We start from the raw sequence: 66,428 nt of genomic DNA, 5'->3' as shown, positions 1-66,428 counted from the left end.
AAGAACACAGAGTTCGTCCCCAATCATAAATGATAAATGAGTCTGGGTTGAGTTTCAACAGCCTCCAACCTGGAATCATATAGTTCCTGTTGGGTTGGTCTTCTATCAAAGGGAGTAATGCTGAAGTAGAGTCATCGGCGTAGAATGGATGGATAGTTCGTTTAGGAAAGGTCATCAATGAACAACAGAAGAGGTGGGAGATAGGACAGAGACTTGAGGACACCACTGTTGACGGGTTGAGGAAGACCAGTGACCGCCTACTACTAACAATGATGGTCTCAGAAAAAAATTGAGATGAAACCGTAGGAGGAGGTAGTTTGAAGCAAAGATTTATTGCTTTTAATATAATAAATAAATATATATGCAGAGAGACGTCGGTGTGTAGCTCAAGGTCCAGTGGATGTCTCTTAGTCTTGTTATGCGATGTTGCCTATCCCCATTAACGTTAAGTTTTCTAAATTAAAGAAATGACAAACACGATAATTATACATATTGCGATCTATGGGTGATGGAAGAAGAAGGAAGAAAGCCAAGAGGAAGGTTAGAACGCCAAGAATTGGCGGCAGTCAGAAGGTCAAAAATTAAACAGAACGGAATTTGAAAAAAAAAAATATGTTAGTTGAACAAACGACCAATTGAATATGCCGATGGGAAGAAAGAAGCGAAACAGGAAAAGGAAAATAAATATATAAAGAGGAAGAAATTAAATTGTAGACGCAGAAGAAGGGAAAACAGGGAACTGACAGATAAAGCTCAGTATGGAGGAAGCTGAGTGAGAGAGAGGAGAGAGAGGAGAGAGAGGAAGAAAGCAGAGAACAAGCACGGTGATGGAGAGAGGCGGAGGCGAGAAAAAAGAGGTGAAAGAAAGCGAACAGCGAGAGGAGAGAAAAGAGTAAGCAAGCAGTAACGGGAAGAAGAAGACAGGACAGCTATTGAAGAGGAAGAGTGAACTGGGTGGGAAGAAAGTACAGCTTTGAGCAGGGGGAAGACAGGGAAGGAGCGCCGTGGCATTAAGACGGAGAAAAGAAAAGACATGCGATTGCGGTTGAAGCTTGATGGAAATTCGATTTTAATGCATAGTTACAAGGTTACGGAAAAGTCACAGTGCTTTGCAGGAGGTAGGGCGGAGGGGATCTTGTGGGGAGGGAGCGAAGGATAAGGAGGGAGCTTGTGTGGAGGGAGGGGGGGAGGTGGGGTGGGGAGCTTGGTGAAGACGTGAAGGGCATCTCGCGTTCATATAGCATACAAAACAACTATAATGGAAAAAAGACCAGATAAATCGAGCTACTTAAAGAAATGGAGACAAAAAGCATTCATGTGGAGGGCGAACATGGTATATCGACATTACTTTGGCAGGCAAGGCATAATACAGGGGGCTAAGATATGCAAACAAAAACAAACGCGACGCAGTAGAAATCGGGCTCAAACTGATACAAACACAGAATAGGTCGATGTTGATCCATGTATTCTTCGTCTCTCCTTCCCTTCTCTTTTCCTTTTCCTCTTGATCTTCCTATTCTCTTCTTCTTTTCTTCAATTTCCCTCTCTCGTCTTTCTTCTTCGTCCTCTTTCTCTTCATTTCCTGCTCTGCCTCCTATTATTCTTCCTTCTCTTCCTGCCAGCCTCATTCATTCATTTTCTTCTTTCTTCCTCGTCCTTCTCTTCCTCTTCCTCTCCTCCTCCTCTCTCACTCTCCTCTTCCTCTTGCTTCTTCTTAAATTCCTTCTTCCATTCTTCTCTTCTTCCTCTTACTCTTCCCTCTATACTCCTACTCTTCTTTTCTCTTCTTCTTAAATTGCTTCCTTCATTTCTTCTCTTCCTCTTCCCTCTCCTCCTCTACTCCTCCTCACTCTTCCTTTTCTACTTCTTCTTAAATTCCTTCTTCCCATTCTTCTTTCTTCCTCGTCCTCTCTCTTCCCTCAACTCACTCCTCTACATATTCACCTGCACTATGGGCAGAGGAAAGCCTAAGCGTGCAAGAACTATTTTGCATATTAACGAGTCATTAACACTCTGCACCTTGACCCTAGTTACACCAAGCCGTGCCTTCCTACTCAAAGAGACTTATAGAATGTACGGTGGAAAAGACGTTTCTTGGTGTTTTTCAAGCTCATCAACGATCCTCGCAGTGGCAATACAAATACTTTTAAGTGGTGCTGGGAAGTATATTTCGGTACGTCATTTTCAGCTATCATTAACAAGCGCACGCGAGCTCGTACGTATTCCGCCTGGTTGTGGGGTGAAACATACTATATTCGTTCCCCTAAAATATCTCCCACTTTACCAGCGCTATATATTGAGAATGAGCGAAAACTAGGACGGAGAGACACTGCTTACATAAGTGACGTGAGTACCAGAGTTATCGTATTACTTCGTGGTTTAGGGCAAGGTTCTCTATCTTGGGTAACTGTTTCTCTGCTTTAATTCTCGCCCACTTTACCAGCGCTATATATTGAGAATGAGCGAAAACTAGGAGGGAGAGATACTGCTTACATAAGTGACGTAAGCATCAGCCGGTTATCCTATTACTTCGTGGTTTAGGGCAAGGTTCTCTATCTGGGGTAACTGTTTTCCTGCTTTAATCACTCTGTCTCCCTCGCTGTGTTGTATCGACTTGAAAATGCTGTGCAGAGTTTTTAGTGCATCTGTATACGCGAAAATCAATACCTTTTACTGCCCATCAGCCCGAGCTAGTTTGCTTGTGTGTGAGTTATCTTCTTGAGTAGCTGTTTCTCTTGGATTCTCTCTCTTGGCTAACTGTATTTGTGCTTAAGTCGCCTCGCACATCAGGGGAACAAACGACATGTAGAGCAAGGCAAACAAAGAAGGGGCGGCTGAGTCATCGTCGGAGTGATTAAATCTTCATATTTCATCCTCAAGACAAACAAACACAAGGGGGCTGGCAAACATTAGGTGAAGTACTCGTGCTTAGGGTTACTGTGCTGGTCAAGGGAGCAGTAATCAGAGGAGGGCTGGGGAAGGGGAGGGAGGGAGGCTGCAGACAGGCATGCTGGAGAACTGGAGATGGCGGTGCGGGGAGTTGATTGGAGGGGTGGGCGGGAGCGCGAGGGAGAAGCATTAGATTGGACATGCGGGGAGGAGTCTGAGGTAAGTATGCAGGGGGTGTTGGAGGGTACTAAGCATAAAAAGAAGAGTGTGTGGGTGGGGGGGTAGCAATGCAGGGGAACGTTGGAAGGGGAAAACAGAGGAGAGTGGAGAGAGGGCCTGCAGGGAGAGTTAACTTGGGTATAGGGAGGCGTGGAAGACTTGTGATAAATGCGTGGGGGCAAGTTGAGGGGTGGGTAAGTGGAGGATAACTGCGGGGGTGAGTTTGGGGAGAGTATATAAAGGGTATGAGGGGGGGAAGAGGGGCGAATTGGAGGTGAGTGAAAATCCTCGGGACAATTAGGCAGTGAGCATGCGGGAAGAGTTAGGGAGTCGGGGAGAGAACTGGGGGGGTATCGGAGGGGGTGATGGAGGAGTTGGGTTGGTCTGTGGAGTGGTTTAGGCAGGTGTGTTGGATTGGGGGGGACATGAGCCAGGTGCGCGGAGGTGTTGCAAAGGTGGGGGTGGGAAGGTCTATGCTGCGCGGTTGGTCACCATCAACCTTCAACTTGTCAGCCATCACCGCTGCCTCCTCCGCACGTCCACCATTTTCAAATTATATACAGGCGCGTTAAGCTGATTCGTTTTCACTAGATAGGACCTCTTATTAATTTGCCTGCTAATTTTCTACGAGAGCGCCGATCATTACGAATCTGTATCTTCGCAATTCCTTAATGATACAGGCTACCAGACCGCAATTTGTTCTCTGCTCGTACCCTGTAAAAGAACCTTGACTTGAGAATGTCTAACTAAAAACCTACGATGATAATTATACTGTACGCCTTTCTACATCAGCTCCCAACACGCTTCTATCACTTTCTGACTCCACCTGCTTTGTACCTTCTCCTCCTCTTCCTCTTCCTCCTCCATCTCTTCATCTGCCAAAAAATAGTTGCATGTACTTCTGTTTCCTGCTCCCTCTTTCTGCCGCCTCGTCTTCCTCCTGCTCCTTCTCCTTCTCTTCACCGTACGCCTTTCTACATCAGCTCCCAACACGCTTCTATCACTTTCTGACTCCACCTGCTTTCTATCTCCTCCTCTTCCTCTTCCTCCTCCATCTCTTCATCTGCCAAATAATAGTTGCATGCACTTCTTCTTCCTGCCGCCTCCTCTTCCTCCTGCTCCTTCTCCATCTCTTCACCCGCACAAGTTGCACGCCCCTCAGCCTTCTTCACTTCCCCGGGACTGCACGCCTTTCTACTTAGCTCCTACAGGCCTCTATATATCAATTTCCACCTTCTGCTCTTTCTCCATTCTCTTTATCTCACCCTCTGACAGATCCTTAACCTTTCCATGCCTCCTCTTTCACCCGCCTCCTCTCTGCCTTTTGACACATTATCGCTCTTTATCACACCCTTTTCCCTCCCGTGTTTCACCTCCTGCCCCGCCTCCTCTTTCTCCTTTATTCCCTAACTGCATGTCCCTCCCGGCCTTCCCTACCGTCCTTCGCACCTGTTATCGACCCTCATCGCACCCTTCACCTCTCACTCTCTCCCCGTATCTTCCGAGGCTTCTCGTAATCTCAGCTAACAACCGGGCGCACCTGTATCTCTCTTTTTTTTTTTTTTTTTTTTTTTTACGTTGTTGCCTATTGCGCCGGTAGGCATCTTCCCGGTGGGGCCTGATGGTCGGCCCAAGGCTTCTTCCAGGTGGGGCCTGATGGTCGGCCCAGCCCGTTCTGGCGCAGGCGAGTGTTTATAGTGGCGCCAACACCTGTATCTCTCTAATTATCTCGTTCGCGTCTGCCGTACTGTCTCGCATCCCTTCCTCTTCTCCCTCAACCACCACCGTCACCTCCATCTCCACTTCCTCCTCTTCCTCTTCCTCTTTCTCTCTTTTTCTTTGTTTTCTCGTCCTCATTTTCTTTTTCTTTCTCTTTCTCCTCTCTCTTTTTCCTTAATTTTATTTTTTTCTTTGTTTTTTTTCTTCCTGCTCCTCCTCCATCTCCACTTCCTCTTCCTTTTCCTCTTTCTCACTTCTCTATTTTTTTCTCTTCCTCATTTTATTTTTCTTTCTCTTTCTCCTCTCTCTTTTTCCTTCATCTCTTTGTTTTCTTTTTCTTTCTGTTTCTTTTCCTCCTTCTCCTCCTCCATCTCCACTTCCTCTTCCTCTTACTCTCACTTTTTCTTTTTTTCTCTTCCTCACTTTCTTTTTCTTTCTCTTTCTCCTCTCTCTTTTTCTTTCATTCTCTTTGTTTTCTTTTTCTTTCTGTTTCTTTTCTTCCTCCTTCTCCTCCTCCTCCTCCTTCTATCGTCTTATTTTTCCCATTATCATCATTCCCTTACGCTTCTAAAACCCTTCTGCTTGTCTGCATCCCTCTTATCTTCTCCCCCTGTCTCTTTCCTCTTTTCCTATTAACCTTCACCTTTTCTTCCTCTACCAACACTTTCCTCCTTGTCAAAATCCCTCCATTTATCTCCTCCTGTCTCTCTCATTTCTTCCTTTTGCACTTCACCTTTTTTTCCTCTACTAACGCCCTTCTCACTCCGTTCCTTGCTCCCGCCCCTTTGACCTGCAACCTCCTTTTCGAGCTCATAAAATCAAGAAAAGGTATGAAGTGGATGTGACTAAAAGGAACTGTGCACGAGAAAGAGACGCTTAGATAATTGCCTCTTGCATAACCTTCACTCCTTTTTAGATAGATTTAAGCTCCTCGACAGTTCTATTAACTCTCGAATTCATGGGTCAAAGTATATTATTACGAGAGTAGCATTTATCTGGCAGTGAAAGTATATGTATTGCAAGTATACCTTCTCGGATTGAAGGTCAAAGTACATTAAAATAGGAATGAATGGGTTCAAGATTGCAGACGTGTTGTGTCGCCGCGCAGTACCCACTATTAATTTTGTAGGTGCGACGTCTTTCTCCGTGTGGGTGGGTGAGTGTGGGCGGATCTTTCCAGGACGCATGTTACGTCCTCTGCGCAACGAAAGAAGTGCAGATAATAAGTTCCTCCTGCGCCAGAGCTTACGTTACAGGCAACATTTAAAGCTTATTGACAGTAACGGCACAATACGACAGGTAGATAGACTCATAATTGTTAGACTGACCATATATTGCATGCGTACAGCTCATTGGGGAAATAAGAAAAGTTCTCGTGCGGTGTTAGTGGAAGTTACCTGTTTAATGAATGAGGTGGATCCAGGTAGCACTTTCTAATTAACTGTCATGGTGTAGCTGTGGTGGTGTACGGCGTTCAGCTTGAGTGGCGTAGGCTGTGGCGTCCCGTGTGTAATTATGGTGCACTGCGGCAAGTGATGGCGCTACTCCTGCAACCAGTGTGACGTAAGTGGTGTGGTTCCTGTATTATAATGGAGGTGATGTTTCCTCTTCAACCTGTGTAGTGTTTAAGTGGTGGCGGTGTTCCTGTATTATAATGGAGGTGATGTTTCCTCTTCAACCTGTGTGTAGTGTTTAAGTGGTGGCGGTGTTCCTGTATTATAATGGAGGTGATGTTTCCTCTTCAACCTGTGTGTAGTGTTTAAGTGGTGGCGGTGTTCCTGTATTATAATGGAGGTGATGTTTCCTCTTCAACCTGTGTGTAGTGTTTAAGTGGTGGCGGTGTTCCTGTATTATAATGGAGGTGATGTTTCCTCTTCAACCTGTGTGTAGTGTTAAGTGGTGGAGGTGGAGGTATTTCTTCATGAACTACAGTGTATTTAGTGTAGGTGCTGGTGCTGCTTGCTTCACTGTTGTAGCTAGAGAACGCTGGGAATAGCCTTTGTTCTGCTGTGGACGAGTAAAGGCTAAGATGATGGTGATGGTGGTGATGATGATGATGATGATGATGATGTACAGTCGGTGGTGTTCTATATTTCCAAAGGGGAGAGTTTAACTTAGGTTTGTATTGCTAAACATTTCGTCGCCCAAGTTCACATATTTGACAAGGCTTTTCGTAGGAGTTTGTGGCATTTCCAGGAGTAGTTTTATGACCCTGGTGGTAGTCTGACCCTTCTTCTGTACCGTGAAGCTAAGGAAACACTCATTAGAGCCCGATTGATCCCCTCTTTGACCTTTAGAAATAGGTGATGTGAGATGGCAAAGTGTCTTGTAATACCAACCTATAAGTGTTTGAGGTGATGTTCCCAATAAGACCATGAATGTGGCTTCGATCCTAAGTACCATAAGACACTGTCACGGACGCACCAAGTAGCACTCAGTGGCAGTATCTCTTGATGAGCCAAACACGCTAAACATACCCAGCCTTAGTCTTATTCTCGATACCCAAATATCTCTGACAAGAACCAGCACAAAACAAGCCTATGACAACCTATTCGGTCTAACTGCTCTCATTTTCTGTTTTTGCTAAACCCGAAAAAGCCAGAAAAGAAAATGGGCAGAAAATCGAAACACCTCTGGGCCCTCACGCCTGACCTCACTACATCATTCCTGCCCACTAATAAGTCACCTTGAACATGATTTACCTGTCTCCCGGATGTCGTCACAAAGTAAAAAATCGTCAACAGTAGCTCCGCCCGTTAACTTCCCTTCGTATAAGGAACAACGGGGATCAAGATCTATAGAAGGTTAGGTTAGGTTAGGTTAGGTTAGGTTAGGTTAGCCTTTTAGCCCCCGTCAACGTCTGCGGCACAACCCACACGGTCCCTGCCCTTCCCTAGACTTAAGAAAGCGAAGAGATGGAGGTAAAGTTTAGGAGAGAGGGGAAATATGTAGTGTAAAGAATGGAGGTATTTAACAGAACGGAGGGAAGGGATGCTCATGGGAGGGGAAGGAAAAATAAACAAAGACCATACAAAGGGAGAATACACAGAGATGATAAGTAAAATCTGAAGAATGTTTAACGCCTTGCCTTGCCGCCGCCGCCTCCTGCCCCCACACGCCGCTGAACACTGTCTGGTTAAGAACACCCGACAGCCTCTCCTCAATCGACTATTAGCCTCGACTCCAAGCGCTTTACGGAACCTCAAACGTCTTTTGTAAACGTAAGGAGGAGGGGGAGAGATGGAGGAGGAAGAGGAGGAGGAGGAGGAGGAGGAAGAGGAGGATGTATTGCAGAGCTCTTCGGGTCTACAATGTAATATTCAAACACTTATCCTCCGTCGTGAGTGACAGCCAAGACATGCCATCTGCAGACTTATCTCCGGTTTTATATTTACATTTTTCTGACTCTCTCTCCCTCTCTCCACACACACACACACACACACACACACACACACACACACACACACACACACACACACATACACACACACACAACTCCATTCTTGCAAACTTTCTCTAGGAGTGTCGACGGTCATGCAGTTTCGCTTTCCATCCTTTCTGCCCACTTTCTGCCCCCTCAAGACGTCCATCTTACCGCCGAGAGACAACTCATATCACACTACCACTTAAGTGTCCGAGATGTTTAAACACCCCGTAGCTGCGTCCTGGAATCCGGTGCGGCGGGTTTTGTGCATCAGTAACTCTTCCAAGGAGTTTCCCAAGCGTTCAATATTATCTCCGTGTCCAATAAGAAAGGAGGATTAAAGAGTCTATAACTACTAATATTGTTAATGAACTTCCCCAATGATTTCAGTTATTACACAGCTTATCAGTCTAACGCTACATGTAGACTGCCTATCTTCTTACTTTTAATCAACGTGTCCGGATCTGGTTTGCCGGGAGATTAACGTTCCAGCGGACCGCCAGGCACTCCCGGACCCGAGGTGAGGTACTGGGGGCAGCTTTCACTGCTCAGTAACAGTCCAGGGTCGAGTCCGTGCCCGGAGAGGAGACCCTCGAAATGGACTGGGTCAGGCTTGTTGTGCCATGTAGTTTTAAATATTCCTAACAAATAAATCATCGAACATGTGGATTTTTTTTCCATGACTTTTTTTTATATATTTCTTTTAATTATGAAAGCTATTTTGTCCTATTGACCCTATGCAATCTCTTTTTACAACATTATCCCAAAATGCTTTCCTTCAATAATACGAAAGAAAAGGCGTCGAGCCACAGCGCCATATTCCTTTAAAAACTGCACTATATAATTATATATCCATTCTAAACCTCGATACCAGACTGTGCTGAACGGTCTGAGGAGTGGTGATGGCACCACAGCCACGCAGCGCCGCCCCTCCCTGACAGCCCAAAGTCTGCTCGCGAAAGTCAAGACTTCACTAGATGCCCGTATGTAAGACGACAGTGTGTGTGTGTGTGTGTGTGTGTGTGTGTGTGTGTGTGTGTGTGTGTGTGTGTGTCATTCACCATGGTCTGATCATGCGATCGATACTCGTTTTGAGCACAGAACAACATATTCGTTGTTTTTAACGCGGTAATGTCTCCATGCAAGTGGGAATACCTTGTGTCGTCGAGCAAGAAACCTTTAGAAGTGGGGCTCTCAGCGCAGCCTTTTCCGCCATAGCTTTGCATGCAGGTAGCGGCTGAGCCTATCAGGGCCAAGGACTGCGCGGTACATCCCCACCCACTGACGCACTGAGCACAGCAGTGTTTATAGTTGCACTAGACCCTGTACTTGATACTAAACGATAAACCGATAATTGTTATAAAAAATACAAACAGGACAACCCAAACCTGCAAGCTTTACTTTGAAGCTCCTCTTTCCTTCTCCACGCAGCTGAATTATTCCTACAAAAGTTTAGTCATGGTGTTTAGTGCACGAGAATAAGTAAAATGTAAGTTTGCCGCGTGGTTCTCAGAAAATGTTTCTATGAATAAAACAATGTGTTTTTATGAAGCATCAGAAGCAGGTACGCAGGTGTGTACAAAGCTTTCTTACAGGCTCGTCACTGAAGGTCTCGGGGAGATTTGTTATACCCTCCTATAATATGGAAATACTCTTAATGGTGCTTAAGTAGCCCTTTGCTGACATTCTTCATTGATAAACCAATATATAGAGAGCAGGCAACTAGCCCCTCCATTCTTCTCGTGAAAGCAAGGCATGTTCTTTACATTGTATTAAAATAATCAATATTTTTTCGCATCTGCTGACGAAATATTCTTTCAAATTGGCGCAACATTACATGCATTAAGGAATATACGAGTTAAGTATATCACGAAACCTACTACAAACTGAGACATGGAAAGAAGCCAGTGAAAAAGACAAAAGCAGCCTCAGCCTCACCAGCCACACTCCACAAGGAGAACCCCCCCCCCCCCCCAGCCCCTTCACCCGGCTGCTGAGGAGGCCGTCTTGTTACCCCCGATTCCAGGTACACAGCCCCACGAGCCGCCGCTGCCCCGCCCACCCTCATTCTGCCCCTCCCTCGCCCTCCATCACTGTGCCGGAGGACTGGGGCATCAAACGCTTTATAAATGTTGCCCCCTACGCCACTCTTATGAGGTTTATTCAACGTTCACCAAAAATGGCACGCTACATAATTAAGTATAAATTTAAATGACTTTAAGTCGTTCAGAATTTTCTAATAATTTGTATACGATGGTCTACTATGCATCCTAAAGACAACTCGAGCGATGATAGGTTGATGTGTATTGATAAACAGACGCACAGGAGGGAGCTGGTAACTACGGGCCGGTTCGACACTCCAGCACGGAGTCATTGAAGCGCCCGAACCAAACTCTGTTCTCCACAATGATGCGTTATTTCTACTCAATACCAAATACTAATAATGAGATTTCCTGATGTGTGGTTTTCTAAAGTCTCCTTCCTTAATATCAACGCCAAACACTATATACTACAGGGAACTTTTACAGCATTTTGTGTTTGGTTGGGGAGCTTACAAACTTGTGTATTGGACTGTACTACTGGCCCTACGTGTTGCCGCTGCTGGGATGACTCAGGAGGTAAGTAGTTGAGCAGTATATATGAGCGCAGTGGCCGATGTACGTTTCTGGTGAACCCTGCAAAAAACGAGGTCCTGGAGCCCGGATGTTAAGGGGTTGTGACGCAAGTCACGCCAACACCATTTAGGAGACGGAGAGGAGCTATAGCCGTGGATGACAGGCCGCAATTTAACACGCCTCGCTACCTGCCTCTCCCTGTCCTGACCTTCACTGAGGCTTGGACCTTCTACCGAGCTAACAAACCTTAATGTTCCCTCTTATGGCAGTAGCAGCAAAAGTGGAGTCAAACATTAATTTCGATACTTAATTTTTTTTCTTTATAATATCCTAGAAGTGTGAGGGGACAAGAATATAAGTAACAGTATGTTTCTTCTCGTTACCCTTCCCCCGCGGCACAGACTCCACCACGGAAAATTAGAGGCGACCCTGGAACTGTTGCATAACACTTCATTTACATCAATTTTTAAAACATTTTTCTAAGTCTTCACGAAGTGTTACAGTTGGTCAAAATGTGCTGCCACGGCTACCCAGGGACGAGTAAATGGTATTGAACATTTGCCAAATCTTCCAATTCGTTTGTGCCATCCGTGTCGCAATACCACGGCTTCTTCAGGGAATTATATCAGTAATGGGAAAACTATTTGTACAGATGAAACTCCTACCTTGAAAATAGTGCATCTGTGCTTGAAAAAAAAAACTTGCTGATTACGAGAAAAAAAAAATATTTTTGCTTATTTTGTAATATAAAACTAATAACTCATGTACACACACACACACACACACACACACACACACACACACACACACACACACACACACACACACACACACACACACACACACACACACACACAGCACTGGATGACTGACTGAGCATCGATTAGGAGCCAAATACGTGGTTGACTGAGATCTTATTAAATTAATGAGTTGCATCGAGACGAGCAATTTGTACACGACCGAGATCCTTCGCGCTAAGCAAGTCGTTTTTGGAGCTTCTATACATCAACTACTTCATGTAGGAGCTAATCGGATGAATCTTGAAAGCAATTTAATTCTTAAGATTATCATTACGCGGTGCATCATACAAATCAAAGTCACTCCAGGGTCGCCTACAGCAAGTTGCGGGAGAGGCGCCACTTGACCCATCCTGCTGGAGGCCCCAGAGCAAATACCACGGCCAAGAAGAGGAACCATTGAGCTTGAACACACAGATAACTGCCGCCAACAAAACAAATACCACGGCCAAGAAGAGGAACCATTGAGCTTCAACACACAGATAACTGCCGCCAACAAAACAAATACCACGGCCAAGAAGAGGAACCATTGAGCATCAACACACAGATAACTGCCGCCAACAAAACAAATACCACGGCCAAGAAGAGGAACCATTGAGCATCAACACACAGATAACTGCCGCCAACAAAACAGGAAAGGCAAAAAAGGTGCAGAGAGGCGCCCCACCCCACCCTATCTCGCTAGAGGCCGAATGACCAGACGTCCCTGCAAAAGTAACTCTCGTTCACCTACCTGCAGCCACCTAAGAAAGTAAATTCTACACCATAACATGTATTATGAAATCGGACAGGCGATATTTACAGTTAGCAACGTTCATTTCATACGATAATTTTAGGAACAGAAGAGGTATGAATACAATGCCCATCCCTGCCAGCGTGATGTATCTTACCGTTACTAATCAAGAAGATCATCATTTCCAGCGAGTCGTTAGAGTTGAGTGGTTATTTTAATAGCAAGATAGGTAAGAGGTAACAGATAAAACACGATAAAGCGCGGACACAAGCCCTCCCCCTTTCCTGCCGCTCCGTGGCCCGCGGCGCCCCATGGATGCACCTCAACCTCTTCCCTCTTGTCGAAAAATAAGAGGACTGAACCCGCCTCGAGAGGGACACCACCGCGCTTTGCCGCCAGGACCTGCATCCGATTACTGGGTCTATCAGATAGTCTGCTACCGCTACGATGACAGCATCGAAGGCTGAAGAGGGAATGTTCAAACATTCACAGATCAGGATGCAGAAGCAATTTGGTTCGGTCTTATCAAAACCCTTGACGAGGAGACCGCCTTCTCCCTCGCTCGTTTGGCGAGGGAGAATCAGTTGGCCATCAACCCTTATGAGGAGGAGGGCAGGTCTCGGGACGTAGTTTTACGGTATCCCGGCACCAGTCCCTTGACCCCATCTTGGAGGACCCGTTCGTCAGCTTCGCACTGAGGTGTACGTACAAGGCAGGTCAATGTCACTCAGAGCCAATGGGGCAGGCGGAGGTGACGTTCCAGCTGGAGATTCCCTCCCATAGTCCTTTGACTTAGGCTTTTAAAGTACATTCTCCGTCAGGAGACTAACCCGGAGCCTCTGCGGTGCTTCAACTGCACTTATGTCGTCAGGTATACGGGTATATGCAGGTACTGTATATACCCATATGCCCATACGTGGCGTAAGGCCCTGGAAGGCTGGTGAAAACTGGGTGCCAGAAACCAAGCTCTGAAGAGGGACATCATGCTAAGTTCAAGGCCTGACCTGTCCGCCTGAGGAGATTACATCTATGGCTGCAAAATGGGCCTTTAGACACTTTGCTGCTCAGGGACCAAGCTTTCCCCCATGCGGCACCAGCAAAGGTTGGTCGAAGCAAGAGCCCGACCGCTCCCCCCGCCTCGCACTCAACATGAGCACCACCATCACCACCACAACCACCACCACGGTGTGCGTGTGTGTGTGTGTGTGTGTGTGTGTGTGTGTGTGTGTGTGTGTGTGTGTGTGTACGCGCCCGCACGGACGGACATTGTCGCAAAAGATTACCAAATCTACATCTAGCCTGGCTCAGGGCCGGCCCATGTGCTGTACGCGGCGGCCCATGAGCAGCCAGGCATGACAACATTCCCCCCTCGCCAGAACAGTATCCTTGGGGTGCGTCAGTCTGTGTTCTTGTCTCGGACGAATGGCTGCGGGTCAGGGGAGGCTGCTCAGTGACGCCACATACCAAACAACGCACACCAACCCAACTATGAGCGAATACACACTTACCTTTTTGTTGTTGTAGATGTCTCGAGCGAAGTGCCAGTGGTAGGCGTCTAGGGAGTAGGAAAGCTCCAAGGACGTCACCCACTCCTCGTCGTCCCCTTTGCCCTGCGTTAGGAGGCCGGTCACCTACAGAGAGTGGAAGAACAGACTCAGTGGCAGCCATGGTCAAACTGAACAAGGATACATTTCGATGCGACACTGAAAAAGGGAAAGGAAAAATGAACGAAAGTGAAACTCTGTCCTACCTGAAACATTTCAAGACAGCAGTATATGACGATCAGAGAAACTGCTAAAAATATTGCTTCATTAAAGTTGCGTAAATTTTCAGCGGTCTTTGAACAATATAATATTCCTAAAAGTCATTTAACGTCGTGTGGTTTTAAACAATTTAGAAAAGTTAGAGTTGCTAAAATTTTGGGGGTATTCGAGTTTGAGGATACTTATGGCTATCAGTTTAGATAATATGCAGCCACAGGCAAGCAACATTTCTCTGCCCAGCGACAAAGCCAGCGCAGAAAGAGCTAACACTGCAGGCGTCAGAACTAGAAAGCAGCAAGCGTATCTGAGAAACATTAGTAAATTTTGAAGCCCGATCTTTTTTTTTTCCCAACACAAAGAATTGGAAGCGGACGCCCAACCCCTCGTCGAGTGGCTTCTGGTGTTCGCGGCCGCCGAGTGGGAAGCGAGACAAGCGTGTACACGAGGCAAGCTTTCTGCTGACTCATAGCAGCACCATGTAATCCTTGACCACGGTTAACAGAGACGACGCTTTTTTGTTCCCCTTTACGGCAGGTGACTCGGCAAGGTTACAGTTTCTCCTCAAAAACATGACCACCTGGACGCCGCGAAAGAGGCAACTGCTACCCACAAACGTTCTAGACGAGGCAATAAATCAAAAAGCTTAACCCACCTGGGCCGACATTTATTATTGCAGTTTCTATATCTCAGTGGATAAGTGACGCCATTCAGGTATACAAGCGTGCGCATTAAATATTTCGGCCCGGTTCGTTTATTATACCTGGAAATTTGAATAAAGAACAATGACAGCCTTTCATGATACACTTTAATAGACCTGCACCCAACTAAGTTTACGATACCTGCTATAGATGCAATAATGTACTACGCTATTGATACTGTGAACGAAAACAAGAATGGTAATAGAGATAAAATATAATGACAGCCTTTCATGATACAGTTTAATAGACCTGCACCCAACTAAAATTAAATTTACGATACCTGCTATAGATGCAATAATGTAAAACGCTATTGATACTGTGAACGAAAACAAGAATGGTAATAGAGATAAAAAAAATATATTTAACTGCGGCACATCAGATTGTAGGACACTAGTGCACACGCGGCAGGATATGGATTTCCTCTCAACCCGGTAGCAGCGGGGATCATGTTTCTTAATGGTCCCTCTAAGCGAGAAAAATGAGAAAAATCATCACTCACACAAATCATTTCATAATATATATCAAAGCATTTGTGATCAGTTTACGTATCATCTATTTTTAGGGGTTTATATCATGGCACAAATTTGGCCCGTCGCTGCTACCGGGTCAAGGGTCAATCTACTAATTCTTACCTTGGCCGGCACACCGAGATCCACGAGGACCCACTCGCCGGCGGCCCTCCTGCCGGCACACCACGCCCGGCCATTGGGCTGGTGCAGGCGGGCGTACTTGACCTGGCAGCCCGCGTCCCACGTCGCCGGGTAGAGCGACGAGGCGGAGATCTGCCAGTCCAGGACGTCGCCGGTAGTGAGGCCGAGCGGCGAGGAGCAGCCTGCCGCCAAGGGGAAGAGGTCACACAAAGAAACACAAAGGAAAGACAAACAACAGCAGACCTGCTGGTCACTACGAGGCTGTTTGTGACAAGCTACACTAACTATCTAATCAAAGGTGGAAGATGAAAGGACAGCACTCACGGGGGAGAGTCACGTGTAGGAAGGGGGTATGCAAGGATAGAGAAAAAGAGCATCCTGCCCGCCCAAGGGAAGAAAAGGTTAAGGGTGGCCGGCAGGCGTGGGAAGATATGTAGCACGAAGATGAAGAGTGGGAACTTGTGAAGGAGCAGCCTGCCGCCGAGGGGAAGGGAGGGATGATGGGGGCCGGCAAGCAGAGGAAGGACTGTTAATGGGAAAGAAATTTAAGTGTTTGAAAACGTTCTGGATTGTTTATGTTGTATTTGTAGGTATAGGAAGAAATGCAGAAAAGGAAGAAAGATTGTATTTTGAAAACTTGCTGGGTTGTCTATGTTATCTAGTGGACATTGCTTTATGACTTGTTAGAAATAGGAATGAGTGGTTTGCTTAAAACAATAGTGAATTAGGACAGTTAGTATTACAGTTAGTTAGAGAATTAGTAGAGTTAGTATTGCAGTTAGTTAGAGAATTAGTAGAGTTAGTATTGCAGTTAGTTAGTGAATTAGTAGAGTTAGTATTGCAGTTAGTCAGTGAATTAGTACAGTTAGTATTGCAGTTAGTTAGTGAATTAGTAGAGTTAGTATTGCAGTTAGTTAGTGGATTAGTAGAGTTAGTATTGCAGTGTTAGTGCATTAGTAGAGTTAGTATTGCAGTTAGTTAGTAAATTAGTAGAGTTAGTATTGCAGTCAGTTAGTGAATTAGTAGAGTTAGTATTGCAGTTAGTTAGTGAATTAGTAGAGTTAGTATTGCAGTTAGTTAGTGAATTAGTAAAGTTAGCATTGCAGTTAGTTAGTGAGTTAGTACAGTTAGTATTGCAGTCAGTTAGTGAATTGGTACAGTTAGTATTGCAGTTAGTTAGTGAATTAGTAGAGTTAGTATTGCAGTTAGTTAGTGAGTTAGTACAGTTAGTATTGCAGTTAGTTAGTGAATTAGTAGAGTTAGTATTGCAGTTAGTTAGTGAATTAGTAGAGTTAGTATTGCAGTTAGTTAGTGAATTAGTAGAGTTAGTATTGCAGTCAGTTAGTGAACTAGTACAGTTATCATTAGTATTGCCTCCACAGTTACCACCATAATCACAATGTTCCTGCCTTTGCTACTGTTTCCACTGCTGATTTTAATGTTACTGCTACAGCTACTACTACCACTACACCCCAAAATTATCATTATTATTTAACAATACAACAGAAAGGAGTTGCATTTCACAACTCACAGCTTTGCTTCGTCATTAAGAAAACGCAGCAATTAACATACAACACAATTTCACCAACTTCCTCCCGATGGATCATCAAGCTTAATAGATTAAAACCCCAACCCAAGGCTCTTGACACCCGCAAGCAACACCTCGTCAGGCAGATCCAACGCGGACCCAATCAACTCTCAACATGCTCAAAACAGTTCACAAAGCGGCAAGGGAGATAAATGAGGTAAGATTACAATGTTCGCCTGATCTCTGATCTCCCGTTTCTGTCTACCTGTTTGTTTGCTTATGAATCTGTTTTCCGTCTTTATATGTCTCTGTTGGTCCGTCTGTTATCTCATCTGAGTGTCGGAATGTTTTTTCATCTGTCCGTTTGTTTGTTTTTCACGTGTTTGTGCATCTGACCGTTTGTTTGTTCGTTTGGCCGTTTTTTACTTCATCTACGGCTCTCTCTCTCTCTCTCTCTCTCTCTCTCTCTCTCTCTCTCTCTCTCTCTCTCTCTCTCTCTCTCTCTCTCTCTCTCTCTCTCTCTCTCTCAAGTCACAATATTGTATCTCGCACGCTTATCTCCATCGTTAACTTCGTACAAACACATTCCGTAGTTTTCGTTTTAGCCGCAGGACACTTCTGCACAACTTTGAACATCTTCCCATTGGCAGGCCACTCTTGCCGCTGTCGAGCTTTTTATTCAGCACAAGTCCACACACGGCCCAGCTTAGTACACGTAAACCAACATAAAGAGGTTTAGAGTGACGTTAATATTCATATACTGACAGAGTCTGAGAGTTGTTTGTCCGTCTTTTTTCTTTTTTTTTACTTAAGAATATTTGGCACGTTAAGCAGCATATTTTAAGACCTTGCCAATTGGATGTGGACGCGATTAATTTTAGTAAAGCTTATTTACAATAAACATGCATGTAAGCTTGCAATATATTACGTTAGTCGTGTTTGACTTTCTTTTATACAGATGGATGTAAACAGTGCTTGGAGTAAATATATCAGTGATGGATACACAGTGGCTTCCAACAGCTGAAACAGGTTAGTTATGTCTTGAGAATAAAATATTTCTAAAGGTATTTTCAATGCAAAATGCAATACTGTAAAATATATCAAATGCTCTATTTTCAAAATCGACACAGAAGAAAACGCAACTTGTGAAATTAATACGATGGTGTCTTTTACGGATGAGCTGATTCGTTTCAAAATGTAGGAAAACACAAATATAAACTTTCAGAAAAAAACATCATCATGAACTTACAAACACACACACACACACACACACACACACACACACACACACACACACACACACACACACACACACACACACCTATTTATGAGATTCAGAAGATAAGGTTAGTTTTATGGTTTCCGCACCAGCAAGGGAGGAGGTGGTTTTCCTTAGACGCGCAACTTTGGGCAGAGCTCCGTTTTATCCCAACAGCAATGAAAACTGCACGCATCTCTCCAAGACCACTGATGACTGGGCTTTTAGTCTGTAATGTCTATCACGTATTTTTATCGACCATTCCTTCTGTGAAGTTATATAACTGTTCGCCTTGACACGAATCCAAGTATCTTTTAATATTTGTCTTTACAGTAATTAATTTTCCGGTTTCTGAACACGACACCGCAGATAAGTCAAAGAGTGTGCGTGCGTTAAACGCCGCCTCAAAAGACATAATAATTCCTTTCGCCTGTGTGTGCGTGGGTAGAATTAGCAACACCAAAGGCGACGGGGAAAAAAATTCCGAGTCTGCAAGTACTGCGATGTTTACTTCCCCCACAACATCGACCACCTGCAAAATTTCATCACTATTTGTTTGCCACATTAGTTTGCGCTTTTGTGCCCTGCGCCACGCTTCTTCACCGAGGCGTTAAATGGTCGCGCAAAGTAACATCCAGGATCGAAACTCACTCCATGTTTACTTAATACCGACGGGCTTTTATGGACTGCATAATACAACAACCTATAGGGGCTTAATAAACAAACGCTATATTTTTTTGTTTGTTTAGGACAGTAAAGGCTTGCGTGCACCACAACCTACGCGCTGTCTGCTGGGATGCTGAACGAGACACAAGAGGCGATAATGAGAGTATTAGCCGAAAGGAAAATGAGAGGAAGAAGGAGTTATGACCCTTTACCACGGGTACCTACTGAAGGTGGAGTGGAAGCCCTGAGGGACGCCGAGCTCCTTCAAGAGGGTGGAACGTAACTCACTGTGATGCATTGCAACAATTTACAAAGGTTATAAGAAACCCTTCCTAGGCTGCCCTAACCAGATAGCACGGTGGTCGGGTTGTAAATACTCCTCGTTAGTCACCATAAGACATGGGGCGGTACTATAGCACCTCGACACACTCCGCATCCCAAACTCCACCACCACCACCGCCACTACCACAAACACCTCCGCCAACACCACTCTATCACCCCTACCACACAGACCACCATTTCGACACCATCCCCACCACCATCACTGCTACACCATCCCTACCACAACACCTCCACCACCATCACTGCTACACCGTCCCTACCACAACACCTCCACCACCATCACTGCTACACCGTCCCTACCACAACACCTCCACCACCATCACTGCTACACCGTCCCTACCACAACACCTCCACCACCATCACTGCTACACCGTCCCTACCACAACACCTCCACCACCATCACTGCTACACCATCCCTGACCACAAACATCAACACCATCATCACTACACCAACCCCTACCACAAGCACCTCAGCCAGCACCCCTACACCAACCCCTACCACAAACACAACCATCTCAACTCATTAACCTGGGACACAAGGCAAGAGTGACATCTAAGTTATCACAGACTTTCCCTTAGGAGTTCCAAGATATCCATTTATCGACCGGTCAGAATGTGAGGATGGACAGCTGGGTGGACTGAGCACCAATTGCCCGGGCCGGGATTCGAAACCAGGACCGAGGATTAGTAGTTATGCGTGCTAACCACTTCACAACGGAAGTATGGCTTTTCACTGTAGCTTACTAATAAATGGTAAACGGTGGAAGGCGTCCGAATAAGCTGCACGGCAGAGCTGCAACCAATCACCAGAGTCCAAATGACCCAGTTTCCATTCCGCAACACCTGCCTTCAGTGCTGCCATGAAACGAAGGGCAGACATATGCACCTACCGTCGTCATGAGTCATGAATCCCTGCTTATAAGATGAAAGTGTGACACAGCAGTAGCCGTTGCTTGCTGTTTCGACGCGTTCACATTGTTCACTAACCATGGATCCGTTAAGCCGCGGGGTCCTGCTCTCAGCTTGCCATGCTTAATACTGATAAAATGCAAGGTAACTGAAAGCAATATTCGCACATGATGGAGTATTTAGCGCAATGCAGTGAGGTTAGCCATCTTGGATATACTTTCGTCGACATCCTCCCGCAATGAATCGCAGCAGGGGACATATTTACCATTCCAGTGAGTGTTGCTGAGGGGTCTGTTGTGGGGTTCGTAGAAAAGAGAAATCTGGTCATTATAGTCGTATCAGAAACTGAGCTTTTTTGTCGAGCCCAGGTGTGTGATGTGATTGAGTGGACGCAGATATTATTGTTCCATAACTCAGGTGCGGCAGCCGGCCTTGTGGGGGAGCATCAGTAAACGGGACATACATTTTCAGTTGGGGTTCTTGCCGGGTTTCGGAGCCACTCTACCTCTCTTACCACCCATACCACTCTCCCTCCCCGCCCTCCTCTTGAGCACCCTTGCGGCTAGTTTTTGTTGCCGCTTCCCAAATATTTACATGACGTTCTTAATAGATTTATGCTCAAGCTACTTACCTGTTTGCTTGATTAGTCGGGAACACTGTACTAACGTAATATGAGCCTCATGCTTGACGACAGGTTGCCACTTCACCGGGAGATTTTTAATGCGATTTCATGCTTAATTAGGTAAGACTCCTCAATTTCGTCATCAGCAACAAGTTAAATCAGGAAAATTAGTGATGAGTGTTACAGGGAAACTAAAACAGGTACTCAAATTTGCCCTCCACGTAACCCTAAATTACCACGCTTCGACGCACTTCACACCAGTCAACACCAGTCCTAGCATTCTTCAATCACAGTATAGTAGTAGTGAGTAGCGGGCAGTGAGTAGCAGGCTTTTTTTCACATTTGTTTACTTTTTTTATGCCCTTGAACTGACTCCTCTGCTGTAAAAAAAAATGATAACAAACTGAATTCATTGTTGCTGTGGATGATCCTTATCTACTTACCGTCATCATAGACTAAGCTTTTAATCTTCAGCGCCGAAGTATCGCGCAAATCAACACCAGTCCTTGCACTCCTCGTTTAAGATTGAAGAGACAAACTATTCCTTATATTACCTTTGACGATTCTTGTTTTCTGGCTTCCTCATCTACTGTACTTCTAATCTTTAGCTCCGGAATATCGCTCACTCAACACCGGTCCTTTCACTACTCATACTCAAGATACAAAACAAACAAACTATTCTTTACGTTACCTTGGACGATACTTGTTTTTCCTAGCATCATTATCTATTGTATTTTCATTTCAATATAAGGGGAACACGAGCAGCCTGACGAAAAGCACCTCAACGCTCCTCTAATAGCCAAAGTATCCCTAAGTTTGTGCCATTAAACCGGCAAATCCTCCTTCGTCCTTGGGGAAACCTGTTCAGCAATTTACGACCTTTCCCTAAGTATACCACCACCACCACCACCACCAAACACCTACTATCCTCATCACGACTAGTCTCCACCACATAGATGTGGCTGTGTGTGTGTGTGTGTGTGTGTGTGTGTGTGTGTGTGTGTGTGTGTGTGTGTGTGTGTGTGTGTGTGTGTGTGCTTGGAGGCGCCCTGAGATGGTCGTTTTGCCACCTACCGATAATCCCTATTCCCACTTGCACTGCGGTCTCCTTACTTTTATTTGTTACTGTGGTTCCCTTTTCTTTTCTCTCTCTCTCTCTCTCTCTCTCTCTCTCTCTCTCTCTCTCTCTCTCTCTCTCTCTCTCTCTCTCTCTCTCTCTCTCTCTCTCTCTCTCTCTCTCTCACTAGACAATTTGAATTTTCCTTTATTTTGTTAATTATTATTAAACAACATGAAGAAGCGTGTTGCTGCAGCCCTGTCACCCGCCATCCGACGCGTGAACTGCACTACTTAGCCGACTAGGCAAGATTACAGCAGAAAGAATTTGCTGGAGGCCAGTCGGTCTTCATGGACATAGCACCTCCTTTTATTACCTAACACCGATTTCCTCGATATACGGATATTTTTTATATCACATCGAAGCAACGATGGGAAACTCTGCATCTCGACAGAAATTCAACGTGTGGGTAACCCTGGAGCGAGGCTCCTCCCTGGTGGACTCCATCAAGCTCTCGTGCAAGGACTCCACCTGCTGCCTGAAGAGGAGGCGTACGGTCGCCTCCGTCAAGCTCCCCGTGGAAGGCTGGTCTTGCGTCGCAGGGATTCAAGGCTGCCACGCCGAGGGTGAGCTGCGTGTGCCCTTGGCGAAGCTGTGCAAGAAAGACGGCAACGCGGCCGTCAGGGTGCAATGTGCCTCGCTTAGGAAGCCAGTCTTCACCTCTTCCATGCCGCTGGCCTGGCTGCTGGACAACATCAGCGGCCTCCACTTCTCTCTTCTGTGACGACGGGCCCGTCTTCACCAGCCTCCGGTGCAACGGGAGGCGGTGTGGCGAGCCCGTCCGGGCGGTGAGCCCTGCACCGCGTGCGGCCACTGACGGAGTGGCCAGGACCGATGAGGCTGATGCATGGGCAGCCTTTGAAGTGACGACCCATGATGACTGGTCCGTGGAGGCTGATGTTTCATGGGCAGCCCCAGACTTGGTGACCTCCGCTGCTATGATCGAGGCTGATGCATGGGCAGCCTTTGAAGTGACAACCCATGATGACTGGTCCGTGGAGGCTGATGTTTCATGGGCAGCCCCAGACTTGGTGACCTCCGCTGCTATGGTCGAGGCTGATGCATGGGCAGCCTTTGAAGTGACAACCCGTGATGACTGGTCCGTGGAGGCTGATGTTTCATGGGCAGCCCCAGACTTGGTGACCTCCGCTGCTATGGTCGAGGCTGATGATTCATGGGCAGCCTTTGAAGCAATGACCCGTGATGACTGGTCCGTGGAGGCTGATGTTTCATGGGCAGCCCCAGACTTGGTGACCTCCGCTGCTATGGTCGAGGCTGATGATTCATGGGCAGCCTTTGAAGCAATGACCCGTGATGACTGGTCCGTGGAGGCTGATGAGTCATGCAGCCCCAGACTTGGTGACCTCCGCTGCTATGGTCGAGGCTGATGATTCATGGGCAGCCTTTGAAGCAATGACCCGTGATGACTGGTCCGTGGAGGCTGATGATCCATGGGCCTTTGAAGTGACGACCCGTGATGACTGATGATCCATGGGCTGATGATTCATGGGCAGCCTTTGAAGCAATGACCCGTGATGACTGGTCCGTGGAGGCTGATGATTCATGGGCAGCTCCAGACTTGGTGACTTCCGCTGCTATGGTCGAGGCTGATGATTCATGGGCAGCCTTTGAAGCAATGACCCGTGATGACTGGTCAGTGTAGGCTGATGATCAATGTGCATCCGCCGAATGGTGACCGCCATCACCGATGAGGCTGATGATCCATGGGCACTCTTGAAGTGACGACCCGTGATGACTCGTCTGATGAGGTTGATGATCCATGGGCACTCTTTGAAGTGACGACCCGTGATGACTCGTCTGATGAGGCTGATGATCCATGGGCATCCGCCGAATTGGTGGCCGCCATCACCGAAGAGGCTGATGATGCATGGGCAGCCTTCGAGATGATGACCAGTGATGACTGGTCCGTAGAGACTGATGCCTTCCTGGACGTCACGGCCATCTGTGCTGTCGTTGTGTAAATTGTCATGCTTCACTAAGCAGCCTGGTAACACACTCACCAGTGACCCCCGGCGCAGGCGCGAGCCACATCGTGAGCCACACTCCCGGGGAGCGAGACACCCTTCAGTGACCGTCGCTCTTATTACACCTTCAGGGGAGGAGCTCCAGCTGTATTTCTTATCTTATCAATGAAAACCTTTACAATAAAACTATTATCCTATTAATGAATTTACCTTACCTATTAATAATAGTGTGCCTATCACAGTGAAATTCACCACATGCACGACTGCCAAGCCTCTTCCATTCGACTACCATTCTATTAGCAAACCAATTCCTGCCTGCATGTTTAACAAATCTATATTGATCTAACGACCCATGGCTAAGAGTGCATGCCCTTTTACGAGCAGACCCTCATCAAAGGCCGTCACCCATCTATAAACTTTAATGAAGTCTACTCGCAACGTCCGCCTTTCCAGGGAATGCAAATTTAGACGTTAAGGGCAACCCTTTTTACGGCACGCGTTCCTTTACTCACCAGTTACGGTCATATTGTACATTACACCTTTTTAAATACATTGGAAAACAGTACAAGAAAACTACTACTACTACTACTACTACTACTGCTACTACTACTACTGCTACTACTACTACTACTGCTACTACTACTACTACTACTACTACTACTACCTTTATTTATATATATATTTTTTTACATATTGGCCTATGGTGCCGGTAGGCTTTCTTTGGGGGCCTGATAGTCGGCTTGAGCCCACCGTGGCGCAGGCAAGTGTTTACAGTGACGCCATCTATTCGTGGCTCATGCTGCCTCCCGAGCTCATTCTTGATTTCCCTTTGACAGTTCCTGTAGACTCTTAGACCATAGCCACGGAAAAACTCAGCACAACGCCCATACTCCAAGTTCCAACTACGTGTTTCCAGACCTTATTCCTATGATATCAACTTTCCACGAACCACTTTACTTGATGATGAACACCTCTAAAAATTATCCATATATCTCATATTTACTGTAATAATGATCCAACAATCTGATGTCCACTGTTAGTAATAATATGACGCAAATGTGCAAAGCAAAAAAAGTAATTGGGTGTAAAGTACTATATGTGGAATTCAAAGAAGGTGAAAAACTATAAAACCTGCCGTTGAGTAGTAAATGAGAACTTTGTATTTAGCGATGAAAGACTGAGTACAATATGGAGAGGCATAGGCTAATACTAGTTGAAATACTACTACTATATACGATGATGATGATAATAGTAATAATAATAATAATAATAGAGCAAGTAGGAATTGGATGTCTTCTGGTCTCATTAGTAACAATCCAGGGGTGTAGTAGGCAGAAAGGCAACTAAAATTAAGAAATCGCAATGGACGGACACGGGATAAAGGGAACAGATATGGAAGGAAAGAGTACCTACGCGACACACTGGGAAATAACTAATGTATAAAGAACCCAAGGCATGTTATCCACGCATTGTGCATGAAATAAAACTTGAACACGGTTATTTTTTCTTACTTATCAAGATTTATTTGCGAATAGTTGCCATTCAAAAGAATTAAGAATATTTTATCTATTCCTTTATAGTTTAGCAACAGCCCTGTCACCCGCCCACACCACAAGCAGTAGCGGCAACATGACCACCACCACCAACTATCACACAAAATACTTCCACCATCACTATCATCACTACCTCCATAAACCATTAAATTCCAATACCAATGACAATATTAATCTTACCACCATCAACACCACTGATATCAACAGGAATATCATTACCAATATTAGTACCAGCAACAATACCATTACCAGCACTATATAGTACCACCTACACCACCACCACCACCAACAACAACAACAACAACAACCATTAATACAACCACCACCCGCATCCCCAGCGCCGCCCGAGTCAGGTGTTAGTGGAGGCCGTGCGGCGAGACAGCAGGCAGCAGCGGGCGGGCCAGGCAGCCGCACCTCACCTGGCGGACTCGGGTTCTCCAAGGGCGCCTCCGTTGATATGATGGGCGGAAGGAAATCGTCGGCGTCGTCAGGCAGGAGCGGAGAGTCGCCCTGGACGCTGCTGGTATTGTAACTATACTCCTCCTGCCCCAAGACTTCCACGGCCGGCACCTCCTCTGGCGTGACGGGCGGAGACTCACCTGGCTCTCCGCGGGGGCCCGGCGGCGGCGGCCTGTGGTGGCAGCAGCAGCAACAGAAGCAGCAGGAGCAGCCAGTACCCCTTGGACGCCACGCCCTGCACCACGGCAAGGGCTCGCCGCCATCTTGGCTCCTGCAACGGAAAGAATTATCTGTTAGATGCTTATAAGTGTTTATTTATTAGTGGTCTCCCAAAGTACCAAGTAGGTCTATAGAGATAAAATACCGGGAAAACAGAGAAGAATGCTTAGGGGGATGCACACCACCCATGTGCGTTTAAGTTAATATTACAACACAAAAGGTAACTCATCATTTTTACTGGGGAAAAGTTTACATATTATTATGCAGTTCGTGAACAAACTGCTCCGGTGTGCGGCCGACTTCAAAGAAACTCATTATTTCAGCGTTACTTGTAGGGCGAGCCAACCTCACCTCCCGACCGTGAAATTCCACCAAGCAGTAATTAACTGGGTCTCACCAGCACTTACGAAAACTTCATCATATTTAACCAATGAAGTTTCCAGTGCTGAGTCATGTAAGTTTATTCCATTCAAATTCCACTCTTTAGTTTTATCAATTCGTCCTTCCTTCCTTCAGACTCCTTTCCCCTCTCACTAACAGGTTACACAAGGTTCGCACTTAACTCTGACTCTTTTCTAAGTCTAACAATACATCTGCCATCGCCTTAGAGGTTCCAGCCCCTTGATCATTCGACGAGCAAGGAGGCAGGAGGCGGCCGTGGGTGATTCCTCCACTTATCTCGCCTATAATCCGCGGCACACCGAGAAGTCTGACATTAAGCCACAACCTTACTGTCAGCTTAACCTTATCTACCTACCGAGGTCGACTTCCCTCAATGAAAGGTTGATTTTATTAAGCAGATCCCCGGGAGTTGCAACCTCCCGACTTAATCCATACCTCTTCACCGGAAAGAAAAAATATAAATAATCCATAGAATTCCTTACTGACTGCCGAATCCAGTCGACACTTCCGTCGAATTCTTTACGTCTGGTGCCTACTAAAGGAGGGCTTCTAAAAGTTGGCGTTATTTTATTTGGCGTTTGGGATGAGGCGACCACACATTTCTCAAGCTTTCAGCGGGGAGAGGAAAGGGCGGCGAGCTGTGACGGTGATGGTTACATAATTCTATACTTTCCTGAACTTTCCCCCGCAATCAAGGAATGAAGGAAAGCCACACGAGTTACGGTGAAAACATTTCTCGCAGTAATGTATTTATCGCATACCTTGGAGAAGGCTGTGTGTGAAGAAGCGTCCAAGAGTTACGGGCAGTGAGTAGTTTCTCCATAAATACTTAATTTGAAACGCCTGGTCAACCGGGGGGGAGAGAGAGAGAGAGAGAGAGAGAGAGAGAGAGAGAGTGCGTGTATGTGTGTGTGTGTGTGTGTGTGTGTGTGTGTGTGTGTGTGTGTGTGTGTGTGTGTGTGCGTGCATGTGTGCGCGCGCGTTAGAGCGTGTATGTGTGATTATCTGCATGACAACACCATTGCAGCCACCAAGAGAAATTTCCTCCATACAGGAGCCGAAAACACAAGACTGTCTCGGGAAAGGCCAGGCAGAGCAAAGGCTTGAAAACTCCAACTTCGAGCAAAAAGTAATGAAGTGATGAACGAGGGAAAATTAACCAAATGTGACAAAAATAAACCGTCACTGCACAAAAAAGGTCACATCTGTACATTCCCCAATAATCTTGCCCCCCCGTGGCGCCTCCTGCCGTCACGCACACGCAGAGGCCCTTCTCGACGACGACCGTAAATAAGACACCTGCCTGTAATTTCAGAAAGATCAGCCGCATTTCTTTTCTTTTTGGCGAGGCAAACACTATCATGTATTCAGATAAAAGTGTGTTTCGGATAACTTTGAGGGTGTGTGTGTGTGTGTGTGTGTGTGTGTGTGTGTGTGTGTGTGTGTGTGTGTGTGTGTGTGTGTGTGTGTGTGTGTGTGTGTCTTTGTCTCTAGTTGTGTGTATCTGTCCGTTGCTCGTCTGTCTGTATGCCCAGATGCCTACCAGTCTGTCACTAACAACTTTCACCAATGAATAATACTTGAATACTGAGTTCCACGGATTTATCTTTGACAGACCTTTTTTCCGGCACACATTATCCTAGCACACCTGTCTTTATGAAAAAAATGGGAAAGGTTTACATAACACTCCTTTCAGTCCCTTTGCCCTTCTGACCACCGCGATGGGACGGATGGAGCGGGGTGGGGGGGGGGCGGGGGCGGGGGGGGGGTGAGGTGGGAGCTTGGCGGGGCGCGGCGGGCAGGTAGGACCCCCCACAGAGTTGTTCATCGGTGGCGTCGCGGGAGAAGCTACTTTGCTGATCCGCTTTTATTTATGAAGAGTGAGGAGAGAGTCGCCGCCTTTCTCTCTAAGCCGACCGGCCGCGCTGAGTGGCTGTGTCGAAACAATCCTCAACGTCTTCATTATCAGATGTGATGAGGAAAGCACACACACACACACACACACACACACACACACACACACACACACACACACACACAGAAAGGAAGTTTTATTGTGTGTGTGAGTGTGTTTGTGTGCGTGGTACGTACTAATTAACTTTCTACGTAAATCTGTGACGGAGAAGCAGCTCAATTTTCCTTTACGTTCTGAGCAAACAACAGATTAAGTTTTACAGTTTCTATCCAGACTCTTTTTTTCTATTTCTGATTAACGTTTTTTTTTTCTAGGAGTGCGAAAAACGGAGGAGTGATAACTGGAAAATATTCATAACCCTTAATACTTTCTTACACGTTTCACTGTCACCGCCTCCGGCACTTGGCGCACGCAGCACGGCCGTCATGTGTGTGTGGAGGGAGCTGTGTAAATGTTTGGGATGTCCACCCATGTGGAACTGGTAAATATATTCATCAGGTTTTTAGGTATTTTGGTAAGAAAAAAACAGACAGGTAAACAGACGGACAACGACCAATGTTTCTTTCCTCATTGTCCGTCGCTTTCATTGTCTGCCCCCAAGTTGCAACAGAAATATATATGTTACAAGTTATTGTTCTTGCTTAAGCGTTTTTAGAGAGCATAGCCTTAAGGGAGTAGGACAGTGCATTCTGAAACGACTTCCTTTCCCCCTCGTGACAATTCCTGCAATGTAAAGGAATCCCGTGTGTGTCAGAGTCAACGGGAAGCCCAAACAGTCACACTGGGAGCGCGAGCCTGACATCGCCGACAGGTGCGAAGCGTGTATGAATCTAATCCGCTGAACCGGCTCCATAGCCTGTATAGGGGCAGCGGACTAGGATGACCTCTGAAGCTGAATTTAGCAAAAGAGCGTCCCACAGTTTGATGCTCAGAGAAATGTAGTGTTTCATAGTGTTTGGCATTTTGTAATGAATCCTTATTTTTTCTTACTTTTTCTTCTTTCCTTCTCTTTTCGTTTAACGTCCTTATTTTCCTTTACGGAGTTCGACGGCACATCGCACAGACTGGCGAGCAAACACGAGATGAGGGCGACGTTAGCTTGCCTGGCCGTGTCCGCCCCACCCGTGTCATCCGGGACGGTATACTCAGACGCTTCTGCCTCGCACATCAACTATTTTCAAAGGTCAAAATGGAGATTAATCGGGCTTTCATGCGGGTTTTTTCACATTATTGGTACAGAAGAAGAGTTAAACAACCACCAGGGCCATTAAACTACCCCTGAAAATGCCCGAAACGCCTGCGAAAGCCTTGTGAAATATGTGTAATTGGGCGGCGAAAGGTTTGAGAATATGGGTCCTGGATCGCCCGCCCGCAGACCATCTCCCGCGGTATCAGGTCCATCGACGCGCGGCGGCCTGGTGTTTATTTTTTTTTTTTTACTTTTGCAGCCTATTGCGCCGGTAGGCTTCTTCCCGGTGGGGCTTGATGGTCGGCCCAGCCCGTTCTGGCGCAGGCGAGTGTTTATAGTGGCACCATCTTGTATTGGCTCATGCTGCCCCCCGGAACTCGTTCTTGATTCGCTTGGACGGCTTCCTCTAGAGTCCGGGTTGATGGGTGGTCTTCAGGACAGCATGTGGGTAGTTTTAAGCCACTCGGCGGTGACTGAAAAATCCGAGGTGGTAGCGTGGGGATTCGAACCCGCGTCGTCCATCACGCGGTGAATGTAGGCCCAGCACGCTACCAGATCGGCCACCGCCTACCCTAAATCCGCCTCAGGAATAGTCTTCTCCATTCCTTTCTGTCCCCTATTTGTCCGCCTCTCCTCGGGGCGCGCCGGCCACCAGAGAACAGCGACGGTCGGCTTTTTATCTTGATCTCACTGATACGAAGGCGCCGACGCTGCCCCCTTCACCCCCTCCACGTGTTGAAGGGTGTTTCAAAGGGGACGGGAGGATATTCTCTCTCTCTCTCTCTCTCTCTCTCTCTCTCTCTCTCTCTCTCTCTCTCTCTCTCTCTCTCTCTCTCTCTCTCTCTCTCTCTCTCTCTCTCTCTCTCTCTCTCTCTTCATTTTTTTATTTAAACAAGTTCAGTACATTAGTACATGGCAGTATTATTTTTCTATGCTAAAGTTCCCCCGACCGTTGGGGAGCTATTTAAAAGCTTCTGCCGGTTATATTATACAATTATATACATGTTTACGGTGGGTGTAGGAGTAGCCACCTGTGGGACGCAACCTTCATCTGCTGAGTGGACAGTTGTGTCACATCCACATCAGCAGTGAGGTTGTTCCACCACACCATCGCTGCGAGAGAGAAGGCACGTTGGTGGGTGCTGGAGCGAGCCATTGGCACTTCCAGGAGGGAGGCGTTGCTCAGCACCGTTCTCGTGCTGCGCTCAGACCTCCTCCAGGTAGCCCTCAGGTCCGTCAGGTGGGGCACTAGGCCTACCTGTGCCTTGTGTAGCACCGTCAGGGCAGCGACGCGGCGACGGTGCTCCAGGCTCTTCAGCTGGTTCGTGGCTGGTCTTGCCCGTCCCTCGTGTGGGTGTTGTTGTTGTTGTTGTCGCTGTGTCTCCCACTGGCTCGGTCGGTGGTGCTGGGTGCCGTTGATGAGGCGTTCAGCCCTCCTCTGCACCTTGTCTAGCAGGTTGAGGTGGCAGCGGGCGCTGGCCATCCAGGTGAGCGGTGCATACTCCATCACTGGACGGATTTGTGCCTTATAGAGGGTGTTCAGGCCCTCAGCATCGAGGAGGTTCTTCATGCGGCGCAGGAGTTTCACCTTCTGGGAGGCTTTGTGCGCCACCCTTTCAAGGTGACGGTCAAACCGCAGCTGGGAGTCCACCTCCACGCCCAGGATGTCGACGCTGGCCTGCAGAGGGATGGTGTCGTTCCCGAATCTCAGTCTGCCGTTGAGTTGCCTCGCGTCCTCCCGAGAACGTGATATTACCATGGCCTGGGTTTTGTCAGGGGCAAACCTGACTTGCCACCTCTTTCCCCAGGCCATTATGTCTGCCAACTGTCTGTTGACGGACTCTATCACGTCCTGGGCTTCCTCCCTCTTGTATGTTCTGGAGAAGGTGAAGTCGTCGGCGTAAGCGCTTGCTGCTCTCTCTCTCTCTCTCTCTCTCTCTCTCTCTCTCTCTCTCTCTCTCTCTCTCTCTCTCTCTCTCTCTCTCTCTCTCTCTCTCTCTCTCTCTCTCTCTCTCTCTCTCTCTCTCTCTCTCTCTCTCTCTCTCTCTCTCTCTCTCTAACTTTCAATTAGTGTGTGTGTGTGTGTGTGTGTGTGTGTGTGTGTGTGTGTGTGTGTGTGTGTGTGTGTGTGTGTGTGTGTGTGTGTGTGTGTGTGAAAGCACCTGCCAAACTGTGCTTCTCGCCTGCCTGTCTTTCTGTCTGTCTGTCTGCCTAACATCTTCCTCAACGCCTACCTATTTGTGTGTGTCAGGCCATATCTGCGTCTTGATTTTGGTCGGGAATGAGTTCAAGCTTGACTGGGGCTGGTTTTGGAGGATTGCCTAACGCGACGGCTACATAAAGCGGCAGCGGGTTGACTAATGCGGCCAAACTAGTTATGCATGTGAGAAAACGTCATAGCAAAGTTTATCATTTTTTTAGCGAAGGGCTTTGACGCCAAATTATTTTTTTACGTCAAAGAAAGCGGCTCAAGGGCAACAAAAAGTGCAAAAAAAAAAAAGCCCGCTATTCGCCGCTCCCCAAATTATACATGAAGAAAACTATAACCGTCGAAACAATTTATATTTGTTGGATTGCCAAGGGACTCATTTTTTTTTTTTTTTTACCTTTTTATATTAATTATTTGATATTACATAAAACAAGTCTTTCCCACACTACTTAAGAATACTATATCATTAGTTCTCCCAGAGTTCCATGCCAAAGGATTCATTTTGTTTTCCTTTTTATGTACTTTTTTTATCATATCCGTTATTTGATGCTACATAGAACAAGTCTTTCTCACACTGCTTAATAATATTATCATTAGTTCTCAAAAAGTTCCATGACAAAGGATTATTTTTTTCCTTTCTTTGTACTTTTTTTTATCATATCCGTTATTTGATGCTACATAGAACAAGTCATTCTCACACTGCTTAAGAACACTATCATTAGTTCTCCCAGAGTTACATGCCAAAGGATTTTCTTTTCCTTTCTTTGTACTTTTTTTTATCATATCCGTTATTTGATGCTACATAGAACAAGTCATTCTCACACTGCTTAAGAACACTATCATTAGTTCTCAAAAAGTTCCATGCCATAGGATTCATTTTGTTTTCCTTTTTATGTACTTTTTTATCATATCCGTTATTTGATGCTACATAGAACAAGTCTTTCTCACACTGCTTAAGAACACTATCATTAGTTCTCATAAAGTTTCATGCCAAATGATCTTTTTTTTTCATTGTTTTTGTACTTTTTTTTATCATATCCGTTATTTGAATCTACATAAAACAAGTCTTTCTATCACTGCTTAAGAATACTATCATTTATACCTTTCTGAGAGTCCTCGGTGAACTTTTTCTCAAACCGTCGTTCCACAGTTCCGTCTCTACAAGCGGTCATAAGAGTCTTGAGCCGCCCAGCGCATCCCGTCGACTTCTTTTCTAGGAGTTTTATGACCCTGGTGTTAGTTTGACCCTTCTTCTGTGCCGTGAACCAAAGGAAGCGAAGGTGTCTTATAATACCAATCACGATACCTCGCCCTGCAGTCCGACACACTCCCTCCAATCATCTACGCCGCAGCCAAGCAAATTTTAATGACTATAAGCGTCTGTCTGTAAGTACAACGCGGCGTTTCTTGCTGCTGCACCAGGTCTAAACGCCGCCGCGTGCCAATGTCTGACGAAACCGGAGCAAAACATAGAAATGAGCTTGGTGAGTAAAGTGGTGAAAAAACAATTGTAAGGCAAAAGTCACTTGAGGTAATTCAAAGGTGTTCTGTTTTCTACCCAGGCACCCCTCCTACACGCCACCCCCCCTCCCCAACACACGCTCAGTGCCCCTTGCCATATCTTTATAATGTGTCTGTCGTTCTGAACTCACATGCAGGCAGACTTATCAGCATTTGTTAATTGTTACTTGCACCGACAAGTTTTCTCCTCCTCCTTCTCCTCCTCCTCCTCCTGTGTGCAGCCGCCGCCACCTTTGATTTCACTGTCATGTTCATAACGTTTGTCATCACTACTGCCCGACAAGCCGATGACCAGCCCTCCCTGTGCATATCCTTGCCTGTCTGACGGCCCGACACCTTACCCGGGCAATGTTTAAATGAATTTTCATCTTCCAGCTGCGATTTACGGGACAAGCAGACAATAAGACATTCTTCATCTTAGACAAACAATAGAAGAAATTATTACTACGCTAGAAGTGAAGCTGACAAGTCCCCGGCGAGGCATCAGGCGCCTACCCAGGACCCGACGACCTTGAGACGCGAGGCTCGTGAATTATCCTCCCGTGTCAGTGACAATAAGTGCACGTTGCCGGCCATTACCTTTGTTGCGCTGTTCCTTTGTGACGGCCAAGCTACTACACTGCACCTCAACAGGTATATGCAGGCAATCATTTATAGAGCAAATCTGTCGAGCAGATTACTCGCTGAATGGATGTTCGTGGTCTGTCTGAGATGCTTTATTGAAAACCAAGCCACTAACGCACAAAAACCTAGCCGGCCAGTATATTGCCGAAGGAACATTTGCATGCCAGAGCTGAAAGAACTACACAACGCGTCCAACATGAAACAGAGTTAATAAAGCAATGATCATGGGATGGCAGCCATTCAAGTTAAGAGTAAGGCTACACGGCTGCAGGAAGTAGGGCGCAGATTTCCATAAAGAGCCATAACTTGTGCCATGTGGACTTTATTAGGTAGTTCTTTTGCCTGACTTCATTCTGTACTAAAGAGGATGTATTTTTTTCCTATATTGTGCTTCTTATGGCTTTCTTACCTTAGTTTTTCACGTGTTTGACGTGGCTAAGGTTCCCCGTCCTGGTCAATATTGATGAATGGTAGGTAAAGATTTTCGGCCACTCGACGGCCGTGAAAGTCAGCCGCGTGTAATGACCACTCAGCCAGCACCTCCTCTGCACCACACACACACACACACACACACACACACACACACACACACACACACACACACACACACACACACACACGGGGAGGCGGTGGCTGAGCGGATAGCGAGACGGCCCCGCGTTCAGGAGGACGCGAGTTCAATCCCCGATCGGTGCCACCAAGCTGGGACTTTTCAGCCGCCGCCGAGTGGCTTAAAACTACCCACATGCTGTCCAGAAGACCACCTATCAACCCGGACTCTAGATTCTAGGATCAAAGATGAGCTCCGGGGGGGCAGCATGAGCCAGTGAAAGATGGCGCCACTATAAACACTCGCCAGCGCCAGAACGGGTTGGGCCGACCATCAGGACCCACCGGAAAGAGGCCTTGGACCGACCATCAGGATCCACCGGGAAGAAACCTACCGGCGCAATAGGCCGCGACGTAAAACACACACACACACACACACACACACACACACACACACACACACACACACACACACACATATATTTAGGCACTTAAAAAACTTTTCCGCCTTTCTCTCAGCTATGTAATATCCATGAAAATAAATCTACCACAAGCACATCACAACTCAGAGAGAAAAAAAAAATCACCTGAGAAAAAAAAAAAAAAGGATTACTTCTGATTCGCTTCACTGGATCTTAAATTTTCTTGGATTCTGATTTGGAAAGAAAAAGTTAGCCTGTGAGTTAATGCCTGTGGGACGGCTCTCGAAAAACAGTGAATGCTTGCACAAGATACTAAGTCGAAACATAAATCAAAAACAGAATGATTAGAAAGCCAACAATAGGCGATGCAGACGATTAGGAAAAGCAAAGTGAACACGACGCAGAGTTCGGCCCAGGAACCTGTACTCTGAATACGCAACGACTTATCGGAACAGAAATTTGTACTTGCAGTTAATAAAGCAGAATAAAATGCCACCCCAAGACTCAAGCATGATAATTGAGGAAGCCAAACAGCGTGGAATGTCAAATCAACGCAAATTAAGCAACTTGCATAAAGGAAACCGTTCATTATCGACGAAACATGAACTGCGATGGTCTGGTGGTATTTGGACAATCAAAAAGAGCAACAGCCCTTAATCTACATGAGTTAACGACCCTGACTGCCACTTTACTACGAACACTAATAGCGAGGTATACCAGGAGGTGGTGTCCTTGGTTCCTTAAGTAACTGTAAGAACGAGTTTCAAAAGCTTTCAACTTCAATGCTCGTGATTATACCATTCAGTTAGGTTACAAGTACCTCTCATGCCGAGCGAGCTGTATATCCATAAAGACCTAGGGGCGCCGGGCTCCATACGGGTAACGTGAACGATGGCAACCAATTGATTTCATCCATTTGCAATTCAATGAGTGTGAGCAGCCACGCCTTCACTGGCTTAAGGGCACCGTGATAGGAGTTTGATAAATCGTTTCAAAGAGAATCATGGCAGTCCTTATCATTTAGGGCATTTACTTGTCTGGGTATTTTTTGGTGTGCCCCCATTGCACATTGTATACGTCTCATGTTCATATTGATGTTGTTTTGTGCTCTCTGCATTGGCCGACAACCCCCCACCATGTATTACTCAGTTTTGGTAATTATTCTTCCTTCCTCCATTCACTCTGTCACCTAGGCCCTTCACCGGCACCAAGCACGATATAAGGGACGAAACACAAGAGAAACACTACACTTACGGGTACGAAGTGTGAAATCGTCAACTGAACCTAATCGCCCATCACCTTTCCCTCGCATACCGCTCAACGTCTACTTTTAAGGGTCGTGAGGTTGCTGGGGCTACTAGGGCTGTCAGTCATGGGGCACACGACAAACTTCTTCTTCCGCAGCATTATTATCCCGTTTCTATACGGGGTCGCTGTTTTTGATGAGTCCCCTCCATCAAACCCTGTCCTCCGCCACTTCAAGGTCCAAGTTCCGCCACAATACAGTCCTTCCATCTCGTCCTGGGTCTTCCTCTCTTCCTTCTGCCACCCACTTCCATGTCGATTATCTGCCTTTCACAACTCCCTTCCTCTCTCCTCCTGACATGACCAAACCATCTCAGTCTCGCTTCCTGCACACGACAAACATCAACCAACAAGTAATCCCATGCACCGAATCAGATCTTACAGAAGACTTTCCTGGCTTTGGAGAAGTGGAGCCCTCAGATTACTTCATTTACACAGGCTATATATATATGTGACGGAGTATGGAATTTTCAACTCTGAAATTATCAATGCATGAAGTGAATAATCTCGTTTGTTAGGGGCATTACATTTTTGTCTTTTGTAACATCCATGAGAATTTTTGGGGGTCCATTTTTTTTCTGTCGCAATACTCAGTGTGTGACTGAAGGGCCACGCCACACTCCCTTCCGAACTCACACCACAAACAAACAGACGATGACGTCCCTCACACTTCCTGAGTCTGAAGTACACCCACAGTCCATTCGGTACAAAACAAATAAATAAACTACCACTAATCAGACTTTCCTGAATCTCAGTCACCCCAACATTGCAGTTCGATAACTTATCGTATAAGTAATCAACTGTTGGTGATACTTCACAGATAAGAAAAATTATGAATGTACAAGAATGGAACAGTTGGCCAACAGAAACACGATAAACTAGTTGGGTCAGTCTTCCAAGTCGTGCCGCGACCATAAAGAAACGTTCATAGCCCAAGGGCGCCGCGAAACCCAACGCCGAGGACAACTGGGTGATGAAGTGTAGGGTACACATAGACAGCATCGGACTTCGTAATCAATGTGTGCAGACGCCAAAAAAGCTCCGTCGCCTGACCTGCCAATTAATGAACCTTGGGACTCACCGATCCATGAACTGAAGCACCAGACACAGAGTTCCCGTTGACTTCTGGTAGTTGGTGTAGACTGTAGAGGAAGTCTTTTTTTTCTTTTTCTATAGGCAATCATCAGCTCATTGTTACAAGGCCGATATAGGGGTTGAAGGGGATCGTCGGCCCGAGGGGAACAGGACGAGCACTGGGGGTTTGCTTGTGAATGGGAGGGTAAAGGGGGGCTGGGCATGTTCTCTTTGGTAATGCAAATATTTCGAAGATTATCAATATATGTCTTATTACTGTCACTATGATGATGGACCTATTACTATAACATGACAGGGCCAAGGTTTGCATCATTCGTAGTAAGGTATTCTGAGTATCATATTATTGCATCGTATGTGTATAAGATTGTTGAGTGTGTGCGTTAGATTTATCAACAAAATCAAACCTTCCATTAGAAGCACAATAAACAAAATACAGCTCCGTAGTCCCTCTTTCATATGTGATTTACAGTTATAAATGTTGTATTGATATTTACGAGAGAGAAAGGATTATTTGTGAGCTTTCACTGTCATATTCGTAACTGATGCCGCCAGCGATAGCCGAGAAGCCGCTCCTTTATTACAGAGATCTTAACACATGTTTGATCGTAATAATCCGTAAGTAACGACCCCCGAGTTCAGGGGAGTCGTTAACTTCATACCCAAATATCCAATGGCGCGCACTGTACTAGTAGATTACAAGGTCACAGCATCTCATTACAATCTCTCTCTCTCTCTCTCTCTCTCTCTCTCTCTCTCTCTCTCTCTCTCTCTCTCTCTCTCTCTCTCTCTCTCTCTCTCTCTCTCTCTCTCTCTCTCCAAGTACAATGATACAGCTCTATAAATCAAGGTCCCCAAACACACATTCACAACGCCGATCTCGATAAAGCCCAAAAGCACCTGACTCCTGGCATTCCTCGACTTTCGGTTCCACTCAGCTATCTGATCAACGAGTCTTTCAACCTTTTAGAGTTGGGTTCATTATCTGACAGAGCTTTTGCTGGTGGCTGTACGTCCTGTCTCGCATCTCGCCTTTCGCCTCCGGGCCGTGAAAGATGTGTGGTCATGTTCGCTTGTTTGTGTACATTTTTCTGTTGGTTCTTTTTGGACACTCCTTTGACCTATTCAGAAGCAGTAAGTAGCGGGCTTTTTTTTACGCCCTTGAACTGTCTCCTTAGCTGTAAAAAAATTGTTAGGGAATAAAAGTCCCTCCTGAAAACTGAGGCTTTTTTCACACTTTCTTTTTGTTGCCCTTGAGTTGCTTCCTGTGCTGTAAACAAACAAACAAACAAAAAAGAAAAGATTAGGATGTAGTGATGTTCCTTTTCTTCAGCACCGTTACGAAGGAAAAGTCTGACTCGCATCGTAACAAAAAAAATACCGACAATGACAAACCCTTTCTTTATGGGCGCTGTAAACATACTGGTAAGAGTGCAACTTTACGAGGGAGGAGCCCCACCCAGCCCAATCACGACTGACTTTTAGGAGACACCCGGACGAATGACCTCTCTGCGCCACTGCTTCTTTTACCTAATAGCCCTTAACGGTCGAGGGTAAGTCTGGTGCTGTGGCCTGCATTCTGGGGAGATGCGCTTCTCTTTTACATTTTCCGGCACAGCACCTGTTTGCGGCACCACTGTAAGGGTCGTATTATAAGACATTTCCCCGTCCAAGAACACATATTTGACTAGGCTTTCGTAGGAGTTGTGGCCATTTCCAGGGGTAGTTTTATGAACCTGGTGGTAGTTTCGTCCTTCCTCTGTACCCTGAGCATAAAAAAACACTCATTAGAACCAGACTGATCCTCCCTTTGATCTTTAGATATAGCTGATGTGAGAAGGCAGTGTCTTGTAATACCAGCCTATGTGTGAGAGTAGGGGGGTGGGGGGGGGGAGGGGGGAAAGCAGCTCATTGAGGAGGAACCTTAAGCAGGGCACCGAAGCTTAATAACCCGTTTCTCCCTGAGTCGTTCCCATAGGCCTAACAACCACTACCGTCATCAATCATAAAGCAGATGATTTGTGAGGCGTCCGTTGAGGTGCCGCGAAGACCGGTGGAGGTCCACTCTTGCCCGGGGTGTTGGTGGCGAGAGGCGTGCAGGTACTACATCTGGCCAGTGGCCTGCAGTCCCTACCCAAAGGAGAGGCTAATGAGAAAAAGTAGTACGTCAAGATTCTTTAGTGATTTTCTCTGAGCCACTATTCAAATGTCAGGAAGAATAAGAGCTTAGCGTCGTATGCTGTAGCTCACTCACTCACTAACACACACACACACACACACACACACACACACACACGAAGTATTCTCCCGGACGTTCCACCACCACCTCTATCTTCGTACCGTTTACTTATTCTTCAACGCTCACACTTTGGTTGGTTAGTTATTTGGCTGATAGAGACAGGCGTGCAACAGTACAATCAAATATTACTCAGATCCTTGAAAAAAAGTATCTAAAGAGTGTGATAGTTTTGGACCAGCATATATTAGCGTGTCAGTGAATAAAATGATTCGCTAAATCTTGAGTCTTTGGTCGGCATTATAAGACACTTTCGGCTCTCACCTCGGCTATTTCTAAAGGTCAAAGAGGGAGTCAGTCGGGTTCTAATGAGTGTTTCTTTAGGTTCACGGTACAGAAGAAGGGTCAAACTACCAACAGGGCCATAAAACTACTCCTGGAAATGCCCAAAACTCCTACGAAAGCCTCGTCAAATATGTAAACTTAAGTGACGAAACGTTTAGTACTACGGCCCAAATTTATGTTCCCTCGGCCAGTGACTCGACGCGCGTACCCTCGGCGGGGAGTGGCTCCGGTGCTGCCGCCTTACGCCTCAACCTGACCGTCGGCGGCAACATGACTTTCCACTTCACCTCTGTGTTGCTCACCGCCTCAAGGTCACCAGCTGTTCTGGGACCGTGGGGTACTACAAAACGAAATTATTTTAGGAAACGCTATTAATGTCTTATATGAAGGTTAACATTTATCATTTGTACAGGTAAAGGAATACTGTTTCTATTGATTTTCTTGTAAGTGCACTGTAATTACTATCTTATTACTATTATTATGATTATTATTATTGTTACTATTATTACTTTTATTATTATTATTATTATTATTATTATTATTATTATTATTATTATTATTATTATTATTATTATTATTATTATTATTGCAAGTACTGCTATCACTCCTTATAATGATATTGTAAACTTTAGTATATCTATTTAGTAAATGAATACGTTCCTCAACTATGTTTTTGTAGAATATTTTACTTCATATTTCGACTTCGACATGTTCAAAAGATAATCAAAGATGTCAAGAGGAAAAACTAGGAATGGCGGTGTGTGTGTGTGTGTGTGTGTGTGTGTGTGTGTGTGTGTGTGTGTGTGTGTGTGTGTGTGTGTGTGTGTGTGTGTGTGTTTTAAATCTTACACAACAGCTACACAAACAAAGCTTTAGCAAAGATCCATGTTCGCCACACCGTCAATGCTGCGGCCTTTCCACTAAATCAAGATTACGATCACCGAAACTCCTTGAAAATTCTGGTGCCTGACGATTCTGGGAGTCGCTGAACGAAGAACGAATTTTATGACCTTTACCGTCCAGTACATTCCTTCCAATGCTATAAAACCCAGCAAACACTGCCACTCTTACTCTGTACCTCACTCCATGATCCAAAGACCCATCCCCCCCACCACTCCCCCACCCCGGCCCGAGATCAAACGGCATCTCTACACTCTTCTTCCCAAATGCTGAGGACCTTAAAGAGTTATCGCCACTCATTCCAACGCCATAAATCTCTAGTCTCACACGATTCCTCATGTAGTCCTTTACCAATCGCAGAACCACTAACACTTCCCTTACACACTATCCCTCTGCTCGTAACTACGTGAAAACTACCATACCACAGCTCATATTACTCACATCAAATATGACCGTAAGTGCCCATCACCCTCCTGCAGCCAAATCATTGCGAGGGAAAACGACTGGAACACCTCCCCCACCCTCCCCATCACCACCCCGGCATGCACCCCCACCCGCCGCGTCCGTCAATGCCAGTCACGTCCTTACATCATCGCTGGTAACCTTCCCCATGACGAGTAATTGCAGTGCCACGCGTCGCGGCCCCTCATCAGCCCTTCCCCGTACACTTACAGGTTACTAAAAGATTACATAAAGAAACGCTACGATGCTGCCTAATACACAGGAACACACACTAAACACGAAGAGAACACGAACAAAGCATGCATCCACACACACGCACACACACACACACACACACACACACACGCGCGCACACACACACACACACACACACACACACACACACACACACACACACACACACACACACACACACACACACACACACACTCAATCAATAAATCAATCAGTAACTCAATAGATGGCTGAAAATTCAAACTAATCTATCGATCAATAATACACGACCTCCTGACACCCGGAGGAGAACGAAGCAATGTGAAAATATCAAGACATTTCTTTGGTGGCGGTGAAATTTTTGAACAAAAGAGCCTTCGTATTCCAGACTGCTCTGTACAGAAAAGATGTGACAGGAAATATAAAAAAAACTGGATATATGTTATGAACAATGAATAGGCATGGAAATGTGTAAAAAATCTTTGCTGCAAGGCCAAGCACTAAGAGGAGCCAACACTTCGTAAATTCAAAGGAAACATTCTTCTAAATTTTGATGGAAATTTATAAGCTTGAGCAGAACTGGAGAGAGCAAGTCAGCCGGTTTACTGAACATTTAAGCCTCTCAGTAAAATTTATTGAGCCTTGATGAGAGGGTGAACAAAGGCTGAACATTAGTGTTGGGTTTCACAAGAGGTTAAGAAGCCCCTCCTTAGGTCAGCAACTTGATGGCAAGAAAAACAAAATTAGAAGTGGACATGATCAGAACACTTCACTGCAGCCGATCCACCAGCGGATAAAATGTTGAGCTGAGACTGATTATTTTTTTAGGGTGTGGGTGCTCGAGGTGTATAGGGATTTTTTTTTCCTTTTATGTTCTACCAAGACGAGCGTGTTCGATATATTTTCAGTAACAACACGCACGCCCTAACAATGTGGGGGACGATTTTATTTATTATTTTTTTTTTACAGCAAAGGAGACAGATCAAGGGCTTAAAAAAAAACAATAATAAAAAAAGCCCGCTACTTACTGCCCCTAAAAAGATTGGAGAGGAGTGGCCGAAAGAGAAGTTTACTCACTGTAATTTTTTTTTTTTACAGTATTTTATCCGTTATTTGCTACGGAAAATACTCTGTACTCTGGATTACGGAGCATACCGTAAAATTGATCATAAAATGTTTTCTGTTTGGCAGATAATCAAAGATCTGTTTCTTGAGAAATATCTGGACTACAATATCGAGTATGTTTTAGGTCACTGCTATGCCTACAAGTAGAATACGAGGCCAAAACTAGATTATTGAAAGATATCATAAGTTTTCAGACGATATCTGGCATCTCTCACTCCGAATCATTGCTAGATACCATCTTCTGCTCCCCCTAATATTCTCTTGTAGTGAAATGTCGAAGAAAGTAGTAAATACAAGTTGCTACGTCAGTTATTCGTATCGTAATAATTATTTTCGTGAAAAAATAATAATTTCGACATCTTCGAGTCTTATGTAGGAGCAAGAGGAAGAGCTAAGGGATATCCTTCCATCTGCAGCAGCATCATAAACTCGGTAAGATATATTTCATTATTTTTAGACGTTACTATTAAGCCTTCCAGTTATTCTCCACATCATTATCATGTTTTGAGCCATGAGGATCTTGGTCATGGTCTAGCTTGTTTACAAAAAAACTCCCGCCATAATCAGCTGAGCGTCGCGTCTCACTGACACCCGGCTTCCTCCTCTCTTGTGTCGTTTCCGTGGATTTCATCCATTATTGCTGTGAGTGGATGAGATGTACTGTCTCAAATGCATGTACTGCACTTTGTGGTAATAAATTAAAGTGGTAGTCAGTTGTTATATCATAGCAGTTTTAAAATTCTGCTAGTTCTGCTGCATGTGACTCTTCCCGTCTGGGTTTCTCATAATTGCTGATGGTTGAATCTTGTTCACAATGGACACATAATTTGCATGTCCTTTGTGCAGTCATATTTCTAGGACAATGAAGGGTTATGTAGAGCATTGTCAGTTCCACTCAAATGATTATTCAAAACTATTCAAATGCCCTGTTAAGGGATGCAAGAGTGAAATGCCTTCATACACAGCATTTAGAACTCATGTCTATCGTGATCATCAAGGCGTGAAGTCACACAAGGTTTCTGATCAGTTATTAGCAGCCAATATTGGTCCATTACAGTGCAATGTAGCAAGGTGCCACAAATATGCAGTGAAATGCAGGAATTACTGAAGCACTTAAGACAGGATATAACTAATGGTGTAATAATACAGTGTCCTTTTACCATGTGCCAGGAATTTTCTAAGAAGCCCTCATTTTCTGCTCATTTATCCAGACATCATAGAAGCAATTCAGTGCATGACATCATGATAGAGTCTTGTACAAGCTCAAGTACTGCAACGGAACATTCACCAGAAACAGAACATGATGTCTCATATATGGACTCTGAAATCATTGGTACTCTTGAAGATGAAAACCTATTCTTAAGAAATATAGCTTTGTTTTATTTGAAACTACAAGCAAAACAGTTGCTACCGTCCTCAGTCATTCAGTATATAGATGAAGAGTTTCAGAATATTCACAGCTTTAGTCTTAAATTTTCCATACAAAAACTAACTGACTCTTTGCAAGAACTTTGTATTCCTGAGGATAAACATAAATATATAATCAGTGATATTTATGGATCAGATGTCTTTCTCAATTGCAGCCGTGTGCCCCTTAGATCTGGTTATAGCCGCACTTCATTTTTCAAAGAAAATTTTAAGTATGTTGAGCCACAGTGTCATCATCTAGGAAAAAATCAGTTTAACAGAGAATGCTCATTTCATTATATACCAATAAGTGAAAAAATAAGATGTCTTTTTACAGATGAATCTGTTTGTAATAAATTCAGAGTAACAATACAGAATGAGAATGAAGGTTCAGGTGAAGAGTGCTTCAGAGATATTACTGATGGACTTGCCTTCAAGAATAATGTACTATTCAGGGATAAGCCTAACTCATTAAGGATTATACTTTATCAAGATAGCCTTGAAATTTGCAATCCACTTGGTTCAAGTAAGGCAAAGCATAAAATCCTTGCTGTGTACATGACACTAGGAAATTTTAGACCTTATCTCCGTTATGTGGTTGATAACACTCTTCTTGTGATGTTATGTAAAAAGAAAGATTTGAAACATTTTGGCCATGAAAGAATATTTCATAAATTAATGGAAGATTTGAAGTACACTGAAACCAATGGAATTGAAATTAATAATCAAGTTTTGCAAGGCACTTTGTTCTGTATATTAGATGATAATTTAGGTGCTCAAAGTATTGGTGGGTTTGCAGAAAATTTTAGTACAATGGAGCATTTCTGCCGATACTGTACCATCTCCTCAGCTGACTTTCTCTCTGATCCTTTATGTGTCAGTACAAAGAGGACAAGTTAAAATTATAATTTAGCCATTCAACGCCTTTCAGAGGAGGACTGTGCCTCATATATGATCAATGCCATTAAATTTGATTCTTCTTTCAACTCCTTAAATTATTACCATGTGTGTAATTCAGGCCTTCCACCTTGTTTGGCTCATGATTTATTTGAAGGAATTGCCAATTATGATGCAGCTATAATCATACAGAATCTTGCAAGAGAAAAAAAATGGTCTACCTATTCAGAGCTCAACCAGCGATTGGATAGTTTTCATTATCTTGACACAGATGCCAGCTCAAAGCCCTGCCATTTAAATGTAAGAGGTGATAAATTAGGGAGCAAAGCTGTTCAAAACTGGTACTTGATTAGTAGTGCAGGACCCACTTGGAAAAAAGTGGCATATTTAGGGAGTTCGTTTGCGCAACAATTCGTATACCTGAAACCTATTTTTTTACCTAGAGGGGACCCATGGGCATAGGAAACAGCCGGTTGTCACCCTGTGGAGGTGTGCATAACTATACTACGGCTGATTTTGTTGTCTTGGCCAGGCGGTCGATTCGCGATATTTCTCGATTCATATTTTCTACTCTAGAGAGACAATTATTTGATGTAGATAACTATATTTGGTACCAAATTGACCAGAATTACATGCTGCATGCTACTATATATCAAAAATGACATTTACGGGCACTTTTTACGAACCAGGAAGAAAAAACTCAAAATTTTCACCCAAAAATCATTTTAGTTTCAGATTTCCGAAGACACATTTTCCCTCAGATCTCAACCAGTATCTTCTCTATGTGGTAGAAACATGCACTAAAATCATCCCCAGTTATTGCGCTTTAAAATAATACCAAACAAGTGTATCTCAACTCAATACAATGTGCACTAGCATGCAAATATGTAACATTACCCCCTAATTTTTAGACGATGACATGATATTTCTCGTATTGTAATATTTCTCCTAGCGGGAGTAATATCGGGTCCAGGTAGCTATATTTTGGTACCAAACGGACCAGAATCACCTTAATAATGAGAAAACTCATTACTGTTGCAAAACAAGTCTAATTTTTTTTTTTTACCCCAAAAATACTTGAATTTCAGATTTGGCGAGACAGAGAGTGCCAATATTGTTCCGCTCTGATCGCAAACATAGAGTACCTTCATATTGAAATGATGAACATGAATACTATGTAGCTGATGTGTTTCAAAAATAATTATTAATATTAATAAGGGAACACAAAGATGAAACATAACAATGTAAACTTATCATTGCTATCTGATTCCAACATTGACGGAAATGTGCTAAATATAAAGATTCGCGTGTTAGTTTTTTTTATATCTGAAATATACAAAGCGCAGACAAATCCAGGTGGTAATTATATTTTTAGATGATAATCTAAATGCCTCTCTCGAAAATTTTCAAGGATATATCCTAATATGTTTTTTTTTTTTTTTGTCTGTTTCAGTGTGTGGTGTGAATCCCATAGACCTCTTCTCTGCTTCATCTCCTGTGCTTGTGGGCTTTGAACATTTACACCTGCTCTAACATCTGCACTGTAGTCCTGTCTCCTACACCTAACAATGTCATCTGTGAAAGATGAAGAAGGGACACTAGAGCCCATAGTTGAAGTTCCTGCTAAGCGACTAAAAACACAGACAAACTGGTCCAAATGTCTCTTCTGCCAGAGCTCGACTGCAGAAGGCCTATCAAAAGCTACTTCCTTGGGTGTTGAGAAGGTATTTTCGTCCTTCCAAGAAAGGTCTCATTATGAAACAAGTGACATGATGATAAGACTCAAACAAGATCTGATCTCTAAAACAAATTTGGAGGAAAAACACCCAACGTGGCACAAGGGATGCTACGCATCATTTACCAGCCGACTCAACATCGAAAAACTCCAAAAGCGACATGAACGTTCAGTTTGTAAACCGGATTGCGATGAGGGAGAAACAATCTCACTCTCGAAAACTATGACACGTGCTTTTGTTCCAAAAGTGGAATGGACACAGTGCATTTACTGTCAGAGCCGTAAACGGGACAAACTACATCAAGTCCAATCCGATGATGTTGCAGCTGTGATTCGGAAACACGCATCTTGTGATGAAACATTGAAATGTCGGATTGGCGAGAACGATGTAATAGCCTATGAAGCACATTACCATCGAGTATGCAAAGACAACGCTGAAAAAAATCTATGTCGTTCTCAATCAGACAAGGAATCTACCAAACCTGACGCACCATTCACCAAGCTCACGAATATATTGGACAAAGGATTGCAACGTGGAAACATTTACAGCATGGATGCTGTGCACGAGAAGTACATTTCGCTTCAGAGACACGCTGGTATCGTCAATCCTTCCATTCAGGTCCGTACACTGAAGCAAAAACTCGAAAAACACTATGGCAGTCAAATTCTGTTCCGAAAACAACGCCAACTGAACCAACCACAGCTCCTGATTCCAGCAAAAACTACCACTGAAGATGTAGTGGCACTGGCCTTGAGAGACAGAGAGGAAAACATATCACCTGACGATGATGACATTGACCACGAGTCTTACTTCATTCAATGCTTACACACTGTTGCCACTAAACTACGAGCTGATCTGAGCAATACAGCTGGACACCAAGGGTATGACAACCTTAACATTGAAGCAGCAGAACAGTGTGTACCAACAAGTCTGTACCTACTTATCAAATGGATCCTCGATGAAAAGTCAACTTCAACTGACACACCCGATGATGATGATGAACCACATGGCAAAACGAAACAAGGCTTACACCAAAAGATCCTGAATATAGGCCAGAACATAGTTTACAATGTCTCGTGCGGACAGAAAAACACCCCCAAACACATCGGGACAGGTCTACTAGTTCACCACATGACAAGATCAAGACAATTGGTAACATACTTACATGATTGCGGAGACAGCATAAGCTACCCTACCGTCAACAGAATCGACTCGTCCATTGCAGAGTTCCAGGTTTCAAGATTCCAGGAAAACGAAAACACATTCATTCCAGAGAGCCTAGTACCAGGACGATTTATTCAGTTTGCGGCTGACAATTTTGATATGCTAGAAGAGACCTTGGATGGCAAAGGAACTCTACATGTCACACAGATTGCTGCCTTCCAAAGAGGACCACCAAATCCATCAGGCAGACAAAAATCAACAATTGGACGAAATACGTCACTGCAGCAAGTACCCAAAGAGTTCCATCAGCTTGCAGTTTCAGATGCTCCTGCACAACATGTTCCTCCAAACTTCACAACGCCAGTCACTGCAAACAGCCTAGCTTGCCCACCCACTCGATCACAGGAATGCAAGATGAATGATCTGGCATGGTTAGTCAGCCGCATCGAAGCTGGAGGTGTTCCAACGATTCCTGCATGGACAGGCTTCAATCAAGCTATTGGGAAAAACACAGACGAAGTGACCACCATCGGACATCTGCCGATAATTCCAGCACCAGCTCACGACCTTGATACGGTGATGACATTTCTTTTGAGGAGCAAGCAAATAGCCATGAAACAAGGTCAAACGACCACAGTGATCACATTGGATCAGGCTTTATATCACAAAGCGAAGGAGCTCGTTTGGTTGCATCCAGAAAAACTCAAAGATGTCATTGTGCGACTAGGATCATTCCACACAGCAATGAATTACCTACAGATTCTTGGCAGGCATTTTGCTCAATCAGGTTTGACCGACATATGGATTGAGGCTGGAGTGTTCAGTGAATATGTTGCTCAGAAGATAATGCAGGGAAAATCTTGGAATCGAGGTGTACGTGCACATAAGCTCACGCTAGAAGCTATGTGGCGCGTTCTCTTCCAAAGCTTCAAAGTGTGGCTGGACACAAATCACAAACACAGCTTAGAGCAGATCAAGGAACCCGCAGCTGCAGTTGCCAAATCATTTGAATCCAAAGATCGGGAAAAATCTACACAGGTCATTGGAGAATTTGTCGCACAGGCTTCAGATCTGATGAGTGATCTTGACGAATTTGTTCAAGCTAATTCCAACAACGCTACCTTCACGTACTGGAAGCAGTACATGGATATGGTGCAGGTTCTACTGTTGTTCATTCGGGCAGACAGGGAAGGCGATTGGCCTCTGCATTTGTCTACATTCAAGGAGATGCTGCCACTCATGATCACGTATGATCACACCAACTATTCCAGGTGGGGGCTAGTCTACCTCATCGACATGCTTCAACTGGAAAAGACCGCACCAGCTGTGTACGAGGAATTCTGCGCTGGAAACTTCGTGATAAAAGAATCAGAAGGTGCCTTCAACCAAATTGCCGCAGACTTGGCACTCGAGCACATCAACAAACAATGCAAAGTCGCTGGAGGCCTTGTGGGCATATCAAGGAACAAAGCTGCTCTGGATCGTTGGATGTCACTTTCAGTGACCGCGCACGACTATGTAACGACATCCAACAGATGGCCGGAGTTAGACCCAAATCAAAATCATTAGGTGACAGTGGTTCCAAGAGAATTAGAAGGGATGAAAACGACGTCCGAAAGCTGGAAGAGCAGATACAACGCTTTAACCCCTTCAACCGTGAAGGTGAAGAATTGGTCTGCATATCTACTAATGACGTGGCTGGCGCCGATATCACAGAAGACCTGTTGGGGGCTACACAACGCGGAGAAGAGCAGCTTGCTGGCCTCTTGGAGAAGCGATTACTCCCAGGTGCCACACTGAGTATGCACGATCCTATCACCAAGAACAAGTCAAAAACTTTTGAGAGTTTGAATACAGTCGAGGTGTCCAGTGCTGGAGGAAGAAGCAAAACAATCAAGGCAGACAGGGACTTGTTTCGTAAACTCCTAAGTGCTGCTAGCAGTGGACGCGAAATAGACCTGAAAGGTTTATTGCAGCATGAATTGTCTCCAGTTCCATTGGCAATTGCCACGACAGATTACACCTTGCGATCTACAGAGAAGGCCTCACTTTTCCACTTGCTTGTTGACAGCCATGCTCAAGGCAGACTTCCTGAAACAGATCAAGCAACCTGTGTGATAGTAGATGGAATGGCTGCAGTACAAGCATTGGGGAAGCCCTCAAATGCATCGACCTTTGGGGATTTTGCTGACTGCTTTTGCGATCGAGTTTTCTCCAATATTCGAGGTAGTCAGACAAGACTGGACATTGTTTTGATGAGTACCGCAACAAATCCATCAAGGCTGACACCAGGGCAAGCAGGTCTGCAAAACGAAGGAACATTAGGCGAATCATTGATGGACGTGCTGTACGTTTACCTGCTGTTTGGCAAACATTCATCTCGCTGCAGGAAAACAAAACAAATCTGATTGACTTCCTACGAGAGCAAATCCTCCTCAAAGCGCGGACCCTACCTGCAAACTGCGAAGTGGTGGTGTCTGGCAGTGACAGATTCCTGCTGTCTCTTCACTTGGGCGAGCGGTTAACCACTTAGACTCGACGCACGAAGAGGCCGACACAAAATAATACTCCACTGTGCAGATGCGAAAGCGCAACAGTTCCACAGAGTCATAGTGTGTTCCAGAGACACCGATGTTCTCCTGCTGCTCCTTCATCACGAGACAGCTGAAGAGGTGTGGTTGCGTGCTGGTACTGCAAAGGAGAAGATCTATGTTCCAGTGCATACTGTGCGACAGACTTTGGACCCTGAAGTGAGAAACAACTTGCTGGCTTACCATTCTTTGACGGGCTCAGACACCACAAGTCAATTTTCTGGTCATGGGAAGCGCTCTACTTGGAAAACTTACGTGAAGTACCCAGAACTACTGAAAGACCTTGGTAGAAGCGACACTGTACAAATGCGTGATATAGAAATGTTTGTCATCAAAATTTACAACTCGGCATCCAAGGCAACTTCTGTCAATGACCTCCGGGTGGAAATGTTCCATCGAACAAACGACCCTGAAAAGCTTCCACCAACTAAAGACTCGCTGTCTCTCCATATTATGCGTAGTAACTACCAAGCATTGATTTGGTACAAGGCAGATGAACCAAAACCAGATATCCCACAACCTGAAGACTGTGGTTGGAAAGTTGACAGCACTGGATTATCTCTGCGCCCACAGCTCATGACACTTCCACCGGTTCCAACAGCCTGCATAGAACTTGTGACTTGCGGTTGCAAAACCACATGCTCCAGCCAACGATGTTCCTGTCGCAAACACAATATATCTTGCAGTGCAGCATGTTCCTGTCAAGAGAGTTGCTTGAACACTACTCAACCAGCGGAAGACAGTGGATCAGATGATGAGGACTAAATGTTCTTTAACATACGTGAATACAATTCATCCTGTATTTTGTTTTGCAAACTGAAATCTCGTACAAATGCAATACCTGTGGGAAAAAGCTAAAAAGTTTTGCGTTCGCCAAATTTTGAGTTCTCGATCATGCATGTATTCTCTTTGCAAATTGCCGCAATTTCATACAAATGATACTTGTGGTAAAAGCTTCAGTGTTGAGTTATCCAAAAGTAGAGTTCTCGAGTTCTTATTCTGTGCATTGTGTGTAAAGGAAACATGTGTGACAGCTAATACATTTGAAGTTTTGTTGTATATATTGTCATGTCTAACGAAATATACTCTTGCGCATAAGATTCCATGCATTTTTTTTCTTGATACCTGTCCCGGGACATTATTTTGATGACAATATAGAAAACTTAATCTGACTCAAATGCAAATTTTCAGTTCAGTTTCGTTCACTTGCATTAATATAGTAGTTGATTTCTGCGATGCTTGGAGCATGTTACTAGTAGGTGGATATTTTTATGTATATTATGTGGATGTAAAGGACAAATATTCCTAAAGATTCGAAGCAATAAATTTCTTACCAAATCAGAAGCTCGAATGGGTTCGGTAAATATTTAACTTTTTTGCCTCAGAGCCAAAAACGTTTTCCTGATTGTCAACCGATGTATACTACAATTCGCACAATGTTATGCTGGTCAGTTTGGTACCAAATATAGCTACTTAGACCCGATATTACTCCTGCCAGGAGAAATATTACAATACGAGAAATATCACGTCATCGTCTAAAAAATTAGGGGGTAATGTTACATATTTGCATGCTAGTGCACATTGTATTGAGTTGAGATACACTTGTTTGGTATTATTTTAAAGCGCAATAACTGGGGATGATTTTAGTGCATGTTTCTACCACATAGAGAAGATACTGGATGAGATCTGAGGGAAAATGTGTCTTCGGAAATCTGAAACTAAAATGATTTTTGGGTGAAAATTTTGAGTTTTTTCCTCCTGGTTCGTACAAAGTGCCCGTAAATGTCATTTTTGATATATAGTAGCATGCAGCATGTAATTCTGGTCAATTTGGTACCAAATATAGTTATCTACATCAAATAGTTGTCTCTCTAGAGTAGAAAATATGAATCGAGAAATATCGCGATTCAACTGCCTGGCTGACACAATAAAATCAGTCATAGTATGGTTGTGCACACCTCCACAGGGTGACAACCGGCTGTTTCCAATGCCCATAGGTTCCCCCTAAGTGAAAAAATAGGTTTCAGGTATACGAATTATTGCGCAAACGAAAATCCAAAAATGGGCCCCTGGGTTGTTGCCAGTAATTATTAGTGACAAGATTCAGGATGCAAATGATCCAGTTTGGCAGCAGTTTTTGTTACTCCATGACATTGTAGAACTTGTTTGTGCCCATCGAATTAAGGATTCTCAAATAGCTTATCTTGATGTGCTCATTGATGAGTGCCTGGAGAGCAGATACATCAGCTTTCCCAATGTAAAGTTAAGACCAAAGCACCACTTCCTGAAGCACCCGCCTAGGCTAATAATGGAATTTGGACCTTTAATTCACCTTTGGACCTTACGATTTGAGAGCAAACACTGTTTCTTCAAGAAATGCATTAATTTTAGACCCTTCTTTTCTTGTATTAAATCAACTCTTTTATCACTCATTAATTACTCCATAAATGATCTCACCGTCTCGTATCCCTGGTAGCGTGATCCGGCTTAAGTTGTTATTGGAGACTGGTGTTCGGGGATAAACAAGGGAAAAAGAAAATATACATTTATTTAAAATTAAATGAAAGTAATTGCCTTACGCAATATTCTTTGCTCAGACGATCATAACACTGGCATATTCAGCAATGGATGCAACATATGACAAACGACATGTCTTAAACATAATACTACAATATGTGCTCAATTGTTGCCAATAATAATAACACTCGTCGTTCCACAAGCAGTGGTTTGTATCTCTCTGCTTACATCACAATCATTATGTACTCTCTTCACAAAATCCTACTACACATTCCTATAGTATAATCTACTACAAGTCACGGAAGCACCAAATACCACCTTTGCTTTACATCGCAAACAAATAATCACAATCCTGTCCCACTCACAATCCTACTTCACATCTCCTACATTATAATCTCCAGGACAATACAGTCGGTTTCCCTTAGATTCTCGAATTTCTACTCACGATTAAGATCACAACAGCCATTCTCGGCTGAGTGAGTAGCAGGTCTGCTTGAGGCGAGAACCAAGCTCGGTCTACCTATACCACTGATTTCTAGGCCACATTTTTCTTTGCTTTAGGCGGACTTACATCCTTGACACTCCCTTAATTTTCTACATAACCAATGGCCAATACTTCCTGTCACACCCATCTGCTCGCTCATTATGTTGTATTGTTTTACTTCTCCTGCTATTCGTGAGTCTGTCTTAAGACACTCCCACAGTGATTTTTCTGTTAAATTATTGGCTCATAACATGTCGCCACAACTGACGTCACGGGTCAGAGTCTTTTTCAATGGTTGTTCACACTTTCTGACCACGCCTACTGGGTATCTGTTTTCTGTATCTGAGTCTGGGTATCTGTTTTCCTTTACCCTCGTTGTTTCCCCTCTTTTGTACTTGAGATGTTTACACTTATATATATATATATATATATATATATATATATATATATATATATATATATATATATATATATATATATATATATATATATATATATATATATATATATATATATATATATGTCACACTGTTTGTTAGTGTTTGTCCTGTCAGATGTTTACACAGTTGTATACCTGCCTTTCCTCTCTGGGTATCTGTTTTCCTTTACCCTCGTTGTTTCCCCTCTTTGGTACTTGAGATGTTTACACTTATATATATGTCACCCTTTTTGTTAGTGTTTGTCCTGTCAGATGTTTACACAGTTGTATATCTCACTCCTCTGTTTCCTCGTCTTCTGGGTGTTGGTGGAGAAGATACGCCTTGCAATGTCTGCAGTTGGTTCGAGTCTGGAATTAGGCGGCGTCGTGCGTAGCGTAGGACATAGGAATACCCCACGGCAGACGTCACCAGCAGTAGAACCAGGATCACGACAATGGCGAAGACAATCCACCAATGGATTGCGGGTTGAAAGGGCTGATCCGGCTCGACCACATAATTTAGGGGCTGCAAGCCAGCTGTTAGCTCCTGTAGGGGGATGGACTCAGCACTGCGAAGAGAACCTTGCCGAAGCATCAATATCCCATTATCCGTCAGGCTGACAGTATGTCTGTTTACAGGATTGGTAGGGCATGTGAGTGTCAGAGTGATGGGGGAGGCAAGTGAACAGGTCCAGTAGCCAGGACCTTTTATAAACATAGGGGGAAATGTTTTCAAGATCATTGTGTGGCAGAGGTTGATCACCGACTCATGTTTCTTGAAAACAGCCGATTCACAAGAGGCTGCGTCACTAGCCTCATGGAAGGGGCCTGTGGGAGGACAAACTAACATATGGTTATTCTTGTTACAGTGTTTTATACTAGAAAGCATAAAATATATTTTCCTATTCTCACTATTCTCTCTATACATAAGAAAGTAAGTGCTATTCTGCACAGAAAATGGAAGGGAGTCGATTCGAAAGACATCAAAGGTGTCAATCGGATCTCCTCGCAAAGGTTTGGTGAAATAGAAATTACGAGAATCGTGCAAAGCCGTTGTCGTGGAGGACAGTTATTACATCCCTATATAGAGCTAAAAAATCAAGAACTGCAAGGCACAAAAGACCTGGAGGCCGAACCTAGGCTTCCTTTAATGTGCTGAACAACTGTTTGTCTCACATAATGGTTGGAGTTATGTATGTTTGCAGCTAAGCCTGCAGACTGAACTTTAAATCTTGTATACCTGGACTTATGTGTCTGAATGCTAAGTCAAAATACAACAATGCCTGTAGGAGCTTGTTTCTCTTCCTAATGCCAAAGTCTATAGAAAATTGGCGCACAACTTGGTTCAATACATCTACAGCTGAATATAGCCTATTAAAGGCATATAGCATGGCATGCATATTACTTAACGATGTTGAGTTTTCCATAATAAACATTTAACTATATAAAATTTTCTCAGTTAATGACTCTAGTATTCTATTTTTCCATGAATAGCATCAACTTGAGCCTGGGTCGCGGTACCAAATAGGTTATTAGACAAGGATCCTCAAAAAATAATTATTTCCCGTTTATTTTTGATTTTTTATAAATCATAGAAGCATGCAGCTTGTTTTGATTAGTAGTCATCACATAGCCTAAAACTTTTCTTAGATGATGCAACAATGAACTGAAGGGGAGCGTCTGGGGGGGTATTTTTGATGAATATTTTTAATTCCTCGAAATTCACTTTATGGGCTCATCATACCAGGGATACAATGGGGTGTCACGTGGCGAGGTTAGTTTTTTAAAATTTAAATCCTCGCGCGGTCTGGCGGCCCTTTAAATATCTGGTAGTGTTGCCATACAGAGCGCTTTACGCGCCAAAATATGCATACATGAATCAGTGCTTTTATGTCCGTAATTTTTGCAATAGAGGATATTTTTTTACACAGGGTTAGAGTTATATTGACATTCATTACCAATACATTGTCATCGGAGAGCAGAATCGATGGGCGATCGATAAATTTAGTTTTCCTTCGTTTTCTCAAAACAGGGTCACACGCGCATTTATTTGATATTTCTAAGTTATTTATGGACCTAGCACAAACATAAAGATAGCGTTGGAAAGAGAAAAAAATAGCTATAAATGCTAGTGATCAGAATCTGGATAAACATCATCAAAATTTTTATATAAATTTTCTAAGTTTAAACTTTGAAGAAACAAAACAAAAAAAAAAAAAAAAAAAAATGGAAAAGTAATCTCTAGGAATACACTTATTTTGTATGCCCGTTCCAGTGGTGTTTTTATTTTTGAGCTATCTAAACTCTAAATATGCTTTTTTTCAATTTCAAAATTTTGAAATTTTTGAAAAAAAATTCATAAATTTTTTTTTTCAACAAATCTTCACCAAAACTGTACATGATGTTCCTACTCAAGGTACACATCACCTGTGAGAAAATGGTGATCCTCTGATAATATAATATCTTAGAACATGGCAGACGCTCCCCTGAAGTCTTTTTCAAAATTAAAGAGTGTGTATTTTATTGCTTTTACAGCTGGATACTCAGGTGACATTTGAATAACATTTCAAGTAACGAAGCAGTTAAAATCCGTGCTTTATATAATGCAGCTAAAACATCTTCTGTAAGGCTAAACGGTACTATAGTCTCTGTCTGTGAGGACTATAATATAGATAGTATGTTGGTGTGAAATTTTGGCCAGCACGTGTTGTGTCAATGAGTCGTACACCGAAAGAGTCAAATCAATCTGTGGTTTATTTCGTCATAATTCCGCTCAATTATTGCATTTTCATCCTTATACATTATTCCTGTTTTATATCGTATTAGTTTTGACACTACATTAAGCAACTCTTGTACCGTCGAAGAGCGAAGGCTGTATCTATGCCGAGGTGGCTCTGAAAGTTTGGGAGTAACCTGAGAAGGTAGGGCCTGTGCATCAGCTGTTTATTGCTGTTGTAGAACGAACATTATTTAATGTGTCATGAGTAGCAGTCACCTCTCCGCTACGAGTTATCATTTTCGGTAGAATTTTTCTCAGCGATTTCAGGGTTGAGCAATGCAAAGAATAGATCAGTGTCTGTCTCTGGATTTAAAGGGTATGCTCGCCTAATCGTTGGACATTGCTGCACGTCGATGCAATCTTCATGAAGGACTTTTACTCTATATGTGGGGACCGTTGAAACCTTACTAGTCCTAAAGTTCCTAATTTTTACCATTATATCACTGATCTTCTCTATTACCCTGTAGGGTCCATCAAAAATAAGTTACAACTTTTTATTTACTTTTTTCTGTGGTCTCGTTTGAGGAACACTGTCTCCAACGTTGATAGTTTTGATTTTGAAGCTTTGTATTTATTTTCTATTTCTTCTCTACCTTTTTCAATGTAAACCTGGCATCTATCATAAACTTTATTTGCAACTGCAGCCATTTCCTCTTCATAGGAGTCAATATCATAAACTTTCCTTGCATTACATCCATTTCCTCTTTATAGGAGTAAATATCATAAACGTTCCTTGCAAATACAGCCATTTCCTCTTTATAGGAGTAAATATCATACCAGGGCTGCTGAATTTTTTTCTAACATAGTGTAGGGTACAGGAGGATCTCTAAAAATCCTCTCTCTGTCTCTCTCGATAAAATAGGGACTCCTTTATGGTGCGATAATACGCAGGATTATAGGCCAAGATGTCTATAAGTAGCATTATATCCCAAACGGACACATTTCCTAGAACATTCTCCTCAAAATGTTAACAACAGTATAATTTGCGCGCTTTATTATTCCATTTCCATTTGTATGGTAAGCCGTTATTCGCGTGTCGCACAGGTAGCTTCTAATTTATCTCCTGCATCACGGAATTAACGAACTCTGAACCTTGACCTGTAACAACTGTCTGAGGAACACCGTGTACACAAACAACATCCACGTACAACGCCCTTGCCATTTCGCGGGCTTCCTTACTCCGTAAGGGTACTGTAATCAAATACCTTTTAAAAACATCAACTATGGGCATTACGTATCGAACCACATTGTCCGATACACCCATGGGACCCACAAGGTCCATGTGTATTCTTCCAAAAGGAGCGGTGACGTCTGGATATTGCCGCCAGGGAGCAGGGTGCAAGTTCCCAACTCACTTTTAAAACGACTACCATGACGCACTTCCTTACATAATTTTCTACATCCCGTTTCATTCCAGGCCAGAAAGCGAACTTTCTACACCGACATGACGTAACTTTGGTTCCTCCGTGCCCTGCAGTGGCGACGAATGAGCCAGAGTTATCGCCTTGGAAATACTTGGGGGGTAGAATCACCACCTTAGTGGCTTCTCCGTACGGACTCACTAAAACACATCATTTATTTCCACCTGTAACTCTGACAGGGGCGGCATCTCACATTATGCCCATCTTCAACACAATATAACACATTTTCCACCTGTACCTCTAACAGGGGCGGCATCTCACATTATGCCCATCTTCAACACAATATAACACATTTTCCACCTGTACCTCTAACAAGGGCGGCATCTCACATTATGCCCATCTTCAACACAATATAACACATTTTCCACCTGTACCTCTAACAGGGGCGGCATCTCACATTATGCCCATCTTCAACACAATATAACACATTTTCCACCTGTACCTCTAACAGGGGCGGCATCTCACATTATGCCCATCTTCAACACAATATAACACATTTTCCACCTGTACCTCTAACAGGGGCGGCATCTCACATTATGCCTTTTTTCTCTGAGTCTTTGCTCAATTTTCCTTCATGGGGCTTCCTTCTTTTAGCATACTTATATGCTGGCTGCTCATCACGCAGCTCACTAATCTCCTGAATACTCCAGTCAAGTGTGTGGCCAATACACTCACTATTCAGGTCCATACATATCATATATTTTATTTTCTCATTTTTCGGCGCCTGTTTCTTTTTCTACACTAGTGGAATACCTTGCCCCTCATTATCCACGTGTTCCACGGTTTTTGTTGTTCCCCATCCACAAACATTATCGCGCGTGTCCTTCTAATTCAATCTCAGTGTCCTGTGAGCCTTCATCCTTGATAAAAAAAAATCTGCTACTATATTTTCCTTGCCAGGCAAATGATTGATTGTAAAACCATACTCACTCATGAGAGTCTGCCATCTAGCTATCCTGCCGTTGGGACTAGTCACCTGTAACAATCATACTAAAGGTCTGTGATCCGTGTGGATCTCAACAGGGTAACCCAGTATTAATGGGCGGTTTACGTGTAACCCATAAATTACAGTTAAAGCCTCTCGTTCAACTATACTGTTCCGCTGTTCTGCCGTATTCAATTTCTCACAAAAAAATATACAGGTCTAAGTTTATCATCATTATCCTGTTATTGCAATACTCCACCAGTATTGTAGTAGGATGCGTAGAGTGACTGTACCAAGCATTCTATCCTTAAGGGTTGAGAACGCAATTTTTGTTTCATCCGTCCATATGAGTGGAGTTTTAATTATTTATTTATTTATTTATTTTTTTGTGTACCTTTCTTCCCTTTGTAAATCTTTAGAAAAGGAGCAACAATTTGTGAATAATTTGCAATAAATTTGCGATAATAATTAGTCAATCCAAGAAATGACTGTAAATCATGAACAGTTTGAGGGTCCGGGACGTTTTGTATGGCCTCCAGCTTGCTAGACTGAGGTCTTATTCCCTCTGAGCTGATGACATGGCCCAGGTAATCTACTTTGTCCTTAAAAAAGTTACACTTCTCCATCTTAAGAGTCAGTTTGGCTTCCTTTAAGCGATCCAGAATTTGTTCTAAGTTATCTGCGTGATTAGAAAATATATCGCCCAGGATAATTATGTCATCAAGGTACACCTGAACCTTGTTGCTTAATAGTCCTGTAAGGACAGTGTTTATTATTTTCTTGAAGCAGGACGGGGCTGTTTTAAGGCCAAAGGGGAGGGAAGTAAATTCCCAATGTCCTGCTGGAGAAGAAAATGCCGTCTTCTCTCTGCTGATTTCATCTTGGGGGATTTGATGGTAACCCTGTTTCAAGTCTAGGCATGAAAAAAAACTTACTATCTCCCAATTGATTGAGTATGGTGGTTATATTAGGGAGTGGGTACCGGTCGTCCCGTAGTGTTTTATTAAGTGCCCGGAAGTCCAGACAAAGTCGTAGTCCTCCATCTTTTTTTTGGCACTGGGATAAGTGGGGCATTACAGGGTGATCGCGAAGGGCGAATCACACCTTGTTGCTAGAGCGATATAAGTTGCTCATTTACTCTGTCATGATAACTGATAGGAATGTTATATGGACGCCTGTACACTACTTCATCAGTGTTTTGCTTGATGGTGCTTGAAAAAATAGGGCGTTACTGTTAATGGTTCTTGTTCTGTGGAAAACACTGTTATATATTTATCTATTAAGGACTTTAAAACCTGATTATCTCTCTTCACTTGGGAATTTAGCGTCAACAATTTGATAGAGGCTTTTCTTCCTTACTTCAAGCTCTGCGGGCTTCAAGTCTGTTTTAGCTGTGTCAGCGGTCTGTACACTAGATACTTGTGGCAGATCAGCGTATTGCTCATGAGTGACAGGCTTCACAAATCCTAACGTTGTATTATCATCTATCTTTACACACACTTTCAATATTCAAATACGCCACAGTGACATAAGATCTTTGATTGTCAGATGAAGGGGTTAACTTAACTATCCCTGAGCACAAGACTCTAGCCTGAGGAGTACTAACACAAGGCTCAAATAAAGCTTCACTTGCCTGTAGTTGCGTCACTAGCGTTATGTAACCTGCAACAGATGCATGCAGTTGCAAAGGTTCCGCTGCTTGGCAACGTACGGCCTTATTTTCAGTGAGACCTTCTTCATTTCCATCTACATTTAGCTAAGATCCTTCACCTCTAGATATAAGACATATTTTTCCTGGCATAATTGTATGGTTTCCCCTGCTATTATCAGTTTTAAGCTTCGTTCTTTTGTTCCTCATTTAGTTGCAATGTTTTCAAAATAATCTCGTGCTACACGACAAATCAGTACTCAACATAATATGAGTCGGCAAATCTACATCGCGTGTTATCAATAAGTCTTGGAAACTACTTTTTCCTTCCATATTAACTTGTCTTTTACCGTCATTTTCAATATGGTATCTTTGCACAGAGACAATATTCACGGGTTTCGCTTCACAGTCATTTACTGCGAGCCTTAATTCTTTAATAAATTCATCCGTTAAAAACTCACACACGCTCCTGTTTCTAGGAGTGCTGCCACTTTTGCATATGTATTATCATGAGTAGTGCGATCTGCCTAACAAAGTTACTCTTGAGTTATGTTAATTATAGCCTTCATTTCATTATTTTTAAGGTCACTCCCTTGTTCGTTATAGCCTTCTTTTCCTTATATTCATGTGAGGCGGTTACTCCCTTCTTCGTTATAGCCTTCATCTTATTATATTAAAGGTTACTCCCTTGTTCGTTATAGCCTTCATCTTATTATATTAAAGGTTACTCCCTTGTTCGTTATAGCCTTCATCTTATTATATTAAAGGTTACTCCCTTGTTCGTTATAGCCTTCATCTTATTATATTAAAGGTTACTCCCTTGTTCGTTATAGCCTTCATCTTATTATATTAAAGGTTACTCCCTGTTTTGTTCTTCGCTCATTTTCCGTTTTTTCCACTGCAAGTGTGCATATTTATTTATTTATTTATTTATTTATTTATTTAATGTTACTTGTAGTAGATAACTGAGGGGGGCACTACCCTGGCCTCCTCTTCCTCTGATTCTCTTACTTCACACATTTATCTTAATACTTCACACTTTTGTCCATATGCTTCATTTTTTTTTCTCATTCTTGAGTTTTTATCCATACCTCACACTTTTCTTAGTATTTCACATTTTTTCTAGATCATACTCTACACTTCCCACCTGGGGGACGCGGGTTAGGCCTTTATAAAGTCACTCTATGGCTGCATGTCCGCCGCGGCACACCACCACCCTGTGAGGCGTAGAGCCCCGTGTTCCCCTCCATCCTGGGGTAACAATCCTAAAACAAACAAACCTGAGAGGCGGGACGCTGCCGCTGCCTGTCACCTGACACCCTCTCACTGATGAATGGATCGCGGCGCGGGTGGAGAGAGACTGCCCATCCCTCTCCACTCCGCCCGGGAAGGAACTCATGAATTCTCGGTTGAGTCGCGTGTGCTACCCATTGCACTACAGAACAACAGTGGTTGGCCAGAGTTTCCATTACCATATCGTCAAAGTCCATGTCCTCCGGAAGAACCATTAATTATATAATGAAATCGTCACTATTATTTCCGCCACTTAAAACGAGCAAAGCTTAATGAAAATAAGAGTCGTTTTCTCGTCAGAGTAAATTAAACAAAAGCACTGTAAGCACATGTCCCTATTTATCCCTATACCGCTGCCGCCAGTTTTGGACCCTTCTTTTCTTGTATTAAATCAACTCTTTTATCACTCATTAATTACTCCATAAATGATCTCACCGTCTCGTATCCCTGGTAGCGTGATCCGGCTTAAGTTGTTATTGGAGACTGGTGTTCGGGGATAAACAAGGGAAAAAGAAAATATACATTTATTTAAAATTAAATGAAAGTAATTGCCTTACGCAATATTCTATGCTCAGACGATCATAACACTGGCATATTCAGAAATGGATGCAACATATGACAAACGACATGTCTTAAACATAATACTACAATATGTGCTCAGTTGTTGCCAATAATAATAACACTCGTCGTTCCACAAGCAGTGGTTTGTATCTCTCTGCTTACATCACAATCATTATGTACTCTCTTCACAAAATCCTAATAACACATTCCTGTAGTATAATCTACTGCAAGTCATGGAAACACATTATTTTACCACACCCAGTGGTTTTACCTTTGCTTTACATCGCAAACAAATAATCACAATCCTGTCCCACTCACAATCCTACTTCACATCTCCTACATTATAATCTCCAGGACAATACAGTCGGTTTCCCTTAGATTCTCGAATTTCTACTCACGATTAAGATCACAACAGCCATCCTCGGCTGAGTGAGTAGCAGGTCTGCTTGAGGCGAGAACCAAGCTCGGTCTACTCATAACACTGAGTTCTAGGCCACATTTTTCTTTGCTTTAGGCGGACTTACATCCTTGACACGCCCTTAATTTTCTACATAACCAATGGCCAATACTTCCTGTCACACCCATCTGCTCGCTCATTATGTTGTATTGTTTTACTTTTCCTGCTATTCGTGAGTCAGTCTTAAGACACTCCCTCAGTGATTTTTCTGTTAAATTATTGGCTCATAACATGTCGCCACGACTGACGTCACGGGTCAGAGTCTTTTTCAATGGTTGTTCACACTTTCTGACCACGCCCACTGGGCATCTGTTTTCTGTACCTGAGTCTGGGTATCTGTTTTCCTTTACCCTCGTTGTTTCCCCTCTTTGGTATTTGAGATGCTTACACTTATATATATGTCACCCTTTTTGTTAGTGTTTGTCCTGTCAGATGTTTACACAGTTGTATACCTGCTTTTCCTCTCTGGGTATCTGTTTTCCTTTACCCTCGTTGTTTCCCCTCTTTGGTATTTGAGATGCTTACACTGTTATATATGTCACCCTTTTTGTTAGTGTTTGTCCTGTCAGATGTTTACACAGTTGTATATCTCACTCCTCTGTTTCCTCGTTTTCTGGGTCCTGACAGATTGAGGTAACACATTTGCAAAGATTGGCTGATCTAAAGAAATATATTTACAAATTCCCAAGTATTCAACAAGTGCCTCACTAAGCAAAGAGTAGTCGGCGGTTTTTTTCGCCGAATTTGCTTATCACTCTCGACTGAAATGGGGATATCATAGTGGACACAGAGGAGGGCAAGTCCGTTCAGGCGCTCTTGGCCGACGGTTCTCCTCAGATAGGTTTTCAGCCTTTTTAATGCCGAGAAAGACCTCCCGGCTTCCGCGTTGGAGACTGGAAGCATCAACAGAGTTTTCAAGAGAATGGCGAGATTGGGGAACATGCTGGTGCCGGCGTGTGCCTGGGCTTCTTTGATAGTTTGGAAGACCGGAACAGACAATGCCCAGTGCCTTCACGAGTGTCAGGGATTCGATGTCGAGCTCGTAGAGCTTCGTCGCTTGAAGCACAGCCGCAACATCCGTTGTTTCAGGGCCTTTGAGGAGTTGCTTGAGCTGAAGTGCGACAGGCACTGTGTCGTCGCCGAACCGACTCTTCAACTCAGCCAAGACGTGGTCCACGAACGGAATGTACACCGCCCGGCGGTAGTACTCCTCAGCATTCTCGCCCGGAACATTTGATCGCTGGGTCTGTCGTCCACAGAGTCGTGGCACAGGGATGGTGTTATGCGATGACCCCACCTCGACCAAAAGCTCTTCCGCTTTCATGAACACGTCGTGGAAATGATTCTCCGCATCTGCTCTGAATTTGGCAAAAATGGTCTCGATGCCACGAGTCGTGGCATAGGCTGACACCAGGGCCCGTATCCTCGACAACTATTAATACTAAACTTGGTATTAACTTTCGACTTTGGTATTAACTTTACTCTCAAAGTGCATCCTCAACAACTATTAGCCTAATACCTTCTCTTAACTTTGGTATTAACTTGAGAGTGCTGGCGAGGACTTCTAAACACTTAAAAGTAAAGTTAATAGTGAGACCCAGACCCAGACCCATATCAACATGGCAGAGAGGTACACACATGCAAATGAAAAAGATGACATTAAAATTGCATTAAAATGTCATTTAGAATATGATTTATAATTATTGCTGCCGGTTATTCATATTGAGATAATGGTGGTAAGAAAGCTTGTTAGAGACGTCTGCCAGTGTGAGGGAGGAGGAACGAAAGGTCGAGGTGACCACATCGCGAACATCATGACTTATGAGTGAAGTAAAACGAGGTTACTTGGTTTCTGTTTACAAAGTTCCAAGTGGAAAAACAACTTTATTGTGAATTCAGTGTTTACTTTTCTGGAGTATTGTGTTTACTGAGTGAATTGGTGACCAATCTGTTGCTATTTGTGTCTTGCTTGAAGATATTCATCATTGGATTCAAAGCTATGGTATTAATGTGCAATAGTCGTCATAACAAAATACGTAGTAATTAATTATATATGTCAACCTATTTATTTTCATGAGATCATGGTATGACCACTGAAAAACATAGCTTTTTATCTTGGCTCCATTACAAATTCAGTATATAATTACTCTATTAGTGGAATCTAGTTTTCAGCATCTTTTATTATTATGCCAATATTCTAAGCACTCAGCTTGCAAACATGCTTAGGTTTATGTTGTCAGCTTGGGTCGGACTTATGTGAACACTTTACCAAGTGACCTAAGATTACTCAATGCTCGCAAAGCTATGGTATTAACGTGCAATGGTCATCATACCAAAATACGTAGTAATTAATTATATATGTCAACCTAATTATTTTCATGAGATCATGGTATGACCGCTGAAAACATAGCTTTTTTTTATCTCAGCTCCATTTCAAATTCAGTATATAATTATTCATATATTCAATAAAGTAGTGGAATCCAGTTTTCAGCATCTTTTATTATTATGCCAATATTCTAAACACTCAGCTTGCAAACACGCTGAGGTTTATGTTGTCAGCTTGGGTCGGACTTAGGTGAACACTTTACCAAGTGACCTAAGATTACTCAATGCTACCCTATAGGTATACTACATCTTTGATTGTGAGTTCATCAGAGAGCACTGGAGAGCAGCATGAGTCTAATTAGGTGCTAATGAATATCCTGCCTGCATCACAGACTACATAAAATGCAAATATGATCAGTGCCTAAAGGTGTTATAAGCTAATGATGGTAAATATATATATATATATATATATATATATATATATATATATATATATATATATATATATATATATATATATATATATATATATATATATATATATATATATATATATATATATATAAAACTGTCTGCCCTAATGTCCCTCCCACTTTTGAAGGCCAAATGACGCCCCTGATTGTAACAACGCACCTTGTAACACCCATGACTGGGTGCCGGTGCAAATCTCCTCATTTAACACCGAGAAATTAATCTAGGCTCTAGGGAACTCGGAAAAATCCAAGTTAGAGAGTGCTGGCTGTGGAGATTGAACCAGTGACCTTCGACATACAAAGCCATGTCTGTCAGTCGAGCCAATAAAGGTAAAGGTAAGGTTGGGGCATACGCTGTAGCAGCGCGTGGCCTCGGTGCTCATCTCCGTAACATTGGGCCTTGAGCCTGTGGTGAGAGGGAGCCCATTACCCCGGGACACAGGGCCAGTGTGACATCCGGGTTACCACAGTTTCCCCAGGTAGTCATTTATCGACCAGCCCGAGAGGGAGGATGATCAGCTGGGTGAGCTGCACGCCGACTGCCCAGGCCGGGATTCGATCCCGGGCCCGCGTAGAAGCCAGGCATGCTGACCACTAGACCACGGAGGCGTATTGGAGCCCAATCTTAAGTGAACCCACTCACAATGGCACACAATTT

The 66,428-nt window shown here is 43.9% G+C and overlaps 1 protein-coding gene across 1 annotated transcript; it reads right to left on the bottom strand.

Moving 5' to 3' along the window:
• Positions 1 to 13,904: 13,904 nt before the first annotated feature.
• Positions 13,905 to 48,652, bottom strand: LOC126990198 (EGF-like repeat and discoidin I-like domain-containing protein 3; the record flags this gene model as incomplete). Its single annotated transcript, XM_050848748.1, has 4 exons — positions 48,636 to 48,652; positions 25,907 to 26,118; positions 15,490 to 15,689; positions 13,905 to 14,027 (listed from the first exon to the last, which is right to left on the bottom strand). Coding segments are annotated over exons 1-4 (552 nt in total), but the record flags the coding sequence as incomplete, so codon positions are not given.
• Positions 48,653 to 66,428: the final 17,776 nt, after the last annotated feature.

The sequence above is a fragment of the Eriocheir sinensis genome, unplaced genomic scaffold, assembly GCF_024679095.1.
Source record: "Eriocheir sinensis breed Jianghai 21 unplaced genomic scaffold, ASM2467909v1 Scaffold1488, whole genome shotgun sequence".
Lineage (NCBI taxonomy): Eukaryota > Metazoa > Arthropoda > Malacostraca > Decapoda > Varunidae > Eriocheir > Eriocheir sinensis.
Note: the sequence above shows the minus strand (reverse complement) of the source record. Positions and strands in the feature narration are given on the sequence as shown.